This window comes from Delphinapterus leucas, chromosome 11 (assembly GCF_059928025.1).
Source record: "Delphinapterus leucas isolate spDelLeu-1000000601 "Yukka" chromosome 11, BTC_Dleu_Yukka2, whole genome shotgun sequence".
Lineage (NCBI taxonomy): Eukaryota > Metazoa > Chordata > Mammalia > Artiodactyla > Monodontidae > Delphinapterus > Delphinapterus leucas.
In genome coordinates this window covers 10469186-10540926 of record NC_143139.1, presented here as the reverse complement: position 1 = coordinate 10540926, position 71741 = coordinate 10469186, and the positions used below count along the sequence as shown (strand labels likewise).

The window sequence follows — 71741 nt, the reverse complement described above, 5'->3', positions numbered from 1 at the left end:
CCCCGTGAACCACCCCAGCAGATGTCACATTAAACTCAAGATTGAGGAAGGACCTATCACTGGACCGTCTATTCCTCAAGGGCGGTAGGTACACTCATTTAATTTGGTGTCTCTGATACCTGGATTTCCTAGCACAGGCCCAGAAGTGTTTGTTGGGAAGAAATGCTGAATCGTTTGTTGGGATACCTGATCAAAATGCAGTGCTCTCTGGCTTCACATACAAAAGGGAATTCTCGACGCGGCTACTCATGGCAATCCTCCTACTCTCGGGGTGAGCTGGAAAGAAGCAGCCTGGGACAGAGACTTTCCCTAGGATCTCAGTGACCTGTGGGTTCCACGCACTGGGCACCTACTTCCATCAGACGCTGTGCAAGGTTATGCTTTGGTGGGGGAGACCACCAAGCACGCAGGCAGGGTGATGGGGGCTACGCAAGGAGAGGAACGCACAGCAGCACATAGGTGGAGCATCTAACCCTGCGTGGGGAGTCCAGGAGGACCTCCAGGGGGTCTGGCCTCCACGTCTCATCCCAGCTTCCTGATGGAATGCTCTGTTCAGCTTGGTTGTTACCGAGTTTTTAGAACACCACGCTCTACAATTTAGCTTCCTCATCTAGAATAACCGCCCACTCCAAGAATTAACAAACTGATCTTAAGAAAACCAATCTTATTCTGGAGTCATGTAGCATGTTAAATATATGCTGGGTGAGTGGTGACATGGGACAGGGGTGTGAGAGCCACTGCAGGGCCCAAAGCTGCATGGATGGAGAGAGGGTTCCTCAGTAAAATATTTCTGTGTCAAGTTCTTGTTTTTATCGGAGCGTTAACATCTGTCTTAAACTGTGTTCCAAGAAAGCTTTGCGGAGAAGAAAAAAGACAACAGAATGAAGGAAGTAGGATGATAACAAGGGAGAGAGAATAAAGAATAAACTGGTGGGTAGGATACAGAGAAGGAAGGAAGTGTGAGGGAGGTGAAAGCAGGTTGGAGGATAAGGGTGGAGAGGAAGAGGCCAGGAAATGCTGAAAATTAGAGAATTAAAGAGACAATAAAGGTAAAAGGAAGGGCTTCCCTGGTGGCGCAGTGGTTGGGAGTCTGCCTGCTGATGCAGGGGACAAGGGTTCGTGCCCCGGTCCGGGAAGATCCCACATGCCGTGGAGCGGCTGGGCCCGTGAGCCATGGCCGCTGAGCCTGCGCGTCTGGAGCCAGTGCTCCGCAACGGGAGAAGCCACAACAGTGAGAGGCCCGCGTACCGCAAAAAAAAAAAAAAAAAAAAAAAAAGGTAAAAGGAAGAACCTATGTTGATGAGCACATGTTAGGGGAAAAACAAGACAAAGAACAAAGGAACAGAGGCTGGAGGAAGCAGCATTCAAGCAGCCTGGTCCTCTGTGTTGACGAGGGAGCCATCTACTGCCTCTAAATGAAAGTGTGGAGCTCAGCACAAGAGGGGTCTCACAGAGATGAGATAACATCAGTGCAATCCACAGCTCCCATCTGAATATTCCTCAGGGCAAATTGGAGACAACCACTTGTGTCACAAGAGCCTCCTTGAGCCCTGCTCCTAAGGGCATCCGTCCTTCCCCAACTCCCAGCATGTGCTCTGGTATTTAAGACCAGATGGCCAAGACTTCTAGACGTCTTCCGGGGCTGGCCTCTTGACACTGCCGTGAAAATCCACCTCAGCAGCCTTTGTCCCATACATTCAGGCCAGTCTTTAGAACAAGGGCCTCATGAAGATTTTTCAAGTGTCCCCAAGATAGGAGGACTGCCTGACACCATCATAAAATATCCTCCATCTAGGCAAATTGTGAAACAGCAAACGTTTCCCTGAAGAATTTGTTTAACTTTTTTTTTTCATTTACTATTTCCTTAGCGTGTTTTCGGTTAGAAGGCATAAAAGGCATTCCCTGAATTATGGTGCTGTTTATCTGAGAATGCTGGTGCTAATGTAGCCATCGTGCTCACCACAGTACAGATAAGAAAATAATAGCGAGAGGTGAACGATATGGCTGTGTTTGAAGAGGAAGTTAATAGGACCACTGCAATTAAACTGAGGACCCTAATAGAATTAACCAAATTTATCAGCTATTATGAGGTCACTGTTGCTCAAATCTAAGAGTCTCATGAGAGAACTCAGGGTCTACAATTCCCCTCACTCCACTGCCAGGGAAGATGGTCAACATCAAAGATAATATGACATGCTAAGCATACATAAATCTGGTCATCCTATCAGGATATGAATGGTCAGAGCAAAGGTGATACCATTTCTCTTATTCACCCCAGTTCACCTGTTTGATTCCATCTCTTGCTAAGGGTGGTTAAGATAATGCCCGGGGATGCCCTTTGGAAAGGATTGTCTACCCTTTGAAAAGTCAGATGAGATCCAGGGGACCTCAGAGGAAAGGGGACAACCCCAATGGAAGAAGGATCAGAGCAGCCTAGACAGGCAGAGACAGGACAAGTTAGAGTCAGACTGACTTCCACCTTAAGCCCATAACAAGTCACTGTTCTTTCTGGTGCCTCAGTAGTCCCTTGGCAGGTCTTTTCTTCTGGAAGGCTGGTGATAACTCCTGGGGTGAGAGTAACTCAAGCTCCACCTGTTGAATTGATCCTGTTTGCTCAGCAAGACTGTGTAAGAGGCCAGGACCAAGCAGGTCAGGATGCACAGCTCCAAGGTCCCTTCAACTCTAAGAATCTGTGATTGGGAAGGAGGGACACTTAACCTCTTCCCTGGATCCCAGGGAACCAGTAAGTATCAAGTCAGAGGAGCAAAGAGCATGAACTCAGAAAAAAACAAGACACAAATTGAAGCCTTAATGTTATTGTGACTCAACGACAAAAGTTTATTTTTCGATTAATAGTATATGGAGTGCCTTCTAGATGCTTTTAAAAATTGTTTACTGAGTGTCTGCTAAGTACTTTACACATACTGTATCGTCTGGTGTTTACTAAAGCTCTACAAGATAACTATCAATATTATTATACTCAATTGACAGGTGAGGAAACAGAGGCACCGGGAATTTAAACAGCCTGCAAGGTCTTAACAGCTAGTAGGCAGCTGAGCTGGGTTTGGTGTGACTTCACAGCCCATGACCGCCATGCTGTCTTTCTTGGAGAACATCCACAGACCATGGCTGAGCCTGTCACTCAGGTCCCAGAGCAGCTCCCCCTGCCCCCCACCCCCCAGCCCTGGACAGCTGCACACACTTCTGACTCTCACTAAGGGAATTTTTCCCAGTCTGGTGCATCCTGGCTGGCCAAATGAGACATGATTGGGGATAATTGTGACATGACATGGTCTGGAATGAAGAGCAGATGGGGCTTGAGTGCACAAAGCCCTTTGGGGTTTGATTTCAAGGGAAGGAGGCCATCTTAAAGATTTCCAGCACGCTTTGGCAAGAGCAGTTAGAAAGGAAGAGTGACAGCCATGGCTGATGTGGTTGGCAACAGCTGGTGCTGAGAGCCACTTCCTGCCTACACTTGTAAGCCATCTTTCCCAGCATGACCAGCCTGGGAGCCTGGAACCAAGAGGGGTTATGTAGAAGAGGCAGAAAGACAAGGCTGGGGGCATGGAGGGGAGGGCATCTCTTTGGGAAAGTTCTAACCGTGATCAAGACAAACCCACGACATGTCAGACCTTGCAGCAGTGGTTGGACTGGAAACAAAGGAGAGGGACAGCAATGTAGTGAAAAGAGCACTGAACTGGGAGGTGTTCAGAAGACCTGACCCCCAGGCCCAGTTCTACCCCTAACTAAGTAAATTTTCCCCTGGAGAAATCACTGATTCTCTCTGAGCCTTGAGCAATGGGGATAAGTTCCCTTGTAACTCTAAAACATTCCTACCTGAGCCTATTAAATACTCTGTGTAAAGGTATCCTCTCCGTGGGAATCAAAACAAAGTACCTCTTATAAGAAATAGAGCAATACAGGGGTTTAGTCAAAGATGGGCATAGATTGGTGTCTCGCTTGCCAGCGGCATAAAGGAATGGATCTCTTCCTTTCTTTCTCCTGCATATATGTCAGGACACCATTGGTTGCAAGTAAGAAAATACCCTGATTTGACTGGCTTAAACCATGTGCAATGTGTTTCATAAGAAGTCCAGAAGTAGGCTAGCTCCAGAGTTGGTCAGTTCATCCTCAAGAACCCAGATTTTTTCCATCTCTCCCCTTCGCCATCTTCCAGGTGCAGCTTCATCCCCAGAAGTAGGTTCCCCAGATCGTTACAAAGATGGCTGCCACATTCCAGATGTCATTGCCAGACGTTATAACATCTAGGAGAAAAGCAGTCTCTTCCCAAACACCAAATTTTTAAGAGCAAAGAAATCTTTTCCAGAAGCCCTTTCACATCTCATTGCCCAGAACTAGTCATATATCTAATTCCAAACAATCACAGGCAAAAGGAGTGGTTACCACCGTGACTGACTCCACCTATTCAGGATTACCTGAGAGGCTGGGGAAAGGCAGAAACCTGAATGAAATCAGGGCTCCAACAGCAGAAAAAAGCTGGGGGTCACTGTGGAGTTGATAACTATGGCAACAACAGCTATTTGCTTCCCAGTACCAATTTTCCCTTTCTTCCTTAACAACATTAAACCCTAGGGTTTGACTGGGCAGTTAGGCAACAAGAATCAAGATTGCATTGGCTAGCTTTACACTTTCACCCCTATGTGTAGCCCTGTCATTAAAGTGTGGCCAATGAGATGTAAGCAGGAGCGCTGTGTTGACGTTTTGAAGTGTTGCTGAAGTGGAGCTAAGTCAACTTAGAGACCCGCCCGCTGAATTCTTTTGCTTTCCTCCTTCTTCCCGCCTGCAACCCAGATGTGATGGTTGGATCTCCATCTGCCGTCTTGCACCATGAGTCAAACTTAAGGATGGAAACAACATCCTAGGAGACGGTAAAGCAGAAAGACAGAGGCACTGAGGTTTCTGGTGACTCCAGAGCCAATACACCTGCCCTAGGCAACCCATCTCCTTACTTATGAGAGGGAATAAACTTATGTGTATTTGAGCCATTAGTTGTCTGGTCTGTTGCTTACCGTGAGCACAATTCTTAACTGGTACAGTAACCAGCAAGGAATGGTACACCCCATTTACATAGTTACCTATATTAACCCTATGTAAATTATATAGGTTAATTGAGTTTATTCTCTCAGTTGGAGAATGCATGCAAGATAGGATAAGGCAGTGAGAAGTTTTGGAATCAAACTGATCCGAGTGCAAATCCTGGCTTTGTCACTTACAATCTGCGCTGTAAGTGAAGTCCCTCACCAAGCCTCATTCTTTCAGCTTAGTTTCACCATCTGTAAAATGGAGCTGACTATTCCTGCTTCAAAGGGTGGTCTCGAGAGTTAAGTAAGAAAACATTTGCAAACCAACTTTTGTTGTAATTGCATATGACAGATGCACAACAAGTGGTCCTAAATGTCTAGAAAACAATCATAGATTCTTAAGGACTTGGAGATCACATAGCCCAATCCTCTCATTTTTAAAGAAGAAACTGAGCACCACAGACGTGAAGTTAGGTTCCCAAAGGGTCTCTGAGTTCCCCTGTTGGAAGGCACAGCTGTCATGATTAATCACACAAAGGATGCGTTCATCATTCCATGCCCCGTGTAGCATCTACATTGCTGATGGCCCTGGCATTCCAGAACATCTCTTCAGGATACTCTGCCCAGCCTCTGATGATGCTCAGCTGCTCAGCCCTGAACACCAGCCACCAAGATGGTATTCTTTTCCTGCACTGATATCAACAGTCATATCATGTGGCACTACTTTAATTGCTGTCCTATTTTTGGAAAAATAGATGGCTAAACACAAGCGTTTTTTTTCCTTAGCATTTTTTGGGGGGGTTACTGAAGCAAAGTACTCAGTAAATAAGGACTGATTTGCATGACATTTTGCATGAATGGCGATGTTGAATGAACAAGGTAACAGACTTTGAACTTTCGTAGGCATTCTATTCAATTAAAAAAAATTTTTTTTTTTTGGTTAATTCCCAGTAGATTTCCACTGACATTAAAATCGACCACAATTTGGGAGGCCTCTGGTGGCTACAAAGGGAAAATACAAAAGCAGTTATAAGCCAGCGTGTGTTTGTTTAGCTAGGTGAGGTGAGCCTTTATGTATGTGCCTCGGTCTGTAAAGATTTTCCAGCCATGGGGACCCTGGTTATACTCAAAACCCCAGGTACCATCAGAGTTTGGGGCACTAGCAGGGTCTTGCTGGGAGCCAAAGAGGACTGGTACTATGCTTCCTCAGGGTCAGAACCAGGCAAAGCAACAGCCACAGAACTTCAAGGGCAAGAAAACAAAGTCTAAATTCACCGCAAAGCTTATATTCTAGGACTAGGGATGTATTCCATTTGGATACAACATAGATCACAAGTTCTGCTCTAAAATAACTAAATAAAAGACTTTGGGCGTCTTTTCCAATAGCACAATCAGAATGCTCCATCACCCGATAAGCTCGCCCAGTGTGACTGTTTATTCACATAACTCACCCCAGGGCCTAATTGTAGAGCATAGCCATGATGAATAACTAGGAAAGAACAAATAAAATATAATAATAATTCTACTCTGGATTTTATAATGTTTTTCCTCCACAGAGGTCTAAGTGTTTTCACACAGATTAGAAGGTAGAGGTGGGTATTATGATCCCCGTTTGTGGATAAAGAAAGAGTCAGAGATGTAAGTTGTTTGTCCAGAAATTTAGAATAAAAGCCTCGTTGACGTGAATAATCGCCTTTGACATTATCTACATAACCTCCTCATTTCTCAGATAAAGAAACTGAAGTTAGGACGGTGGCGTGACTTTTCCAAGGCTGCGTCATTGGTGGCCAAATGACACACCTAACCCTTTATGGAGCCAAAAACAAAAATTAAGGCTCTTGACAACCTGGTAAATAAGCCATTCCACCTTCAAGTCCAGCTTTTCCAGGAACGTGGCACCAAAACTGGGACTTCCCACCCAGCAGCTCACGAGCTGAGTCTCCCTGGGATCACAAGAGTCACGGTCAGAGTTAACATTCTGCTTCCAGAATCCCAGAGGGGGAAAGGGGTGTTCCTTCCCCACAAGACTAAGCAACATAGCTGAAGAGATCTCAGGGGAGTGAACTTTCCCAAAATTCATGTAAGGATCCCCTTTCCATGTCAAAACAGCATTCAAATTTCCCACCCAACTCCATCTTTCCATCACCAACAGAGTCACCCATATCCCATAAGAAGAAGATGAGATGTTACCGAGAGTGTGGGACAAGGCTTGGTGGGTGTTTGTCCTCAGGGATTCTCTTCTCTGAGGCTTTGCTGCGCTGTGATATGTAGCCCCAGGCACCCAGCCCACAGAAAGCCCCATCGGGATCTGGATTTCCTTGAAGATCGGGCTCTAGGTTTGTGCACAGTGTAACATGAAGCTGCAATGGCCGGGGCATTGCTCATGGGTTCTTGGGCTGCAAGAAACCAGAATGACAGCTGTCAGGGGTGAGAAGTCATAGGCCATGGAGGACTGGGCCGCGCACTGCAAGAGGAAAAGAAGCGGTAGCAGCATCTTCTCCTGTACGGCTCCGTCAGAACAGCACACCAGGGTCTGAGCAGAGGCTGAAGCACACAGAGCCCAGCCTGCTCTTTCCTCTCCTCCTGCCAGAGGCTGGTCCTCTTTCTCCACATGCCCTGGCTGCAGACGATTCTCCCCGCCCTGGAGCGTCTGCCCAGGGCCTGGGGTAAGCTCTGTGTTCCCCTACCATCAAGAAAGGTAAAAAACACTAGACCTCCCTCTCTCCAGCCCCATCACCCCCACTTACATCCTCTTTATTTACCCAAAATTCATTTCCTCTCCCTCTAAAAGAAATAAGGGGCACTCTTGAGATTACACATCAGGGCCTCTTCTCTCAAATATAAATGTTCTTCCCAAGGCCCTGTATCCTCACATCAGGAACAGACCCTACTTAGCAGAAATGGAGATGATAAAGAATTTCCATCTAAATCACAAGATGTTCTAAGATGCCCAGGCATGGATGACATCACCACTAATTCAGATATTATATAAATATTTACCACCTGAAGCCACTCTCCAGGGGAACAGAAGAGGAGAGGGATGATGAGGGTCATGGAGTTGTTTGCTGAATTCCTTTACCCCACTAGCTGGTCCTCAGTTCAGCTCACCCCAGTTTTGTTCCCATGTGCCCCATGTGAGCCTCCCCGACAAGGTGTTTTGTCAAGCTTCTCAGGACATGTTGACTTTGTGGGGTGCCCTTGAACTCTGAACTTCAATGACGTCTGCAGCTATTATGTCCCAGATTTCTACCTCCCATCCCATCTCCTGGTCTCCACCAAGCCAGCAGCCCTGATGGGATGCACAAACGCATTCCAGCCACAACAGCACTAGCACAAACGCATCCCAACGTTCATTCTGAGTTCCTTAGGAGTTTAACATCTAGGTGGATTGTTCTCCAGACCCCTGCTTTTCCTTTCTCTCCCTCCTGCTGTCCACATTTGGACCATTTCACTGCTTATTAGCACTTCAGGTGGAGGACATGAGGGAGTTGATGCAAAAATCTGATTAGTCAATTGTGCTATTTTCTGGAAGCTGTGATGAAGGATGGTTTGCAAAAGAAGGCAAAGCTATTAGCTACTGAAATCTGTAGATTTCAATTAACCTTATTTCCTCACAGATAATTGCGAAGTGACGATAAAGTTATTTTCTCTGCAACATTCTTCAGAAAAAAAAAAGTATTTCACTTCTGTTGCCGACTTCATGCTGGGTTGAGATACTGACTTCATGCTGGGTTGACAGAGGCCCATAAACGATCCAAGGCCCAAACGAGCCTTCTGGTCAGTACCAAGAACTCAGAGCTTGACGAGGGAGCCCATGTGGAAGACAACCCAAGGTCTCTGGGGTCCTAGGGATGTGAAGCCCACCTCACCCTCCCTTCACTGCGTTCTTTGTGCCCACACATGCCACCATCAATCCTTGTCATTCCAGGCTGCCAGCTCCAGGCCACCCTTTCTGCGTGGGCCTCAGGCTACCGACCCCTCCACCCAGTCAGACAGGCCTCTCACTGCCCCTGATCACACCTTACCTGCGCCTGCCTTCACTTTTTTCTTCCTTCCAGGCCCCTGACTGAAAAGCTCAATTCCTTTCCCAAACCCAAGTCTTCAGAGCCTGGTTCAAGTTCAACAGCACCATGTTGACCTCAAGACAATGCCAGTCAGAACTGCCTTGAGCTCTCCCGTACAACCTCATCTTCTCCTCGGGGCACATACTGTGGGCAAGTCCTGTTGTTGGAACAGGTTCAAACAGGCACCCAGGACAAGGACAGCAGTCGCTATGTGCCCTGGGGTCAGGCCCACGTGTTGCAAACCCAGCCTGCAACTCCCTAGCTCTGCCCACAAGTTCAGTCCGCCTCAGTTTCCTCTTCTGTAAAATAAGACCAGAAGTAGAATCTACCTTCTAGATTTATTTTGAAACCTAAATGAGACAAGATTATAAAGCCCTTGGCAAGAGTCAGGCAGAAAATAAGTCCTGGATACATGGCAATTACAGCCGTCGGTAGCAATGTCCCCATCACCCCAGTGTTAGCTTCTGCCAGGAGAGCCCCAAGGTTGTGTGACATGTACCTCACTGCCTCCTGGGATTTTAATGAAACATTTCTTCCAGGGGGCATTTACAGATTCCTCTCTCTACGCCCCACAAGATGCAGACTTGGTGTTTTTTTCTTTTGTTTTGTTTCATTAGAAATATTGTTCTTATTAAGTTATGAGCACATTTTAAAATATTTTTTTAATTTTATTTTATTTTTGGCTGCATCAGGTCTTACTTGCTGCAGGATCTTAGTTGTTCCAGGATCTTCCTTGCAGCATGCGTGATCCTTTGCTGCGGCATGCAGCGCACAGGCTTCTCCCCGGTTGTGGTGCCAGAGCTCAGCAGTTGCGGTATGAGGGCTCTCTAGTTGTGGCCCTTGTGCTCCGAAGTTGCGGCACGCGGGCTTAGTTGCCCTATGGCATGTGGGGTCTTAGTTCCCCAACCAGGGGTCGAACCCGCATCCCCCGAATTGGAAGACGGATTCTTAACCACTGGACCACAAGGGAAGTCCCAAAATGCAGACTTGTGTTCATGACTCAGGAGCCACTTCCAGGCCGTTCGTACAGTTAGCATATGGTGATCCAGGACCAAAGTGGTCCTGCTTCTCAAAGCTCCTTCTTCCCTTAGGAAGAGTTTGTCCCAGGAGGAGCCTCAATTCTCATGCACATAGGCTACTAGGAGACCCTGCCATTGGGTTTCCAGGCATCCCCAGATCTATCTGAATGTCCTTAGATTTTGTTCCCACCTCAAAACAATTAGAATTCAATTACATGGCCTTTGAAATTCACAATTCATACCTCTGGAACCATTAGAACAAGGCCTTGGCCACTGCTCACTCCTCCCCTCCTCTCCCTCCCCGCTGCTCTCTCCCAGGGACCCCTCCCTGCCTCCCCAGCCGGACCACCCCTCCCTTCCGTGTTCTGAAGGCAGCGCCATCTCCTGGACGCAGACTCAGCTTCACCTTCCCCTTCCGGTAGCACAGGTGGGGTGTCAAGAGCTGGCCTGGGACCAATGGTTCTTCCCCTCCTGCTAGCACTGCAGTAACTGGACAATTCTGCTGCAATAACTGGAGAATTCTGCTGCAGTTTTGCAAGAATTAATATTTTCCATTTAAAAAGCAGTAAGAGAGACTTCCCTGGTGGCTCAGTGGTTAAAGAACCCATCTGCCAGTGCAGGGGACATGGGTTCGAGCCCCGGTCCGGGAAGATCCCACATGCCACGGAGTAACTAAGCCTATGCGCCACAACTACTGAGCCTGCACTCTAGAGCCCGCGAGCCACAACTACTGAGGCCGTGTACCACAACTACTGAAGCCCATGCGCCCTAGAACCCATGCTCCGCAACAAGAGAAGCCACCGCAATGAGAAGCCCGCACACCACAACGAAGAGTAGGCCCAGCTCGTCGCAACTAGAGAAAGCCCATGGGCAGCAACAAAGACACAATGCAGCCGAAAAATATATTAATTAATTAATTTTTAAAAAATCCTCTGGGGGGCTTCCCTGGTGGCGCAGTGGTTGGGAGTCCGCCTGCCGATGCGGGAGACGCCGGTTCGTGCCCCGGTCCGGGAGGATCCCACATGCCGCGGAGCGGCCGGGCCCGTGAGCCATGGCCGCTGGGCCTGCGCGTCCGGAGCCTGTGCTCCGCAACGGGAGAGGCCACAACAGTGGGAGGCCCGCGTACCGCAAAAAAAAAAAAAAAAAAAAAAAAAAAAAAATCCTCTGGGGTTGAGACACATAGTTTAAAAAAAATAAAAAGCAGCAAGAAACACATTGCAAGAGAAGAATGAAAGGCCACATGTAAACAAGTCCTATAAATTAGGGAAAATAGATTCCATTTTAGACAGTCTTTTACCTTAAAAATGTGAAGTGTTAACAGTGGTGACCGCACATTTACATTTCTTTTTTCATATTTTTTTCTTTTAAGCAACGTCTCATGGGAAAGTATCAGCTTCATAATTTGGCGCCATGGTATACATTTTGCCTTGGTATAGGTGTAATTACCAGTCTAGAGACCCCTCCTAAGTAAAAGACAAAAGGACATAAACCCTCCTAGTCACGTCTAAAAGTAGGCTTGGGTTCCTCTCCTAACAAGGCCTTGTTAGTGTGGGAAAAACAAAAAACCATCTTCTAGACAATGGCTCCCTCTTCTCACTGGGTCTCAAGAAAAAATCCGTGATGGCTTCCTAGCTACCCTGTTAACCTAAAATTTCTATTTAAGAGTAAGACACCCAAGGGGTAGGCAAGTTCATTTTTTCAAAAGAGGATTTCTAGTTGCAGTTTTCCTCTTAGTAATGTTGAATTTGTTATTTGTAGTATGTCATGCTTTGTGAGTAAGTAATTATATTATTGGTGATTTTAAATGATCAAAATTAATGATAGTAGTAGCTGTTACTGAGCACTTGCTGAAGTATTTTATTCTAAAATCTATATATGTCTTAGCTTATTTAATTCTTAACAGCAATTCAATATGGTGGTGTTATCGCATCTAAAACAGGGAAACTGAGAGACAATTCATTGCCCACATTCACACACAGCCGGGATTTGAACCCAGCAGCCTAGCTTCAGAGTTTAACCATTATAACATTCTGCCTTATAACAGATCAGCAAGGTATGTGCAAGGTGACATATTAGTGAGCTTCCCAGGAAAAAAGAAGGAACCGTTCTAACGCCATAGTGCTTCCTTGCCCTCTACTTTTCTAATCCATTCACCCATTTATCCATCCGTAATCCTTATCCTAATCTAAATACATTAGTTAAGTACGTGAAAATATAGATAGAAGAAGAGAGAGGGAGGGAGAATGCGAGACAAGGGACAGAAGACAGACAGACAGCAGGCGAGGATATTTTGACCCAGGGTTCTTAATCTGGAATATATGAGATTCATGAACTCCCTGAGATAATATGCAAAGTGCAAAATGTACATGCATTTTTCTGGGGAAAGAGTCCTTAGCTTTATGAAGATCCTCAAAAGTGCCTGTGTCCCAGGAAAGATCAGAAATTACCAGTTGCAATGAAAAACAAAATGGTGCACACGCAAGCCCTCTTCTCTGTTCTTTCATATGGGACCACTCCCTATACAATCTACATTCTCCCTTTCAGTCAAACATTGAAAGAAGACAAAAAGGAAGCCTAGAGCATCAAGAGACATGAAGACTCTCTTAAGAATTCATTAACATGTAAAGAAGATGTGGCACATATATTAAAGAAGATGTGGCACATATATACAATGGAATATTACTCAGCCATAAAAAGAAATGAAATTGAGCTATTTGTAATGAGGTGGATAGACCTAGAGTCTGTCATACAGAGTGAAGTAAGTGAGAAAGAGAAAGACAAATACCGTATGCTAACACATATATATGGAATTTAAGGGGAAAAAATGTCATGAAGAACCTAGGGGTAAGACAGGAATAAAGACACAGACCTACTAGAGAATGGACTTGAGGATATGGGGAGGGGGAAGGGTAAGTTGTGACAAAGCGAGAGAGAGGCATGGACATATATACACTACCAAACGTAAGGTAGATAGCTAGTGGGAAGCAGCCGCATAGCACAGGGAGATCAGCTCGGTGCTTTGTGACCACCTAGAGGGATGGGATAGGGAGGGTGGGAGGGAGGGAGACACAAGAGGGAAGAGATATGGGAACATATGTATATGTATAACTGATTCACTTTGTTATAAAGCAGAAACTAACACACCATTGTAAAGCAATTATACTCCAATAAAGATGTAAAAAAAAAAAAAAGAATTCATCAACATGTTCTTAGTTTCAATAGTTAATGCACTTGTACTAGAAATTACTTCAAACATAAATAAGAGGGAAAGAGGATCAACATTTACTGAGGAGCTACTCAATGCTAGGCTCTCGATCTTTCTAACACTATGTTGTAGGTATCATTATTGTTGTTCTCATAGGATTAATTTAAGAAGGCTTTGAGAATATACAAATCATGCCCAAGTCCAGGCAATTAGCAAGGCACTGCCATGTGGGTCAAAGGCAAATCTACCCGAAGCTATAAACCCGGTTCTTCCCTCTGCTTCATTCTGCCCTGAGAAGGACAGGAAGAGCTAATCATTGAATTGCATCTCTAACGACCTCTCCAAATCTTTCCAGGGTCTGAAAAATTGAATATGGGTGTGTGTGTACATGCGTTCCTGGGACAAGGTGACCAAGCTCTGTTGCATCTCTGATGCAACAGATACTCAGGAAAAAAAAAAAAAAAAAGGGTCATAATTTGGAGATTTCTAGCTTCTGAGTCCTTCCACTAATTTATCACATTATTCCACAAACTACAGTAAGCAGCTCCCTGTGCTAGGGCTGGGTGGGGCCAGCGTGTCATCTTGTAATGTCACCTCCAGTAGACACCACAGTGCCTGCCCTCAGAAGCCTCAGTGTCTAGCAGGGTGCACAGCCACGTGATCAAATCCTTTCAATACTGGGGAACACGGATTCGATCAGAAGAATATGCTGGGTTCAGTGGCAAAATAGAGAGGGGGTAAGACGTTTAGGGTAGACCTTAAGGAATTAGGAGAAGAACCCAGGCAAACGATGTGTGATGGTTATGTGTCAACTTGGCGGGGCCTTGGTGCCCAGATGTGTGGTCAAACGTTACTCTGGATGTTTCTGTGAGGATGTCTTGGATGAGATTAACATTTAAATCAGTGGACTTTGAGTAAACCAGATTGCCCTCCAAAATGTCCGTAGGTCTCATCCAACGAATTGAAGACCTGAATAGAACAGAAGATTGACCTTCCCCGAACAAGAGGGAATTCCTGCCAGCAGATGGCCTTCGAGCTTGAACTGCAGCTTCAGCTCTTCCCCCCTTGCAGATTTAGGACATGCCCACCTCCTTCCATAACCAGAGGAGCCGAGTCCTTAAAACAAATAAATAAACAAACTATTATATAGAGGATGGATAAACAACAAGGTCCTACGGTAGAGCACAGGCAGCTATATTCAATATCTGTGATAAACCATCATGGAAGAGAATATGTATATATATGTATACCCGAGTCACTTTGCTGCACAGCAGTAGTTAACACAACATTGTAAATCAACTATACTTCGATAAAATGTTTTGAAAAAGAAACACTGTTTTAAAAATAAATATATGTGTATGTGAGAGAGAGAGAGAGAGAGATGTATATATTTCAGTATATACATATATTTTCCTTCGACTGGTTCTGTCTCTCTGGAGAACGCTGATTGGCACACAGTGTGAGCAGGGATATTCTGGCAGAGGGAAAAGCATGTGCAAAGGCACAGGGGCAAGAAGCTGCATGGCAGCTCTGGGCACCCACAGGTAATTCAGTCAGTTTATTTAATCCTGTTCTATCTTACTGACTGGCACGATCATTCTATGCTTTGCTCCCACAAACTAGATTTTAGGAATCTGGTCTTAGTCTGTTTGGCCATCCCAGTGCTTTTGAACGTGCAAACGTTGCTCAGATTTCCCTAAAACAATAAGTCTCAAGGAGCAGCTGGAAGACTGATCAATTGGAACAAAAGCACAGATTTTATCTGCCCCCTTGGCAGAGTTATGCGCAACTACCACTGCCGCGAGTAAGGTGTGCTCTGGGCAACATAGACTTTTGCTGCCACAGTTTTAACATCAGTACCCTTTGGGGGACATCTGTATCAGTCGAGATGCTCCAGAAAATAGAACCAATAGGATGGTGTGCAGTTCGAGTCCAGAGGCCTTCTGCTGGCAGACTTCCTTCTTGCCCACCATCAAGCAACTCATGGAGACAGTGAGATGAGTCACGATCACATCTTGTCAACTTCCCTGAGCCAGAGCATCTCTTTATTCTTTTAAAATAAATTTATTTATTTATTTATCTATCTATCTATTTATTTATTTTGGCTGCATTGGGTCTTTGTTGCTGCGCACGGGCTTTCTCTAGTTGCGGCGAGCGGGGGCTACTCTCAGTTGCGGTGCGCGGACTTCTCATTGCGTTGGCTTCTCTTGCTGTGCAGCACAGGCTCTAGGTGCATGGGCTTCAAGAGTTGTGGCTCGCGGGCTCTAGAGCGCAGGCTCAGTAGTTGTGGAGCATGGTCTCAGTTGCTCCGCGACATGTGGGATCTTCCCGGACCAGGGCTCGAACCCATGTCCCCTGCATGGGCAGGCAGATTCTCAACCACTGCGCCACCAGGGAAGTCCCAGAGCCTCTCTTTAAAGGTATCTGAATGTGTACTTGTGCCATGAATGAGATTCAAGAAGCTCATGAAACCCTTGAAAATGTTTATAAAATTATGAATGTATGCACAAATATCTGGGGAAAGGGTCTACAGCTTTCATCACATCTTCAGAACTCAACCCCATCCAAAGAAAATAAATAAATAAGATTAAGAAGCTTTAACCAGCAAAAGATCATTGGGCTATAAAAGGACAGACCAGAACTACAGCTCTATGACCCGGGTAACTTGACATACATGGTTCAATGACTTTCCATAAATTATAACTGTGAAAATTGATTCCTAGATTCCTACAGCTTCATTCTTCTTTGTCAAATTGCGTCTCTTCTCAAATATTTGGCCAAGTGAACATGGTTCTTTTCTCCCTGCCATGGCAACATCAGGATCAAGGACTGAGCATTAGAAGATTTGGGCTCAACCTGGTCTTGGCTCTGAGATTCACCTGCTCTGTGGTTTTGACAACTCCTTCCACCGACCGCCCTGAGCTTTGTTATGTTGCAAGCGTTGGGTTGGATGACCTCTCTGAGGTCCCACCTGACTCTCATGGTATTGTCACCAGTGACTCTGAATTACTGTCATCGGTTTGTTGCTGGCACTGCTTCAGGCTGCTCTTCAATTCTCTGGACAGGTGACATCTTAGGCCTTCCTTCTACCTGCCCCTCTAATAAAGCTAGACAGCCATGCAGATTAGCAAAAGCCAAGCAAATTATTTTGACTGGGAGAGAAGTGCTACTCTGCAAAAGGAAGAATTTTAACTTCAAAGTTATGAACCACAGAACTTACCCCAGGATTCCTGAGGCTGTAGATACTCACTGCTGTTGAGGAGACATCAGTGAGTGATCAAGACTGAGACAGACCAGTGCCAATTTTGCACGGTAGTTTGAAAGTGTTCTGATTATTATTTTTATCTCCTATGAGTCATTAAGTCTGTTCAAAAGAGTCCTCCACAAGAGGTGAACTGCAGTCATTTTTATTAGTTATTCCGCATCTCTTACATTAACTGTATTTCACAATCAGGAAATCAGTTGCTACAATGAAAGCGATAGTTTGATACAATGAAAAAATAGTATATTAGGAGTTCTGAGACCTGAATCATGACCCCCGGTTCATCCATTAGCTAGCGACATACACAACTCCAGGTATGATTACCAGTGTGAATTCACTATCTTTCTCTCCTACTTAATGGGCAATGCCTCAGGGTCAGAGGCCTTATCTTATCTATACTCATCTCTTTATCCTGGCTTCTAGCACAGTATCTGTTACATTGTAGGCATTTAATAAATATGCTGGCTGAATGGACAGAGAGACGGACGGATGAGGGAATAAAGTTATATTCTCTTTAGGACTCAATTTTCTTATCTGTATAATAAGATCTGCCACATAAGGCAGTCTGGACAAACCAATGAAATACTATATGTAAAGCTTCATCCTGCTCTAGTATCAGAAGAGACAAGATAATCTGAGAAAACCAATCCTTGCTAATGGACTCATGGTTGATAACAAACCACGTGTTGAGGTGTTAATCCTCCCAGAGGATGTTGGAATCTTTGAACTTTGATCCAAAAGAGTCGTGAAGCTTGGATTTTCACACTCTCAGATTGAAGGAGATATCTGGGGACAAACGTCTCCCACCCCACAGATTACTCTGCAGTGGCCACCACCCTCGACCATCTTATTACTTCCAGATCCTGCATTGTACTTTTATTCAAGTTGATTCTGATTAAGATGACCATCAAAGGTGAAAATTAAGTAAAAGGGAGGCAGTGGCATAAAAGGGTGGGTCAGTGTACAAGGGGACTTTTGCTGGCAGAAGGACATCCTGACCAAGCTGACTTGGACAGAAAAGAAGCTGAGGTTTTCTGTAACGCAGGCTCCCTGGCTGCCTCTCACTGCCCCACCCAGTGTCCGCATCCCCCAGCCCTCCTAGCAGGGCTGGATGAGGTCTCTGCAGAGCCCGGGATGCTCACTGAGTTTGCCCTTCCCCGGCTGGTCCTGCTAAGGGTTACAGAAGCCACAGAACAGTTCGGATCATTGTGTCAGAATGTGCGCTAACGTCATCCCCACTAGAGCTGCTCACTCTTCACTGACTGATATGCCTCTTGTGAGCTTCGAGGGAGCCTGAAACTGGCCACCACAGTTGGCCCCATCTCCCCAAGAGTGGCTCCAGGCTGTGAGAAAAGGGATGAGGGCAATGTCCCTCTTTTAAATATGGGAAGACGCAGTGGGTACTGAAGATCTAACATGTGATGATCTCAGAGGATGTGAATCCACAGTCCCTTCCTGTCTCAGGGGGTTTCTACAGAAAATGATCCTGGCCTGCTGGAGAACATATATACGTTACAGAAATGATCTCCTCTGGGGTAAGTTCTTTGCAACTGCAACCTAAGCTATTCAGCCGTGCTTTAGAAGTCTCTGAATGCCCCTCCCCCTCTCTCCCCAAGGGCGTCTTTGAATATAGATGAAAGTGTTCTACATTATTCTCATTTTTATTGGTGCATAGTTTGTTCACATTTTAAACTATTGATTCATTCTTTCAGTGTTTTCATTCCTTTCAAAGCAACTGTGTGACAGTGCATCATTTTTATGTATTTTGGAGAATGACGAGCGGTATATTTTAGACCAAAGGATTTAGCTGGAAGGAGAAGGGAAGGGCAGGGTGGGGGGACGCGTCATTTCACTGACTTTGTAGAGTGGCCAGCTTAGCACATGCAAGTGGCAGTGCAAAGTCGATTTTGAAAGAAACTGCTTCTCATAGGTCTCCTCTGAATTCTTGTAGTGGGTGTTTTGGTTGCCTCTCAACAGCCTCTCAACAGCATCCATTCCAACCCCTCCCCCCATTCCTACTGTGAAACACTCAGGGGTTTTGGTTGAATGCACCCAACTCCTGGCTGTAAGGGTGGGCCTTGATTGGAGTCATTCGCAGTGAATGACTCAGTGCCGGACAATGAATTCAGGCATTAAGTCAATCAGCACATGTCAATCCCTTGGTCATGTCAATTCCAGCACATATGACTGTGGGCAGAAGATCCAAGGTAGTTTAAAAAATAGTAATAATAAAATTAACAAAAAGAGGTTGCAGGAGCCTCCTTCTCTCCATCCCTGGAGGAAGCTTTGGTCCCTGTTGCTGCTAGGAGTCATCCTTTCATTCATTCTTCCCTTGGGTCTTGTTTTATTGGTGGTCTGTGTCCCAAGCACAGTTCAGTTCTAGGTGTTGGGGATACCGGATCTTCAACCTCACAATCCAGTGAAAAAGGTGGAAAATAAAGAAACATATAAATACATTGTATATTGTCAAGTGAGAAGGGCTAGGAAGAAAGAAACAAAGTAAGATAAGAAAACAGAAAGTTATGGGGTGTGATACTTAAGTAACTTGAGAGAGATGCAAACAAAGAAACAGAGCTGCTTGGCCAGGGCAGGGGGGATTACCCTGAGTCGAGGAACCCAGGACGGCTGTCCCAGGAGAGGACATTTGGAAAAGTCAGAGAAAATAGGGAAAATAGACTGAGTATGCAAGACATTTTGAAAATAAATGTTACTTAATGACTGATTAGATTTGGGAGTTTAAAAAGGAAGATCAGGGGGCTTCCCTGGTGGCACAGTGCTTGAGAGTCCGCCTGCCGATGCAGGGGACACGGGTTCGTGCCCCGGTCCGGGAAGATCCCACATGCCGCGAAGCGGCTGGGCTCGTGAGCCATGGCCGCTGAGCCTGCGCATCCGGAGCCTGTGCTCCGCAACGGGAGAGGCCACAACAGTGAGAGGCCCGCGTACCGCAAAAAAAAAAAAAAAAAACTAAGGTAGAGTGTGACTCCAGCAGGACAGTGCAGGCTGAGGACTAAGAAGAAAAACAGCCCGTCAGAGTCTGTGGATCCAGAGAGTGGCTAATGATGAACCTAGAGATTATCATACTAAGTGAAGTAAGCCAGAAAGAGAAAGACAAATACCGTATGACTTCACTTACATGTGGAATCTAAAATATGACACAAATGAACTTATCTATGAAACAGAAGCAGACTCACAGGCATAGAGAACAGACTCGTGGTTGCCAAGGGCTGTGGGGAAGGATGGAGTCAGAGTTTGGGATTAGCAGATATAAGCGACTATGTATAAAATAGATAAACAGCAAGGTCCTGCTCCGTAACACGGGGAACTGTATTCAGTATCCTGTAATAAACCATAAGGAAAAGAACATGAACAAGAAAATACATATGTATGACTGAATCGCTTTGCTGTACAGCGGAAATCAACACAACATTGTAAGTCAACTGTATTTCAATAAGATTTTTTAAAAGAGAGAGAGAGAGTGGCCAATGGATTCTAGCAGCAGTGGTATCTCATACACAGTTTCACACTGTCCTTCCCAAAGCTGTAATTTTCCTATAACCTAAAGTCTTCAGTAAAGTTTCTTCATGGTTACAACCTGTCACTAATAATAACGAACATTTATTGAGGCCTTACAGTGTGCCAGCTGCTCTCCTAAGGGCTCCACAAATTATCAACTCATCCTCAAGGCAACTCTGGAAGGAACTATTATTATCGCCCTCATTTCACAGAGAAAGAAACCGAGGTACAGAAAGGTTATGTCACTAGTTTAAGACCATGCAACTAGCAAGGGTCAGAGCCGGAATTTGAACGCACGAAGTCTGACTGCAGAGCTCATAATCTTAACCATTGTTACTCCCTACATCGTCATTTAGGTTCATGTTAGCCTGGGAAATAAATAAAGGGAGGATCTGCGATGACATTTTGGGGAGGAGCGGACCAGAAATGTTGGCACACCACAGAAAGGTGGAAATGAGCCCAGCGGGAGAAATCTGGGAGAATCCCAAAGCAAAAGCTAGGCAATGACGTCAGGAGGATATAAGCAATTTCCGGGAACCTCAGAAGCCTTCGGGAAGGACCCGGCGTTCCTGCAGTACCGTGGAACAGGGACTCTCCCTGGAGAAATTTGCACATGGAAAGGATGAGTTCCACCCCTGTGAACTGTGATGACACAGGCATCGTGCTTTTCACAAGGCTCCCACGCTCAGTAATTGGTTGCTTTGTATGTTAAGTCTTCCTGCCATTTTCTGATCCTTTTTCTAACATCCCTTGAAAGACAATCCAGCTTTTCACTCAATTACCACGATTCAGTGCCTATTCATTGTCGATCATTTGCAGGTCAGTAAGATGACTCTGTAATGTATTTATTTATTTGTTTGTTTGTTTGTTTATTTATGGCTGCGTTGGGTCTCCTTTGCTGCGTGTGGGCTTTCTCTAGTTGCGGTGAGCAGGGGCTACTCTTCATTGCGGTGCACAGTCTTCTCATTGCAGTGGCTTCTCTTGTTGTGGAGCACGGGCTCTAGGCACACGGGCTTCAGTAGTTGCGGCACATGGGCTCAGTAGTTGTGGCACATGGGCTTAGTTGCTCCATGGCATGTGGGATCTTCCTGGACGAGGGCTCGAACCCATGTCCCCTGCACTGGCAGGAGGATTCTTAACCACTGTGCCACCAGAGAAGTCCCATGATGGCTCCTTTTCTATCAGTGTCACTTCTCAGGCATCTTCTCAGCCTCCTAAAATGCTTTACATACTGGAAAAGAGTTCTATTTCTCCACAGATAAATCGACTAGGATAAACCAATTTTTTCCCATTAAGAAAAAAGATTCAAGTGAAATATGATTTTTTTAACTTTTTATTTTATATTGGAGTATAGCTGACTAGCAATATTGTGTTAGTTTCAGGTGTACAGCAAAATGATTCAGTTATACATATATGTGTATCTAAGATTCATGTGAAAATGATTTTTCATCAAGGCAACTGAAAGCAGATAGAGGAATAGGAAGCTTGTAGGAGCAATGAGTGGTCAGTTCAGCAGAGGTGAAAGTGTAGTAGACCCAAACAAACCTGAGGTGGAACAATATGTGGTCACTCTGTGTCTTTGGAGGAAAAATGCCAATGAGAAACGTAGGTGTGGAAAGTGAAGATAACTGCCTTCCCCCCCAACCCAAAAGGAAGGTAAGCTGCTTATCAGGCAGGGTGAGTCTATGGTGTATGGTCAGCCTTATTAGCATATCTTAATTGGGAATTAGACTGTCATCGCAGGACACATTATAAGTTAAAAACTTGGGAGACAACATAATTCATTTAAATTCCAAATGCACATCTCCTTTACTACCTATTTGTTGAACTGTTTCCCTTTTGCTTTTCCTTTTTCTTCCCCCATTATTTGTCTTTCTTCTTCCATCTACAGCTATACTCTCAATGTTCCTGTTCGCTGTCTTAATCCCTTCTTTTCCACAATTGTATTTGTGATATATTTCCGCAATTACCAGAAGTCACTGCTTCATTTCTCTCCCTTCTCTGTGTTAGATTGCTTTTCGTTTATCTCTACCTCCCGTTATCCATCCTCATTCATCTTTCTCATTCTCTTCCCCTCTTTCATCATTCTCTCTCCCTCTTTTCCTCTCTACCTGTCTGTCACTCATTCACACAACCTCAAGCTGACATAGAACTTAACTTATAATTAAAAAAATTCTCCACTGCTGACAAATTCTACTCACGGAGCTTACGCCCGGGGATTGAGGATTGCATAAGACTGGATGGATCCCACAACCTGTTGCTCTAAGCTTCAAATGCTTTCTTGACCCTCTCCCTCTTCACACAACTGGTGGGGTAGCATTATCCATTATCTTCTTAGAGCAGGGCTGAGAGGAACGGACCACTGAATATATTTGGCCGAGACGGCATCTCTCTAAGGAAGACATTGTTCGTCCTCAGAACAGAGGACACGGGCTCCAGATTTGCAGCCTCATCTGTAGCGGTGTTTGCATTGCTCTGCAGTTGGTTAGCTCATGGCAGCAAGTGCCTGGTGGGCCTCCCTGCCCCCTGAACACGGGGGAGAGTCATGAAAGCTATTGAACATGGCACATATACAGCCTAGGAGTGGGTATCACCAGTCACTCCAGGACTCAGTAGTACCACTGGGTGGCGTGGTTGAAAGAGACTTTCAAATAAAGCAGTATAACCACACACCTTGCAACGGGATGTTTATCTCACAGACCCAATCTGGCTGTGAGAAGAATGTAATGAGACGTGAAACATTTGCCAGGAGACACAGAAATGCCGTTGACGGGGGCTTTGGCTTGGTCCTCGTGGGTGGCGGTCTAAATTGCAGAGCCGTGCTCGGGAGCTTGGCTTTGCGGGGAACATGATCTTAATTGTACACTTGTCTTCTGTGTCGTGGATGGAACTGTTGGAATAACTCTTCTATAAGTTTGTACAAGCATGAAAGATCTGACCCAGGGTGGGTCTCCAGGAGCACTTTCTCCTTGTGGTGGGTCTGAGAATGCCAAGTTCCTGCTAATGCCCTTAAGGAACCTCTGAACCTTGGCCCAAGGATGACTTTCAGGGTCTCCAACAGATCAGTGCTAAATGAAACATTCTGAACTGTCAAGGAGAATCTCCACTTAATTGGCCTTCAAAGTACATAAGATCCAAGATTGGCCTAGGATTATTAAAAAACAAAACAAAACAGAAACAGGGAGTGTGGAAACCTGCTCCAAACCCACCAGACTCCAATTACTCTAAAAAGTACACTTGAGTGTTTAGTTGACATGGTTACAAGTCATACAGCCAAGTGTTGACAGCATGTCTTGCTCACTAGACCACATGGGGCAAGTGGTTGTGTGTAGTATGGTTGGTCCCTTTTCTCATTGGTAGGACATGCCCGTGAGAAAGTGTATTTCTCCACCTAGAAATAGAGACAGAACCCCAAATACTGGCTCAGTGGATCCCAGCAGTCTCTCCAGCTGGTTTGGGTCTCCCATTGAGGTTGTGTTGTGTGGACCTGGCCTGATGTCATCTCCGTACAGAACCTGACAGTGGGTTTTCCACACCTAGCCCCCTGCTACTCCCTTCTGAACGAAGGTATCAAAATTAGGTATCTCATCAATCAAAGGATGTAGGAAGGCTGTTCTCTGTCCTCTCCAAGACCCAAGAAGAGTAATAGAAGACAATGCACTGGGGGTTTCCCTGGTGGCACAATGGTTAAGAATCCACCTGCCAACGCAGGGGACACGAGTTCGATTCCTGGCCCGGGAAGATCCCACATGCCGTGAAGCAACTAAGCCTGTGCGCCACAACTACTGAGCCTGTGCTCTAGAGCCCGCGAGCCACAATTACTGAAGCCCACGCGCCTAGAGCCCATGTTCTGCAACAAGAGAAGCCATGACAATGAGAAGCCCGTGCACCGCAACAAAGAGTAGCCCCCGCTCGCTACAACTAGAGAAAGCCAGCACACAGCAACGAAGACCCAACACAGCCAAAAATTAAAACTAATAAATTAATTAAAAGAAAAAAAAGACAATGCACTGTATGATGCTGGTCTCAGGGTGTAGGTATGCGATCTAGAAAAAAAGGTCCCAAGTACGTAACTTCACATTTGATTTTTTCCTAAGATAATTGGCATTTTTCTAGAAAATGTTCAGTTTCATTGGTGTGACTCAGTTGGTGTTCATTGGATGCCTAATTTGTTAGTAATGTTGGAAATCGTATATTTCCAAATTTCGCATGAGAAAACTAAGACAAAAGATCATTAAGAGACACACAAAGTGACTCAGGGAAAAGATAAATTTATGTATCTGGTTACTGACTCTCCAGGACTGTGTTGTGTTAATTAGATGTTCCTGAGTCCTTTGTCTCAAAATTAGTTGAGAGATTATACCATAACGTCAATCTTGTCCATCTCAACTTCTTGTAATATAAAGCTACCTTGGGATCCAAAGCAAAGAAATGTAAAACTCAATTAAATTTCGGGAAAGATAGAATGTTGCAGGAATACAATTTCCCATACACATGTGATCGATATTCTAATAATATCAACTTTTACATTTGCCTTTTATTTTGGCACATCAGATTACAGAAGACATTATCCCCAGATCTTCACCTTCATCCTCTCAATAGAGAGAAGGAGATTCAGAAATGATTTTGTGTATCATCCCCCTAAGGAGGCTAGGGCTCACAGTAGCCTAGAGGGGACTGGACTTCCAGTGCTGGGTGACTGTAAATCCCAGATTGCCCAAGGCACTTCCGACTTCAAATATCCTGTCCCAATATCACCGTATGTGCCCTCTTACTTCTTAGAGCAGCCTGGCTGGGCTCCAGATGACACGGATTCCAATCTGAGTGTCGTTATTCATCTACCCATTCGGCAAGTATGATTGACACTGTGATACGCGAAGCAAACACCATCTCTGCACTAGAGGAGCTTAGAAAAGTGGCCAAGACAAGTCTGTAAAAAAATCATACCAATTTTAAGACATAATATAATCGTGGTGGTGGAAATATGAGCAGTGGGCTAAGGGCACAGTGGATTTTAAGAGAGGAGAGTCAGCTCACGGGAGTCAGCATTTGAGCTGGCTTTGAGGAGTGTGGGATTAACCTGGCAGGTAAACGTGAGGGGAGAGCATTTCCAACAGAGATAACAGCGTGGGAGTTAATGAAGTAGAGGCATGTTTGGGGGAAAGGTCAAGGTGCCGTACACATAAGCATGTAAAAGGGAGAAAGGGGATGAGTAGGAGACTGTCACTGGAAAGGCAGGTTGAACCCAGACCTTGAAGTGTCTGGGAAATCAGGCTAAGGAGATGGGACTTTGTTCTTCATGCATTAGAGAGTCATTGAGTGTCTTTTGAGCAGAGTAATGGCGGGTGACAATCTGAACTTCAAGAAAATAACTGTCTTCTTGAAGGAGGACAGTGTGGAAGGGAAATCAATGAGGGTGATTTCTGAAATGGCCACCAGGGGGCACACTTACACTGACAACTTTTCTGGTCCAGAAAGGAAGCAGGCCCAGGAGGGGTGTAGACGCCAAGAACTGGAGCAGAACACAGGTGGGAAGGGGTGAAGGCGAGTAGGGCAATCTGGGGGAAACTCAGAACTAGAGGCATGGAATGCTTACCATTTTAGGAAACTTGAGATGAATTTGTAATATGGGCAAGAGATAATGGAAAATCACATTTACTGAGTTCCTAATACCAGGGACTGTTGCTAATGCTTTTCTGCTCTTTCTAATCTATACCTGACTGCTACATGATGACTATTCATAGTCTCATTTTATAGCCAACAAAACCGTCTGAAAATTTCATTCACTGAGATACTAATTGAGCATGTACTCTATGCCAAGCACTCTTCAAAGCACTTGGGATTTACTGAGTGAACAAGACAACCCCTGCTCTCATGAAGTATATGGGACACGACAGGGAGGAGGTGTCAGAAAGCAAGTGAACAAACAAATGAATGAAGAGATTCAGATAGTGAGAAGTGCTATCAAGATCATAGCCTGGTGGGATGATTGAGTATAACAGGAAGGACTTCTCTAAACGGGTTGATAAATGAAAGCCTCTCTGAGCAGTTGAGTTGAAATCTAAATGATGGGAATGAAACATTCAAGTGAAGACCTTCCAGGAAAAGAGGATTCCAGGCAGGGAGAACAACCAGGGCAAAAGTCCCCATGGAGGGAATAACCTTGACGTTCTCCTGGGACAGAAAGGCCTGAGTAGGCTGGGTGCGATGAAGAAGGGTGGGTTGGTAAGAGCTGAACTGGAGATGTGGGTGGTGGCCCAATTCCAAAAGGCCCTATAGCTATTACAAGGAATTTGAATTTTATTTAACCTTATAGGAAGGGTCCAGGCCGATACTTAACATTTGCAGGGCTCAGGACAAGAGTTTAAAGGGAAGCCCCAGGTTTCCCAAATTTCTCTTTCATTCTGCTCCATCCTGCACCACAAGTGCCTTCCCACGTGTGTGTGTGGACACCCTACCCCTTACGTGTAAGCTCTGCCCTCCCTCCACCCCCAAACAGCCATCCCGTGCTCACCTCTCAAGCAAGGAGTCCAGGTGTCCACCCTTGGGAAGGTAAACCTGGTGATGGGGCCCCAGAAGGATGCTGAGGTCTCTTTGGGCAGGAAATCCTAGGTCCCTCATATCCAAAGTGTGGTCTAGGAGGGGCCTGAGCTCTAGGCAAGAATGTCCCCTTGGCCCCTTGGACTCTCCCCAGAACAGAGCCCTCTAGACTTTCAGGACCCAGGACAGGGGCCCTGGTTGTCCAGGTCTAAAGGGATATTACCCAGGTCTGTGTGACTTCAATTACTGGCCTCTTTTCACTAAGCATGTTCGCTATGTTGGTGGGATCTCCCTGGGGACTCAGGTCCACCAAATCTAACATGTCCAGTTGTCCCATAAACACAGGCAGTTAAACGGTGGTAAGCTGGACATTCTGGGCCAACACCTAGGTCTTTACTAGCTTCAAACTCCAAGCTGGCAAAAAAAAAAAAAAAAGTCTATGTAGGAACATAGACAGTACTCACTCCAGAATGGTTGACAGCTTTCAGTTTTATAGGGTTTTCAAACCTCCAGGCAATTCCTTTTTATACCCCACCCTATGTACACATAGACATCCTTAATAATTAACAGTATCAGGGATCATCTCCCTAAAAGTGACTTAGTAGGGGTCTTGGTAGGGGTCTCCTTCAACCTATCACTTGCCTCCACCCTGACACAGACACTCACCACACCGTAAAGCCTTTTCATCGTCCGTATCCACTACTAGAGTACTAACACCTGCAAAGAGACACGTGAGAGCTCACATCCACTAACGTCTAGTGCGCAGCTGAACGCCAGTGAAGACTGGCTGACCACATGAAGAAGCCAAGACACTTCCACCTGTCAGGGTGCATTGCTCTATCACAATGGTCCACAAGAGGCTGGTTCTCAGGGCAAACTTCCTCCACTAAACTTACATCGGGAGTGGAATGTTCTGTGAGAAGTGGGGAGAAGAGTCCCGTTGGACCTGCTGGAGAAAGAATAGGTGAGGGAAAGTGTATTCATTGCCTATTGCTGTGTAACAAACTATCCCAAACCTAGTGGCCTAAAACAGCAATAAATACTAATGATTTCATAGCTTCTGAGGGTCAGGAATCTGGAAGTGGCCTGGCTGGGTGGTGCTGGCTCAAGGTCTTTTATGAGGTTGTGATCCAGGTCTTAGCCAGGGCTGCTATCAGGTGAGACTGGGGCTGGGAATCCACTTCTAGAACAGCTCACTCACACGGCTGGCAAGTTGACCCAGGCTGTTTGTGGGAGGACTCGTCACTCTGTGGAGTCTCCACTGGGCTCTTGGAGGGCCCTCGCGACCTGGCATCTGGCCATTAAACTACATAAAGCTCCATTTCTGAGTGGAAGAGAAAAAGCATAGCTGGTCCAATGGGACCTCAGCTTGAGTAGAAGAAAAGGTAAATGAAAGCCCTCCCTCCCCACCCCCCCAGGACCGCAGCCCTACCTGCCAATACTTGGGCAAGTTACTTAACCTGTCTGCCTCCGTTTACTTATCTGAAACACGAAACTCATAGCGGTACCTACTTAGCAGGGTTGTTTTAAGGTTGAAATGGATCGACATTAATGCCTGGCATATAGTATGTGCTATATGAGTGTCTGTTATAAATAAATCAATAAGTCAGTCAACACATCCATCAATAAATCAATAATACTGACAGCCCTCCATATTTTTAATCCTGTCTGAGTAATCCTCTAATCTGAGTTACACTGCGAAACTGCCTCTATTTTTTGTCCCCCCCAATTTTTTATCTGAAAGTTCCAAGTGGGTGGGGTTGCTGAGATTGCTGTACAGGAATATACAGCATCCAGCTCACAAATAAATGCAGGATACACCCGCATTTAATACTGTGATAGTAATAATGCTATTTTCGATGATGATATAACGACTTCCAGAATCACCAAGAGGACTGACTCCTAGAACGTCGTTCTGAAGGCAGGGCTGCTACACCACATCTGGGTGGACCCTCCTCCAGCTGTGGGAGTGCTATTTTTAACCTTGGGTGGGTAGATGACTAGCTATTTCCAAATGGTGGTTGAGAACACAGTGGCCGTGACCCTTTGGAATTGGGAGTGGGGAGGGGAAACGTACATAGTGAGGAAAACCATGTCCCCTTTTCTGGCTTTGTCCTTTATCACTGTCCTGCTTGACTCCAGTTTGCTCACACTGCCTTCTTTCAGGTCAAAAAAAACGGAAGAAAGAAAGAAAACAATTTTTTGAATGTGGCATCCATAGTAATGAAAAAGCACATTTTTTTTTTTTTTACATCAGGAAGCCTTGCTAAGGGGCTGAGGGCCTTGGGAACCTTGCAATATAACTAGAGCAGGCCAAGATTTAGTTATTCTGCAGTAAAACCACATTTTTACTTAATGTCATTTAAAACCAAATGCCAGTTTTACAAAATGAAAGGAACTACCACAGAGTATTGGAATGATCTTATGAGACTTTCATGTAATTTTTAATTGGTTTGGCTGTTTCCTAACTCATTAATAAAAAGGATTATAGGAACATGACCATGTTATATCTACTGCCTTTTTTTCTAAGTAAAATTGAATATCTTTTATAATAAAGTTGAAAGATTAAATTGATGATTCTCTTCCCCCCCCAAAAAAATCTATTTCTCTGAAACGACCTTGATCTAACCCTTTCTATAAACTAGATTCAGCTGTATCTAGAGTATGTCTAATAGAGCATTAGCAGGGTAGTGATGTTTTAACATAAGAACCCTGGTGTCCTCAGTGGCTCACAGTTGGAAGTTTGCCAGTTTTCAACACCTGGTTTCTCTCTGCAGGCAGCCTTCCCTTCACTGAAGCGGTGCGAGACCTGCAAATTACAATGTTAAGTCTTTCCCTGACATCTAGTGTCAAAGTGTGAAATAACAGACAGGGAACCAGCCACTCATTAGGATAAGGATATTCTCGTCATGCATTCCTTAAGGGTTGACTCTTGGTCCCAGGGTCCATCAGGAAGCAGCTGGCAACTTCATACCTCACAGGTAGCCCCAAGACGGAAGAAGAGAAGAGGGACCAAGAAAATGGAAATGCATCCTTTTCCTTACTGTAAAATGTGCCTGATTGACCCAAGACTGATACAGCATCCTTTGGGCTTATTTATCTTCTGGCCGAAAAATAAAATCAGAAATCATGGCTTCTATCTTTACAAACTGTCTTCTTATTCCAGGTCCTTTTATTCCACGTCTTCTCCAACTCATTCTCTGCCTTCACATGACCTTTTTACTCTTGATTTCTCTGCTATATGGAATTTTTACAGAATGCACAATATAGGTCAACAGATGCTAATGCAAGACAAGATGGGTGGGAGTAGCTTCTGACTTCTGTTTCTTAACACTTGCTAGCTAGCACCAGTAATGATGCACTATATTTTTTAGCAGAGGGATCATTGGTCCCTTATGTTTTACTCCTTCAGCTGTCTTGGCCCATGACACCTCTGATGTAATTGAGAAGGTATCATCTTTGCTCTGAAAATGACTGCCAAGACCATATTGTCAAAAATGCTGCAGGGCCCATGGCTCCTGCACTGCGGTGATTATAAGGAAATTTGAATCATCTGGGAAATAGACACAGGGGAGCAGAGAAGAGGGAAAGCTTCCTGAGAATCAGAACCATCAACAGCAAGAGAAGGATGAGAGGCTCTGAGTAGCTACTCTGTGCCCTCCTCCAGGCAGTCCACTGAAATCATTCCAGTACTGTTGACGTGTGACCATGCATCCCCTTAGATTACGTGAAACTTACTCAATAACCCATGACAGCCTTCAACAATATTCCTTGCCAAGAAATTCCCTGCAAGTATATCCTACATCCCTGATGCTTCAATGAAAATCTATTGCTCCTCCATTTTAAGTTAAAATTCTTTCATTCCTCCCCTTGTTTAATCTGTTCGATAAATGTTTATTCGGCCTCTACTACACGAGCCAGGCAATGTGGTGGGCTCTAGGCAAACAATGGAAGAAAAGTTATAGAACATACGCTCCACGTACGTACAGTCAAGGGAGGGATGGATACTTGATGTTAATTAGATCATGTCTCAGTTTTTATGATCTGGCCCTGAGTCAGAGCCCCTCAAAACATCATTTCTCTGCCTCACAGCCCTGAGGTCTGTCAGGTCCTCCTGGTTGCTTTTTAAAATCCTTTTCTCTCTTTCTCTTTCTAAATAATCATTATCAAGTGGCAGGAGGCTACCCGCCCTTCTGGGCTCTGTCTTTAGATCAGTCAGGTGAGCCTGCAGTTCGTAGGCAGACAGGATAGGGGAGGCAAGAGGAACCAACACCCCCTCTGTAGTTGCAGTGTCCCTGCATGACAGGAGCACAGGGCTGGGTATATTCTCTCCGCAGTCTTGACTCTGACTGTTCTAGGAGGTACGTGGTGGCTACTTCAGGTAAGCAGCAATGAAAGCATCACCATACACCTGTGTGACGGGCGGCGAGAAGTCTCCTCCAATGACGTCTCGTCATTTCTCCTGGTGACTGGCCTGATCAGGATCTATAAAACAGCAAATTTCCTAATAGCTGCCTTGTTAGCTCAAATTTCAAGAAGCTACTCCATTCTTTAAATGGGGGGTGGGCGGTGCAAGGAATATAAATAAGGAAAAGATAGGAAAATCAATAAACACTAAAGGACAACAACTGCCCAGGAAACAGCAAAAATATCTTTGAAGAATTTTTTTCTTTATTATTTTTCAGAGGAGAAACTTCAAGTTAGTATATGTATGTATCTGACTCAGAAGAACATGGAGAATTTGTCTAAAATATGGTGAAAATTGTGCTGACCTCATTGGAAGAAATGGCTTTTTAAAAAATCCCTCTTATTTTTGTATTTCAAATTTAGTGACTCCAGAATGTATGTTTCTGAGCCAAATGGCACTAAGGAAGACGCCCTTGAAACTCAGCGTAGGAAATTCTTAAGGTTTTGTTTTTTTTTTTAAAGCACAATTAGTTCTTTTTACTTTAGTTTAATCCATTTTGTGATCCAAAGGCTTTCCTTCAACAAAATAAATGATGCTAGTCACCATTAGAAGAGCTAGAGAAAGTAGATGATAGAGAAGAAAATTCAGATATTAACAAGTTGAATTACCTGCCACTTTTTTAATTGTCCTGATGCATATAGCCCCATATGTTTAGTGTATATATGGCAAAGATAGAAACTTGGACCCGCAGGGAGAGAGGAAATGTGTAAACAACTAAAGTTCAAACAGTGTGATTTGAAAAACAACATCTGTCCCTCTCGTCCAAAGCTTCTCATAATTTACTACAGAGTAACAGCAAGTATTGATTTCTGCCCTTCAGCTTCCTGATCTGCCATTTATCACTGTTTACCTCCCAGAGACTCTATGTCAGAAAACCACTGTTCATCAGGGTTTTTTCATAACAACACATAAAGAGCTACAGAAAAAGCAGAGATTTCAATTAGCTTTATTAGCGCATCATGATGCCTTCCCCAGCCAATCAGCATTCAGGGTCAACCTAGAGCCAATTTTCTTCTCCTGGACCTTTTTTTTTTTTTTTTTTTTTGCGGTGCGCGGGCCTCTCACTGCTGTGGCCTCTCCCGTTGCGGAGCACAGGCTCCGGACGCGCAGGCTCAGAGGCCATGGCTCACGGGCCCAGCCGCTCTGCGGCATGTGGGATCTTCCCGGACCGGGGCACGAACCCATGTCCCCTGCATCGGCAGGCGGACTCTCAACCACTGCGCCACCAGGAAAGCCCTCCTGGACCATTTTTAAAGAGAAAGTCCTAGAGACTCTCTTCCCTTGTAACTAGCTCCATCTGTATATTTCTTTTTGCTCCAGCTTGTCAGCATTATGAGACTTCCTAGGCTGACTCTGAAGAGTTTTTTTGAGAGGACAACTAAACTCTATATGATAAAATAGTAGCAAACCCCACAATTCCTTAACTAAAAGTGTTCCAAAGATGTCCCAGTTTGCTGAAAGGGCCATGATCCATTCTTATCTATAAATGAAGCCCAATCCTCATGAAATTCATTTAACCAAAAAACTTGGCAGAATCATGGTTCTGGAAAGAGCTTGGAGAAGTCATCGGGTAAAACCTCAAGCCTTCAGAAAGTTAAATGTCTAAACTTAGAGTTGCAAATGTGTTTCTTCTTAAGTAAAAATTCCAAAGGACTGGTAGAGGCTCCCTGGAATTCCAAATGGAAGACTTTTGAGGACTGGCCCAATCTCTGTAGAAAAGGGTGTTGTGATTAATTGGTAATGTCTACCAAGAGTACGGGACAGGGCAAAAGGTTGACTCTGGCCTAAATTAAACAGGATAGAGCATTTTTTTCTTCTCTTAAGTTTGCTCCCAACCTTCCTCCATCATACATTCTAGTTCTATCTTTCCATGAACCTATCCCTTATAAATACCTTTCAGAATCAGATCCCACCTCAGTCTTCTCGTCCAGAGACACCAAAAAACATTTTCATCTTTCATCCTGGGACCTATTTTCCAACACTTTAATCATTTTTGTTGCACGTTCCTACAGTCACCCCAAGCTCTTCACATCCCTTTGAACAGTGGTGACAAGTGCTTTAATTCAGACTATAATTCAAGTCCCCAATTCAGACTATAATCCGACTATTTCAGAATATAGAGAAACTATTGCCCTCATCTGCATATTCCTTCATACTTCCTAGTATCACATGGGCTTGTTCATAACATCATCTGACTCATGTCCTTGCCACGTCCCTGTTACCTGTGTCCAGGCATCATTCTCTCATTGGTGAGATCGATGTTCAGAGGCTTAAGCATCAAAATAGTTTGCCCCCAAGAAGTCTCCACTTTAAGGGTAACAGAGTTTGGCCCAAAATAAAAGATGTCTTTAAAAAGGAAAAAAGGCAAACATTTTTAAAACAAAAGGAGATGTTAATTAAACATGTTCCAAAGGGAAAGTTTGTAAAAGGCAACATTTTTGAAAAGCAAATTTAAGCAAATAAGATATTTTAACAAGAATTTTCATGGGGGGACTTCCCTGGTGGTCCAGTGGTTAAGACTTTGCCTTTCAATGCAGGGGGTGCGGGTTCGATCCCTAGTCGGGGAGCTAAGATCCCACATGCCTCGCGGCCAAAAAACCAAAACAGAAACAATATTGTAACAAATTCAATAAAGACTCTAAAAATCGTCCCCATCAAAAAAAAAAATCTTAAAAAAAAAAAAAAAGAATTTTCGTGGGATACCAAATTAAAACTCCAAGTGTGCCCTGGATCTATGCCCTGTCCTCTTGTCAGCCCTCCATGGCCACCCCTCCAATTGCCTTGTTCTCCATGGGGCTACAAGATCCTGGTTGGAATTAACATAAACAGAATATATGATGCTGATTTGAGGAAGCTAAATTTGGCCATAAAAACCATTTAAAAGTAAAATTTAAAACAAGTGACAGCTGCATTAAAACAGATATAAGAAGGGTCGGTCCCAAGAGAGTCGACCCAGAATGATGGATGTGCCCAGAAAAACTTAACTATCTAGAGTTTAAACATGGGAAATATGCAGCCTCCTCGGGATTTAGATTCTGGGGTGCTTCAGAGACCTCCAGGACCACTCTAGAATGGAACCCTTTAAGATTTTCCTAGAACCTCTTTAGACTTGAAGGGGAGAGCTTCCTCAATGTCCAGCTGGTTCCTCATACTTTGCGAGTCCAGATCTGAGCTTATCATCTTCCCCCTCATATTAATTCTTCCTCCTCACATTAATTCTTCCTCCAGCTTTCCTGTTTCATTAACAGCATGGCCAGTTTCCCAACGTCCAGTCTCGTAACACCAAAATAATCTTTATCGGCTTCTCCTTGAATTCCTGCTAAGTCATGGGGCATCTAAGTCATGTCTCTTGCCTTCATCTCTTCCATCCCCATCCACTTTGTCCAGTTTCTTCAATTATACTTCTTTCCTCAACCACTGCGTCAGCTTCCCACATTCTCCAATCTTCTTTGTCTTCCCCTAGAACCCACTCAATAATCTACCAAAGTCATCCTCTCAGAGCATGCTCCAATTATGTCATGCCCCCCCAAGAAAACCACTGAAGGACTTCCCATGATCCCACCAAATCAGTTTAAAATTCCTAACTCTGGGGCTTCCCTGGTGGCGCAGTGGTTGAGAGTCCGCCTGCCGATGCGGGGGACACGGGTTCGTGCCCCGGTCCGGGAAGATCCCACATGCCGCGGAGCGGCTGGGCCCGTGAGCCATAACTCTGGGGCTTCCCTGGTGGCGCAGTGGTTGAGAGTCCGCCTGCCGATGCGGGGGACACGGGTTTGTGCCCCGGTCCGGGAAGATCCCACATGCCGCGGAGCGGCTGGGCCCGTGAGCCATGGCCACTGAGCCTGCGCGTCCGGAGCCTGTGCTCCGCAACGGGAGAGGCCACAGCAGTGAGAGGCCCGCGTGCCGCAAAAAAAAAAAAAAAAAATCCTAACTCTGAGAGTCAGCACCTTCTGCAACAGAGAACTTACGCTACATTTCCAAAGAGCTCGCTTGCTCCAGCTAGCTTTCCCCACTCCATGCTTTATCAGCCCATCCTTCTGAACTACCTTCCCTCTTCCTCCTATGGGTACAGCTTCCAAAACTTTACCCACCCTTCAAGTTCATCTCAGATGCTCCTCAAAGGAATGAGCCCACGGAGCACAGCTGGGTGAGGGCCAGAGCAGATTCCTCTAAGACAGGGGTCACTCTAATCCAGGTCCAAGGGATGCGTTACTTAGGAAATCCATGGATGGCTCCAGGGCAATTTGTGAGTGTCCTAAATTTTATGGGGAAAAAACATATGTATGTTTTTATAGCTTTTATCAAATTTAAGGACCCCAAAAAGGTTTTTAAACACCCATCTAAGGGCATCTTTCCCCTCTTCCTTCTCAGCATCAATCATGCTTGTACCTGCATTGGAACCACCTGTCCAGTTCTCCTTAAACCACCATGGCAGACAGGGTCTGTCACGCATCATGCTATCCCCCAGCACCTTCCCTGGCACCACACAATTATATTAAACATCCACTAATTGCCAGGCAGAATGCTAAATGCGGACGTAATAAATGAACAACGGGTTCCCTGCCCTCACGGTGCTCTAGTGAGGAAGCCATGCAGTTAAACCCACAATTAAAATAGTTTGTAAAGAACATTCGGATGACTATGCACAAGGTGTTATGTAAACACTGACAAAGCGCATCCCAGTAGGGCCTGGGGTAGTCTGGCCACCCTTCCAAAGATGAGAAATGGCTGAGTCTTGAGGTGTCAGAAGGGGAGAGCCAAATACCAAAGAAAGGAGGGGAAAAGGAATAGCATGGGGAAACACTTCCCAAAGCACGGAATAAGTAGTACATTTTAGCTCGAGGATAGAATGGTATGGGGAGGAAAGGTGGAGATGGACATGTTTAGCACTCTGAATTTTATCATGAACAACATGAAGGCGCCAATGAAGGATTAACAGCAGAGGAAGAAAAAAAAAAGGCAGAGGAAGGGCATGATGGTATTTGCAATGCAATCATCTTTGCAACAGAGCGGAGAATGAGTTAGAGCTGTGAATTCTTAAGAGACCTTTCAGCTACTTTAAATAAATGCTATTAAAGGTCTAAACTAATATCATAGCAAAGGAGTTAGAAAGAAAGGGAAAGAGTCTAGAAATATTTAGGATTTAAAATCAAGAAGATACAGTTACTAATTAGATATAAAGAATTAAGGAGAAGGTGGAATTGTGAATGACACTTGGGTTTCTAGCGTCTAACTGCATCTAAGTGATGGGTGGTTATTTCCTGAGACCAGGGATACAAAAGGGGGAGGAACGTACTGGGTTCTGTGGAATTTGTGGTTCTTATGAGACTGGATCCAGAAAATTGGTCTGAGCCAAGATGCAGATTTTGGAATCATTATAAGATGGGTGGTGATTAGTTGTATGAATTTTAATGAAGTCTCTCAGGCAGAATACAGAGATAAAGTGAACAGAGGGGTCAAGGAAAACCAACCAAACAAACAAACAAACAAAAGAGAATATTCACTGGACTAGGGAATCTAAAGTGACCGTTGACCCTTAGGAAAGCGATCGTTTTGGAACGGTGAGGGCAGAAGCAAATCTGCTTGAGAAAGAGCCAGTAAGGAGTCAGGCTGTAAAACCGTGCCCTGGGCTTCCCTGGTGGCGCAGTGGTTGAGAGTCCGCCTGCCGAGGCAGGGGACACGGGTTCGTGTCCCGGTCCGGGAAGATCCCACATGCCACGGAGAGGCTGGGCCCGTGAATGGCCGCTGAGCCTGCACATCCGGAGCCCGTGCTCCGCAACGGGAGAGGCCACAGCAGTGAGAGGTCCGCGTACCGCAAAAAAAAAAAAAAAAATTGCCCTAAGACCAGGTGAGAGGGCCTTTCCCAGGCCTGTGCTTTATGGCTCTGCTCTGCTTGTCCTCCAGCCACACCCCTACAAGGACAAGAAGTCCTTGGGCTTGGAGCCAAAGGAGCATACCCACTGGAGCCCACATGCTCCTTCCAGATTATATTCTGATTATCCAGGACCCCAAATTCCCTGCCCAAACATCCCCAAGCGCATTTCTAGGCCTCCCTCCCCTGGGCTTTCTCTCAAGTCTAGTCCATACAGAGGTCAGACCATATCATAGGTGTGCACACTCTTGGACAAAGAAATGGCTGAGGGGTGGCCATTTGCAGGATGCGGAAGGGGCGAGGATTGGTTTTGCATGTGTGGGGCTGGGATCTCCACAGTCATGCACTCAAGGTCCCTGAGGATGGAGCCCGAAGTGAAGGGTAAGGGAAGCAGGCTGTGAGCCAGAAACCCGGTACCAACTTTCCCCTGCAAAACCATGTTCTACCCCAGAACCCCAAGGACTCTGAGAATTCTAAATTTGATCCTGACCTTCTAGGTATATTTATCAAGGTAGAACAGTAGAACACACTTTATTTAGCAGCTCATTAACTTGATATGTAACTTTTAAATATTTAGACGCGGTGTGCAGACCTCCATTTGTGCTCTTACTTGGGGCCCACAGGTGTCAAGGTGAGGCCTGGTGGAGACATAGATAACAAGACACACCTTCAATAAACGTGAGAGTGAAGAGACAGCAAGAGGTAAAGTATTAGGGTAGAAGGGAGTGTTTTGTTTTGTTTTGCTTAAGACAGGATAAACTTAAACATAAGTTACCCACAAGAGAACACTTCCGGTAGAGGGAGAGAGAGGTTGGAGATACAGGGAAAAGGGGTGTACCAAAAAGTATCCTTAAGGAACTAACAGCACGGAATTCAAAAAATGTGGGTGGGAATGGGAACGTCCAAGGAAAGGCCATGGGAATGAGTGGCTGAAATGAAGTTAAACTGAACAATTAAAAGTTGTCTGCATCGATCTTTTACCTGTCCTTCCAGGAGCTCTGACAAGCATTAAACAAAATGAGAGGTAAAGAATTTGAATTACTCTGGTGAAAGAAATTAGTAGAGTCAGTTCAAGCATGCCATGTTGAAGTGAGTGTGGTAACTTGGTTTATGGAAACAAATCTGGGTTTAAATATTACGGCCAGGATGATTTTAACTTTTTTAAAATAAGGCGACCAAGTGTCAGATTCATGAGTGTAATCTATGTCACTCATAAATCCAGTACTATAATGCTCAAAACCTGATTTTGCAATGGCTAGTTACCTCAAGAGCTATGGCAAAATTGTACCCAAATACTCAAAACAGCTTTACTTTTTTTTTCTATTTCAATCAACTTGTATCATGTCAGGCATCAGAATCACCAATTGAAAAGTATACCTTTTTAATACCATTTTTTTTAAATGCAATTTATTTAAGCTAAAAAAAAAAAAACCCAAAGAGTTCACCCATTTCTCCCAGCCCCCAGCCCCACCACTGTCAACCACTTGATTCACCTTAAAAATTATAGATATATGTGCCCTTTGTCATTATTTTACGAGAGGGAGGAAAAGTTGTGAAATCAAACCAAAATAGTAAGGTTTCATCATTTTCAAAAGCTTGTCAATTATTATACTAAGGAGCTAGAATCATCCTAAAGTTCCTAGGTAAACTGGGTTTAAGCTATTGATATGCTAATAAAAGTGGGAAAATTAAGATTGATTCTAAACCATGAGATCAGAGAATGGAACAAGCAGTCCTAGCTTAAGAACACCCAGTTTACAAAATTATATATGTATATTTATAGCCAGAGTCATGCTAAATGCCATGTTCTCCTATATTCAATGGCAAACTCTGACATGACCGGGGAAGAGTGATTCCCAGGCAGCCATATGTCCATCTCCCCCTGCATCAGATATACTCCTCTTACCATGAAGGGCCTGGAGGGGCAACAGAGGGTTCCAGGCTCCGGAATTTAACTAACTCATTTCCCACTGAAAACAACAATAATAGTCAAATCATTATGAAACTTCTTTTCCAGGCTAGACTTACAAAAGTCTTTTTAGCCCATATGATAAGTAAGATGGTTGTAAATTGTCTCTATGGAAAATATGCTCTGAGTCCCAAACAATCAGCTTAAGAAGATAACTTTTGGAAGTGACTCATATAGGTCTCTAAGAGGCTATCAAAGCCATTTGATTAATTTAACTTAAAATATGTTGAAGTCTTATTTTCGGGTTCCATTGTGTCTTTTTTTTGTGCATTACTCTGTGTGTAGTTATTTCATCCAAGACCACAGGGGAGTGAAAGATGGCCTACTCCACATTAAAGCCACTCTTATCGTATTGGCGTTGACATGATGCTGGGGTACACAGCACCAACCCTGCTTTCCACGCTTCATTCTGGTCCTTACTGCACCCAGAAAGCCGCCAATCTTTCCTTCTCTCATAGAGTCCATACAGATTACGCCCCAGGTAATGCAATGAATGGGCTCCTGAAAATGTATGTGACGCATACCATCGTGAATTGCTTTATATGTTGAAGACACGTTACAGGAGTTCGCTACTTCAAAGAAAATGTACAAGCATCTCATTTGTTAATGTCATAACCCATTCTGATTCAAGATAATAACCTCTCTCTAATGTATTAGCTTATAAAGTTCCATTTTTTGCTTAAGAGGTTTAATTAAAGCAAGATAAAACTATACTTTCAGTTCCAGAAAGTAGCTTAATGTCTCTGATAAATGCCAACTTGTCCAAATCGAACCGATTGACAACTTAATTAGGAATAAATGTCATTATCACCCATATTTTTCCTACATTTTTTGAAAGAAAACATTCACACGGTAAAGGGAATCATAATCTGTTTTTATATGCCTCGAGTTATAAACATTTGTATCAAAATATTTACAATTATAGTATATGAAATACCAAACTATTAAAGAAGAAGCCAAATACAGTACTAGAACAACCCACCAATGTAATGCAAATTACATGAGACATAAATGGCACAGAAACAAAGTAAAAGACAAGGGAATACATGGTTCACTCCAGTCACAGTTTGACTTTTTAACACAATGCTAGTATCTCTTTGGGCTTTATCTGATATGTAAATCTGCTTCTGCACTCAAGGCAGCCTTCTAAAATCATGTGATCATTAAATCATAATTTAAACGTTCACTATCCCACAGTTTCTGCTTGCCAACCAATTTACCCCACAGCCCAGATAATTTGGTGGCCAGCTCTCAACATTCCCCTAACCAGAATGAACATAGAGAAATATACTTAGTAATAGTCCTTTTACATAAATACCAGCAGCTGTGGCATAATAGCTCCCCAAAAGGAAACACATGTAAGAAACGGGATGAAGAGGGAGCTAGAAGATGAAAAGTAGGCAAGATGTCTCAGATTCTCCCTAGGGTAGATATTCTCAGATTGGTAAAGGAAATGTCTTCCACCAAAAAAATACCCTTTAGCCAGAATCTGAGATGGCTTAAAATAGCTGCGCCAGGCCAGAGCGATGCCTGCTTAACCAGGAACACCACACTAATACCATACTTCTCAATCCTATATAGAAACACTCTTGTGGCAGCAGACAAGCTCAATTACCGCCGGACTGGGTACCACAAGAGTTTTTAGGGGTTTATTTTCCTTAAAGAAAATATCTGCCCATCACCTATATTTTTATTTCTCTCACGGAAATTTTCTTATTTTCCTGGAAGCACAGACACTCTGTTCTTATTGTGACTGAAATCGGGTATGCTTAATACTTGACAATAATATAGCACCTTTCATCCAAGGATTTGTTGTTTGGTTTTGGTTTGTGTGTATTTTAAGAAGCTTCCAGAACTGCCTTGCCTCACCTGTGTTGCAGGATAGGCAGGACCTCTGAAAGGCAACCCCACCAGCTCATGTCAAAGCTAGAGCTGTCTCTGAGCCTAGGAGCCCTGATCCCCAATGTGGCTAATTAGATAAAACTTCCTCAAAAGTGTATAATTTAGAGGGAGAGTAACAGATTGTGTTGCACGGGTCTTTGTCCTTCTCTCTCACGTTCCATACTTAAAACAGACATTGATTGCATGGAGAGAGGTTCCTAATAACATAACTCTAACATAACCCTGCTATAAGATTGTTCCTTTTTCCCATAATTTGTGTGGTGCTTCCACCACTGAATTGGTCGTTGGTGGCTTTGCAGAAACTCCAGAGAGCTGCCTTGGCTTTAAAGGAGAGGCCAAGCAAAGTCTGTAGCAAGAGGTCTCCACGAGGGACAGCTGTGTGAGGTCTAGTCTGGGTTCTGACCACGCCCCAGGCCTTCCACTGTGAAAAGTTCTCTCTCTCAGTTTAGCTAACACACCAACTTAGCCTGAATCACTATCTCTCTTCCTCCCATTTTGTCACAAATACCACAGAGCTAAATCTCTGTTCCAATGAGGGATAATGGCTCACTGGCCAAAGTCCTCCCTCAGGGCCCTTCAGATGGTACTGTTTTGCTTTGGGTCAGAAGGGCAGGATGGCTTCCAAGCCCGGCGTATTCCGCACAAGAACAGTATCTGCCCTTGCCGGAACTTGTACCGCTATATTTACTAGGTGCAGTGGGTCTGAAGACTGAATTCACCCTCGGAAGTAGAGCCAGCAATGTGGTAGCTGCTGGGGCCCCAGGCAGCGTATGTAACTGATAACAGCTGGAGGCTGGAGGGAGGCCCTCTGGCCTGCATCCAGGGAGCATCCATCCCAGCCCACGGCTTTCTCCCGGGGCAGGGGCTGGACAGTACGGGACCCCCTCAGTCATGTTTGGGTTTCAGCCCCTCCCCCCTGCCTTCCCCTCCCCCCAATTCCCTCTCTTGGTTTTTCCTGCTTAGCAACGTCCACTCCTCTCCCAGATTCAAGGACTCCCTCCTCCCCACCCCCACCCCCCAGATCCCCAGTAACGTGTGCAGCCTTATTTCTTTCTCAGGACCAGATAGAGAATGCCAATGATGAAGCTGAAGCAGAAGCAGATCCAGGTCAGGATGAAGGAATAGCCGTGGTGACTCCCCAGGTACCAGCCTCTAGAGTTATTGGCATAGTGATAAGTGTAGGTGGAGGCCCCCACCAAGATGCACAGCCCTGCAGGCGAAAAACAACGATTAGCTGTTGGTTTGATTTCTTAACATGAAAACCAAGAAAAAGATTTTATAATTTTAGGAAGAGCCTATTTCCCTCATGGGCGATGGGAAAATGAAATCTGAAATTGGACCCCCAACGGTAGTTCTGTCGATTTGCCCCAAACCAAGCCTGATGGCTGTGTTGGCAAATCAGAGGTGCTCGAGTTCTCACATCTGCACTGGTTTGTGTGGATGAAACACAGCATCTCGGGTCCACCCCTCAGCCTTCCCATCTGGACCCCAGCACACAAGGGCAGGCTGCCTGAGGGATGCAGAAGAACACGCCTTCCACCAAACTGCGTGTGTGGGGGAAGAACGACAGGAGAGCGGGAACGGCGATCATCGCAGGCATTCTGGCAGTGGTTTCATCTTTCTAAGGAATCCCACATCCCTGCCCCCTTCAAGGGTCTTGTATACAAGTGCTACTGATGGACGGACTCCAGCCACTTGGTAGCTGCCCGGGAGCCCAGGTTTAAACAATGAAGCCTACGAGGGTTCTTATTCTAAGCAGCTATCAGGGGTTCTCCCAGAAAGCACAAATTGTACAAGGCGGTTTCACTGCCCCACGTGCTCAGCTGTTCAAGCTGCCGGGAGCACCCATGGTAAGATCTACGGGAAAAGCTTTTCCTGGGTAAGCTGATACTCACAGCACACCAGCATGGTGGCCCCTGAGAGGAAGAAGCGGTTGCCTTTCTCCATGGTGAACAGCTGGAACACGAAGACCACGAGGGAGATGACGGAGAAGATGATGGACAGAATCATGAAGGCCTGCACTACCTTGAGGGCATCTGTGGACACAGGGTGGGGGGAGTGAGGGTGTTAGGCTACCCAGTCCCCGAGGGACTGGCCATTTCCCTGAGCGCACGAACCGTCAGCACTGAGTACAATATCTTTGTACTCACCTTCACTGCTGTATAACAGGCTGTGGCTGCAGTCATTAGCGGAAGTACAGTTTTTCCAAAGACCTACTGATATTATTCCAACATCTGAAACTACCCAGGCCTGAAATCAAAAAGAAATAAAGGAACTCTTCTCAGTACTCTGTAATGACCTATACGGAAAAAGAATCTAAAAAAGAGTGGATATATGTATATGTATCACTGATTCACTTTGCTGTACCCCTGCAACTAACACAACATTGTAAATCAACTATACTCCAGTAGAAATTTTTTGAAATAAATTTTAAAAAGAAATTAAAAGTTGTTTAAAAATTAACCCCCTGCTTTGAAAGAAAAGGAAACAACAGATCACCTTGTGTCAGGACCAAATCTTAACCAAGACTCCATATTTAGCCATAAACATGGTTTATTTCCATCTCTTGGTGGAAATAAGGTCTCACTAAAACTGAAGTCACAAAGGTCCCAAGAAAAAAGAGAGAGAAGAACGTGTGACCAAGGAAAAGTCACCTCATTCTCTGGGCCTCACATCCCTCATCACTTAAAGAAAGAAAAGAAAAGAAGTAATTCAACCATCGCGATTTAAAATTCTAAGGCTCTAAGAAATGGAAACCCTGCGTGAGGAAATTGGTTTTAAGGAGGCACAATTCATACACCCTACCAAGATTGTTTCATGGAAGGGCCTGGCTAGAGGGGAAAAAAGTTAAGGAAAAATGTTCAACTGGAAAAAAGTAAGAAACATAAAGGGCAACGGAGAAAATAGCTGAGTGATCAATAAGCCACTTTCATCTAAACAGAAAGATAAACCTTGATCGTCACAACATGCAAAGTAATTCCATAATAACATAGTCTAGCCACAGCCTTCCTGTGGCGGCAGCTGAAAGAAGAATGACCAAAATGTGTTCCCCGAGGCTCACCACAGTGCCAGCAAAACACTTATCCTTCTGGGATGGAAAACAAACACCCAGCCCTGTCTACACAGAGTGTCTGTTAAAATGAGAGTTATTGGAAAAGCAGGGCCAGGATGCCAAATCGCCTGCCTGCTCTTGATTTAACAAACAACTCTGTATCCAGCCCCGTATCAGAAGCCGATAATTCAGATATTCAGCACTGAGCATCCACTAATACAGTTTGAAGTTGTTTATCGGACCTGTTATCCTGAGAGACTTGAGGGGCAGCGTACAGAACGGCTAAATTAGAGTCTGGGGGAGGCCACGTGGGTGAGCGTTCTAGCTTATCACAGTGATGCTTCAATTAGCCTTGCCTATAATTATACCCACCGATGTTGGCAAAACTCTGAACTTGAAAACCCATTTATCCTTCAACTGTAACAGGGACCTGAACAGGTTCTGGAACCGTTTTTGTCTGTCTAGTGATGGATGGCCTTGGTTTTTGGGTCCAAGGAGCTGTCTTGTTTTTTTCTGAGAAAAGCACAATGGACCCTGCAAACTACCACTAGAGGTCAGAGTAGCCCAAGGTTCAGAGAGAAGAGCCTGTTGCTACCTCCGTATTTTTAGGTTGTTTTGTTTGAGTTAATTCAGGGGAATCGGGTTAATCTTGCAAAGTTCCACTCTCACATTCTACTCTCTGCCCAGATCTTGAACCTGGCGGTCGGGCCACCAAAGTGTCTTATGACCTCACTCCCATTTCTCCTTCTAATCAAGGTCCCCAGAAGGAAAGGAAGCTCTGCCCTGCCACGCAGGTGTCCTCATTATGCCCTGAACAAAGCCTGTCCCTCCCTGCTGGGCTCCTTGACCCGCACACCTAGAAGGCGTCCCATGCTCCTTTCACTCTGCACCTTTAGCAGAGAGAAACCCCACCCATTTACCCGTCCTCCAAGCTTCACCTACACTGAGAAGCCTCGCTGTGTTCTCCAGACTGGCGGGATCACTCTCGTAGACACTTGTTACTTAGCTGTCTGAAGTGCAAGTATGTGTTTATTTTTTTCCATGACTAAACTGTAAATTCACAAAGGGCAGGAATTATGGCTTAAACGTCCTTTGTAGCACTTTATGTAAATATGCAAATAACTTCCAAATGAATGAATGAACAGAAGAACACAACTCACATTGGCAATGGTGGAAACAAATAACATGATGACGGTGGCGATGTGGACCACAAAGATACTGGCCAGTAACACCAACATCTTGGCTTTTTGATGGCTTGGGAGTGAAGAGAGTTCTGAAAAGAAAGGAGAACAAGAAAGGGAAAGGGCAGGTTACTGTCAGATTCAACACAGTAATTCAACTTTCCCGCCTGGGTGGGCTAGCTGCTAAAATCAGGAAGAGCTGCAGTAAAAACCATCAAGATTTCATCACAAATTCCTGCAGACAACTAGTTAGCCCAGCTCCCACAAGTACCTATTCGTCTGTTTAAATAGAGCTAAACAGAAACAGAATTCTGCCTCTCAGGTATTTATATACTCATCCTTCTGATACAGCCTGTTTCAAAACAAGAAAATTTTATGGTAACTGTTATTATTATATTTTGTTTGTGTTTTAGAGGCCAAAAGTAGGGCTTTGGTTTTTAAAAGGGCTTTCACAGCTGTAATTTCCAGGTCTCTGTGCAACAATGTCATATAAATTTCTATTTTCCACTGGGGAAGTGTCCACGCTTCTATCAAACTGCTCACCCAGTGATTTTAATCGAATTTTCCTCAGACCAGCAGCTATTACTCAATGCCCAGAGACTGAATGGGCTACTAACTTGTTCCCAGATGAGATATAAAACGTGAGAGCCACAACTTCTATTATAATAATGCTGTTCGATATTCAATAATTATAACTACCTAATTACAGTTTAATGGTCTGATCATCTACCAACGGAACATTTTAGACTGGTATTACTGCACCGGAGCGTTTGGGCTGTGTCATGGTAGGGACTCTGCTATTGACCTGGGGGCATAGGGTTATATTTCCTATGATTCAATATGACAGTTCTGGGGGCTGGATGCAGCTTCAGAGACCAAATGTGCCTTTGACTTGTGCTTGACATTTACCCAAATGCCAATCCTTCAGGACTCAGTAGAGCAGATGGGCAAATGCATCCATCACACGGTGGGTGGGGGGATGGAGAACTCATAGAAATTAAGAAAGTGAATGGGTAAAAAAAGCGTTCAGCCGTAATCTCAGCAGAATAGAAGACAGGAGCCCATGGGTCATCAAACCTAGAAAATAAAGAAAGTGTGAAGGATGCATGAGAGGGCAGCTATTCTGATTAATGTCAGCTACAGGAGTGCTTTGTCACTCACGCCCAAGACAGTTCAGAGGCGGTGCCGGCTCGGGAACTTCAGAAGGAAAGGACTCGGGTTATTCACACCCTAGGCGGGGTGGATGTGTGGCTGTCCCCCATCAGGGAGGAGTTGGCGGTGCACATCCAGTAACTGTGTCCCACTTCTCTCTCTCTCCCTCCACTTCATTTAATTGAAGCTTTGAGTGTGCTTGAGCCCCTTTCACATTGGACCGGGTATTTACTGGAAAGCACGGATACAATCATTCCAACACTTCTGATGTTTTTGATCTCCTCTCCCTTTCCTCATCAGGCACTCAAAGTCTAGAATGACCTACGGAACCCCAGGGGCCTTGCTCTTGACAGGCTAGGAATGAGAGGCAGACACTGGCCCCCACTGCCCACCCGACCCATTCCAACCCCACCCCGCGCCCTCCTTCCCCATCCGAGCACCTCCTGCCGCCTAGATTCTTTTTGTAGAAATGTGTCCAATGGAACTGTGAACGACCAAAATGATGAAGTTTATCCTGCGGCTTCAGGGGAGAGCTTGGAGCTTTCGTGCCTGCTATTAATAACCTCCCCGCACATTCAAATGCATTTTTGCTTTTCTCAGGTCCTTGCACACTTCCTCAACTCTCTGCTTGACTTTAATGCACAGTGAAAAGAGGTTTTTGAATTAGACCGAGGTTGAGTTAGAATCGTATAGAGTTGTTTGACCTTCCAGTCTCAGTTTCCTCCTATGTAAAGTGAGGGTTGCAATGCTAATCATACAGGGAAATGTGAGGGTTACATTGGATCATATATGGAGAACTTCCAGCACAGCGCCTGGCACATGGCAGATACTAATGGGGTCGCTTTCGTTGTGATTATTAGTATTACTATTATTATTATTATTATTATATGAAACTGAGTAGCTGGCACCGAACCAACCCAGTCCATCCGTCACCAGGCTGCCCCATGTTAAGTGCCAGTAATAGGATATCTGCTATCCAGTTCACAAGGCAGTGTGTATAAAATCATTTAGGTCCTCTTAGAAATTGTCTTTATGCCTAATCCTTGCCCCTTGCGTGGGAGGACCACTAGGAACACCCCCTTAGAGATGAGGAGGAGAATCCTCACTCTTCTCAGCCCTGTGCTACCCATCCTCCCGGCACCCCCAAGATTCACACCATCACTAGTTCCTGAGCTCACCCCTCATGGAGAAAGGAACAGGCATGAATTAATTCTCTGAATGCAGGGAATTAAAATATTATATAACGTGGGCTTCCCTGCTGGCACAGTGGTTAAGAATCCACCCGCCAGTGCAGGGGGTGCATGTTCGATCCCTGGTCCGGGAAGATCCCACATGCTGCGGAGCAACTAAGCCCGTGCACCACAACTACTGAGCCTGCGCTCTAGAGGCCGTGGGCCACAACTACTGAGCCCGTGAGCCACAACTACTGAGCCCTTGTGCCACAAATACTGAAGCCCATGCGCCCAGAGCCCATGCTCCGCAACAAGAGAAGCCACCGCAATGAGAAGCCCACACACCGCAACGAAGAGTAGCCCCAGCTCGCCACAACTAGAGGAAGCCCGCACGCAGCAACGAAGACCCAATGCGGCCAAAAATTAAAATAAATAAATTTATTTTAAAAAATATTATATAACAAGTCATGTTTAATCCTCCTTGGGCTCTACAAATGACTTTTTTATTCCTTTGCTTCTAATTTACAAACACCCTCCTCCTAATAGGGGTTGAGGGACCAAAGACAGAATATAACACACCAAGTGATGCCTCTTAAATGAGGTCGAGGAAAATGTTCTGAGTGTCCTCCCTTACATGCTGTTGGGGATCCAGCAGTGTTTTCCGTCTCCTTGGATTGGACTGTAACCCTCCAAAGTTGAGTCTGATTCCTTTCTCCCTGGCTCACACTGTCCATTTTGATGACTTGAACATAATTGCCTTCCAATTACCCTGCACCTTCACCGTGGCTGGTCCACTGCACCCGCTGGGCGCGCGAGTTCCTGGCCAATGGCTCTCACTTCTGATCTAACCCACAGTCCCCCCTGACCATTATTCCCCTGTGGGGTGCAGGCATGAGTGAGTGGTGGAATCGAGCAAGGAAGCGACTCTCTTTCAGGGTATTTAGATTTCTGTAATCATGCCACATCTTTTCACCAAAGAAAGGAGCAAAATGTCTTGGATTAGCAAGTGTTTGTAGTGCACGGAACACACAATTCTCTCCACTTTTGGCTGCTGTGTCCAGCCGGAAGTAGGAGCTGCTTAGCTGGAGCTACTGCATAACACATATAGTAACCTCTCCATTTTTCATTGCCCCAAATTTGTCAAGTTCTTATTAGTATCATCCATTGTCAGCTTAGAGGGGCTTCCTTTAATTTCAATGGCTCTCCCCAACACATTTGGAAACAGAATGAACTGTCTTCTTAAATTCCTGGCCTGCATCATCCCTAGGTACTCAGTCCCTATACTAGAGGCCCCCCAGCAGATGAGTGGGGACCTATCAAGTAGTAGAGCAGTTTGGGTAGAAATCAAAGAAGACCCCATGCTCCCACGGGGTCCACACACCCTTCACAGGCAGGGAAGATTTCTGAGAGCCTCATTCCCTGGCCTTGTGTGTAACTTGCTTCAGATAAAAGCGCCAAAAAGAGACCATTTCTGAGCATTTATATCTTCGGAAGTATTGGCTGCTACAACTTTCTTTCGTGGCAGTATGTTTCACTAAAACAATAACTGAGTTCTCTCTCCCACCTCTCCAAAATGCTATAGATAGCACGCACCAACGGAAAGCAGACCCCTAGTCATAGCCGGGCAGCTCAAGCCAGGCAGTAGAGGATAACGGCATGGAGGTTCTAAAGAGCTGGGCGCCACACCTTCCTCCCAACAGAGCATCGGTGCTCGGGAACGTCCCAAAGTCTGTCACGTGGTTGCTGGGACTTCCCTAACAACATGATCTGTGGTTCTTGGAGTTGGACCCAGGCCACCAGAGCTAGTGAATCCGCTGCATTCTCAAGGGATAGGATGTCCACTGACTGTTCTATGTGGGGTGCCAGGGACACATTTCTCTTCCCACCACTGGAAGCAGAGTAGGATCGCCCCCTTTACCCTCATTTACCCAACAAGCTTGGGGACAGGGGTGGTCAGGGCCCCGTGGGGCTGGGTGGGAAACTGAGAAAAGTAGGGGAGGCATGAATGCTGACTCTAGAGAGAAGTGATCATTAAGAGAAATGGAGGTTAGCGACTTAGAGCCACACACAGGCTCTCTTTATTCCTTTCCTGTTCTTTCTGCCCTAACGGACAGGCCCGCCGGTTCCTTCTCCACCACCGCCATCTTTGTTTCTGACCACGCTTCCCCTGTTCTCCCCGCATCGCCTAGACCACACTAGGGCGGTGGTCTCTTTACACTCCTGTCCCCGATACAAGCCTCACAGCCACTGACCATTCTAGGTCTGGATGAAGTTCTTTGCTAATAGGACATTTATTACAGTTAGTGAAAATGAGCCTGAAGATCACGGTTGCTGGTGATTGGAGCTGTAAATCACTAACTCATGTTAGGGGGAAAGATAACCGCCCTCTCTAGTTGGCTCCGTCCACTTAAATCTTTATTGGTTTCTTGCCTCCCTCTTATACCCAACCCCCCCCCCCCAAAAAAAGAAAGAATCAAAGGAACATATCCCTGAGACTGCCTTTCTCTTTGTCTTTTTCAGGTAGCCTGACACTTTTAGGGCGTTCTGACCAGGAGAAATTAATCAGGCCTCTGTGGACACCTTTCCTTTTCTGATGGGTAACTCATACTGCAGAGACTTTGAGAATCATTGACTTCTAAACAGACAATTGAGATGTTAGTAATTTGGCTCTGTGATTGCTAAGCTAGGGGTCAGATCACTTTCTTTCTGCCCCGGAGTCTGTGAGTTTATTGAGCAGCGACCAGAGTCTAGGGGAAGCAACGCTTGAGGGTGGTCTAAGGAACAATAATTGGGAGCAATACAACAGAATAGAACCCCCCAAACCTACTTCTCCAGCAAAGGAAGTGATGGAAATCCTCGGCTTGAGTCACTGAAGAACTCGCCAGAGACTGGAGGTGTCACATAATCAGAAACAGGGATCTGGGGGTTGTGTGAGCAATGTGGGGGGGGGGGTCCCACAGAGTTCAAATGTCTGTGATTCACTTGGAGTGTGTGAGAGTCTCACAGACAAAGGCAAAGTGGAGGCATCCTCTCCCAGATGGTACAGGATAGCTTTCTGAGAAGCCTGTGGATCGCGCTGGCTAGCCAAAGACAGTTTAGTCATTTCCCTGGCAGCTGAAGACAGCCCAGGCTTTTCTGGGGAGACAGGAGCAATAATGACCAGATGCCAAAGTCCCTCCCCATCACTCCTTCCTCTCATCCCAGTTTGTTTGTTTTTTTAACATCTTTATTGGAGTATAAGTGCTTTACAATGGTGTGTTAGTTTCTGCTTTATAACAAAGTGAATCAACTATACATATACATACATCCCCATATCTCCTGCCTCTTGCGTCTCCCTCCCACCCTCCCTATCCCACCAAACACCTCACGCTGGCCCTGGGAACCCGAGGAATTTTAAACCCAAACAGAAGTAGTCATTTTCCTCCTGTTATTAAAATCACTGGTGGCAACCCGCCTAGTAACAGAATTATTTGTGGAAATGTTTCACTCCCCCACCCATAAGATTCTAAGTTCCTGAAAGGAGAAGCTTGTCTATGACAGGTACAATGTATCTGTTCAGCGAGAAAATAAATGAAGCAAGGAAGGCAATATTTTCTTTTCTGTGGAAAAACAATCAATGTCAAAGTAACTGAAGTCTTCATAAAAAAACAACAGAATTCTCCAGAGAAAATGTTTCCCCCTTTTTTATATAGGTGAACTTTAGTCCTGTATTAGTTTTAGAAATTATTTATATATTAGTGTAACTATGTATTGAACATCTTACTACAGGCAAACTCTGTGAATATTTCCTGAGTATTTTTTTTTTTTAATTCTTATTTATTTTTTGGCTGCATTGGGTCTTCGTTGCTGTGTGCAGGGTTCCTCTAGTTGTGGCGAGCAGGGGCTACTCTTCGTTGTGGTGTGCGGGCTTCTCATTGCAGTGGCTTCTCTTGTTGCGGAGCACAGGCTCTAGGTGCTCGGGCTTCAGTAGTTGTGGCATGAGGGCTCAGTAGTTGTAGCTCGCGGGCTCTAGAGCGCAGGCTCAGTAGTTGTGGCACACGGCTTTAGTTGCTCCGCGGCATGTGGGATCTTCCCGGACCAGGGCTCAAACCTGTGTCCCCTGCATTGGCAGGTGGATTATTAACCACTGCGCCACCAGGGAAGTCCTCCGAGTAGCTTTGACATTTGAATATTCAAGGTTATATGTGTGTTTGTTCCCTTTCATTCAAGAAGAAACAAGTAAATGCAAAGAAAATATCTTAAACTTCTAAATACTATTTTGTGTATTTAACTTCCTTATCTACCTCTTTAAATTACAGAATCTCTGACTGAAAGGGGACTTTAAAATTCCTCCCCAATGCATGAAACTCATCTATAAATCTACACCAAGGAACTACCTAAATCATGCTTAAACTCCTCCAGTCACAGGGAGCTCACTACTTACCAAGACCCCCTTCCATTAGAAAGGTCCTGACAACACATCAGAGGCTGCTCTTGACAATGACTACCTTGATCTTACTTCTGCCCTTTGTCTAAGGCTTCCTTGTTAGCATTTTTCTAACAGCAGAACTTCCAGGTTATCAGAGGATTAGCCAGAGGACATCACCTGAGATCCCCAAATCTCACTAAGTCATAACACTGTCCTGAGATGACCCAACTGCTGGACACACTCCGTCTTTTCATTGATTGATGCTGTCAGTGAAATCCCCATCTTTTTCTGGGTACCTGCAGACTTTGAAGAACGCTTTCTCAGACCAAGACACAGTGCTTTCTCCAGATGAAAGGCAAAGCCACTCCTGGTCATACGATCTCCATGAGTCAGCCCACATCTGCCCATCTTCCTTCGTGGCATACCCCAAACTGTGGCTGTGCTTCTCCTGGGGACACTGTACAGGGTGGTAGCACGAATGCCTTTCTGTCCTCTACACATCAGGATCATTTTGCTTTTGTTGGTTTATTTTGATATGTTTCTTTCCCACTGAGGATCATTTGGGTTGGCAAAATGAATGTCCAGCAGAAAAGGAAATACTCTCTTTGGGGAGCAGCCGTAGAGGATGTATCCGGAGGAGGAAAAGGCTGGGATTAAAGGCAGGGCTGAGTGGATGAGACCTTGGATGAGCTTTTCTGACCATTGTTCTTGCTGTTTTATGTCAAGTGTACTTTTCCATTCTAAATATTGTTTTTATGTAGGGGCGGGAGAGGGGGGCATTAATTTCTCCGTGGGAAACATGTGGAGAAGAAGAATCCTGAAGGGCTATTTCCTCCTGCTTCTGCATGTCTGATGTTTGGTGTGGAAGGAAAGAATTTCAAGCTGTACCTCACTATATACACATCATTCCAGGGTCTGATGTTTTCAAGTGCACAGGGCAGTTTTTATGACCAGGAGAAACATGAGCAATCAAGTAGCAGGAATCTACATGCGCCAAAGAAAACAACTATTTTTTCATGGTCGTGGGGTAAGGGGACTGCACCTCCCAAATGTGGGCTCTCACTTACGGGGGTTATTATAGAAAAGGTGATGTTTTTCCGGCGCTGCTGTCGACTAGCATGATTCTCCCGTAGTTAGGGATGAGGAACTGGGGGTGGGGGTAGGAGGATGCTATTGAAGGGGAACAAAAAGAGAAAGAAAGAAAAAAGAGCACCTATTTGAAAACCAGATTCTCATAAAAATTCTGCCTCTGACTAACTGCTAACTTTGGGAAAATAACATACCCTCTCTGGACAGTAGCTCCTAGAGAGACATAGTATTGCACAACAAAAAGAGCACAGATTCCAGGTTCAACTCCTGACTGCACCACTTTAAAAAAAAAAAAATTCAGTGTTAATGAGGTATAGTTGACATATAAAATTGTAAGCTATTTCAAGCACGTTGAAACTCCAGCCCGTTTTAACTGTGATCTGCAGACCTCGTAGCCTTAGTGCGAGGACTGAAGGGCTCCTGCCTGACACAGAGCAAAGGCTGTACAGTTGTTGGTTATTCTTTGTGTTCCTTTATGGAAAATGAGAAGCTCGGCCCAGCGAAATGGGCTTGAAGCTTCTCGGACAGAAATTGAGGGCCAGCAACTCTGCTAGAAGCAAACAAGCAACATGAAGCTTGTCTTTCCAAACGTCCCCAAAGAGAATAACCTCTCTCTCTGGTTTCCCCTGGTCCTCTTTTGTGTCGGGGAGTGGCTAGATCTGGGGGACATCTGCCAAGGCTCCGGCCAGACCTGGGCAGCGAGGCCGGGCCCAGCCTGTGTCCCCGGCCCCGGCCCACAGCTGGTCAGGCCATCGGGCAACGTCCCCTGGGCGAGGAAGGAAGCTTCGTTGTCTTCTGCTCCTAACAAAAGAGGAGTGTTCTGGCGGCCAGAATGTCTCCGAGGGAGAGGTTGCCAAGATAATAACTAGGGTTTGGGAAGAAAATCAAGGTGTGGCCCGGCCCCAGGGGCCCTTGGCAGGGGGGCGGTCCGACAGTAGGTGGCAGTAACAGGCTTGCACCAGCGGGGCCACAGCCCGGGAGGTGGCAGGGCCAGACGGATGCAGGTGCAGCCAGGGCCGCCTCAGTGCCTGGGGTGGGCTGCGGACTTTGTTGCTCTTTCTAAGGGCAACTGGCTCTTTAGTGGCTTAGCAGGGCTGAGGTTATTCAGTCCAGTTCCTCGACAGACGAGGAAAAGCTGGTCTCCAGAGTGAAGGCAGCGTCAGGATGAAGCCCACCCCCTGGCATCTTCCAGGTCAGGCCTTCTCCACTGCAGCACGAGCTTTTCTCTCCTACGTCGGGGCAGAAGTTCTAGAACTTCCACCGGATCTCCCCTTCACTCTGTTCCTCCCACCGCCTCCTAGTTAATCAGAGGGTCAGCAAAACCCCTCAAAAGAGCGCCATTGGAAGAAACGAAGGGCCTTTGGAAGGACGCTGCTTCTTTCCATTAGGTTGCTGAGAGGGGCCACCAGCTGAGCCTGCCCCGGCCAAACCCGACTCCGCCCCTCCTTGCCCCTCTGCCACTGCCTACCTCAGACGAGCTTCAAACCTTCCATCCTGGCTCCCACCTACAGCACAAGCCCCCCTCCCCAGCGAAGCATGGCGGGCAAAGGGAAGCATGAGGTCTCAGCTTCACAACCCTTTCTCTGAAACATGTGGACCCACCTGGCTGGTCCGACCCCTGGTTTCAGGAGCGGAAACCTCTCCCCAGCTCCCCGCACCTAGCCTCCTAGGCAGGGTCTTTGATTATTTCAAAGAAGACATCAAAGTACCCAGGACTTCGTTCTGCTGTCAGCCCTGATATGACCCTTCTGTAAAGGGAAGAAACGTCCCCGGGGAAGATCCCCGCCCTGTTGGCACAGATATTCGATGGAAACTCAAACGTTGCGTCCATGAGCAACAGAAGATTATTCACGGCGGGGGAGGGGGGGGCAGGGGAAACAAGGAATACTTGGCCCTAAGGACTGTCTCGAGGCATTGAGGGAGTGAGTCAAGAGTGCAGCATCTTCACACTTCTGCCTTGTTCCTTCTCCCTGGCTTCCTCTTTCCACTTTCTCCCTCTTCTAGGCCTTTCCATCTGCCCCCCTCCTCCCCCGACACACAGGCCTAAGGAAACCCGCGCGGTCCCCTTGCTCCCCGCCCCCTTCCTCCTGGCACCTCCCCTTTCCTCGTCAACGTCCGCTCTCCATCAGCTCTCATGCACACCTTTGCGGCCGCACCCTCCCTGACAAGAAGGTGGGGTTCCTTTCCCAACAAGACCAGCTCGTCACATTTCCCCGAGCCTGGTCCGGCTCCTGGCAGATCCCTTGCTGTTGTCAATATCCCCACAAGGCTTGGCTAGCCTGGCCCTGCTTATCTGAGCGGGTGCTCCTCGGGTTTCACAAATCAAACCTCTTACCTTTCTTCCGAGACCTGGGTAAATGCTCACTGCTACCCGACGGTGAAGCCCGCGGACCCGGTCCCTAAGGGATCTCTGAGCGTATGAAGCGAGGGAGACCGCCTGGGTCCTCCGTCCTCCGTGAGATGCCTGTTCCCATGCAACACGTGGCTTCATTTCACTTTCCTACCAGTGTTTACGGATTAAGCTTGCTGTTAGCGTGAGCCGAGGGATTCCTCACGACAAGAATGGTAGGATCTTAGAAGAGTAGGGTCTCAGAGCCACAAGGGGCCGTGGAGACCACCAAGCTCAGTTCCCTCCATCGAGAAGACAAGTGTCCTGCCCACATCACACAGCAGAGTCGGGACAAGACGACGGCCCCTCGGGCCTCCTATTCAGCCATCCTGCACCTACCCCAGGATTCATGCCACCGATTTCAACCCAAGCCCAGCGGGTTCTCAATTTTAATTACCCCACTGGAAAAGAGAATTCACGAACCAGGCTTGGGAAATATGAAAGCTGCCAGATCTGTGTAAGGCCAACGGCCCCAAGAATAGAGGAGTCCATTTTAGCTCCAGAGAAATGCCGTTTCCACAGCAGGGAAGGAAAGGTTGACCCAAATGTTTTGTTAAAAAGGGAGAGAGAGACACAGCAATCCCAAGGGCTTCTACTTTTATCCTTGTGCTTCAGTATCAGCGGATCCCAATTAAATTGAGAGAAATGACTTGTAACTGAAGTGTTACAAAGAGTGGTCTGGAGGCGTGCATGTTTGGGGAGTGGGGTTTTGGGAATTCAAGCAAACTCCTAACTGGAAGCGTATTTGGGCTCCCTTGATTACTGAATAGAAATCCAGGGTCATCTGGGCAGAACTGGAAAAAGTATTGGAAAAGGGACATTTACGGTCAGAAAATTCCAGTTCTACATTAGTTAAGGATTAGGAGCTCTTTTCAATGGATTGACGTCCAGACTGCCCACCAGCAATTAGATCGAGGTGATGTTGATTGGCAGCCTGTTCCTGTACTTACTAGGACAGGAGGTTAACAGTGGAAAGGCGTGGGCTGCGTGAACTATGGACCAAGTTAAGGGACCGGCCCCAGAAGGCCAAGTCAGAAGCCTGTGTTTCTGGCACTGGATTGATTTAACCATGACCTCGTGGTAGTAACTGGGTGTGTCCCTCTGAGTATGTATATCTGAGAGTCCCAAATGGCTGTGAGCCTTTGTGCTAGGCAGCTATGTGTATACGTGTGGTCGGTTCAAGAAGGAACCATATGCATGTGTTTAGAAAATTAAGGACCTCAGAATCAGATCACTTGCATATGGATGACTATGCTCACGGTTTCAAAGCTTCGAAAATGCTCCCTGCTCTTTCTGAATCTTAGGTCGTAATAATAATAATACAGATGCATCAAGTTTTATCCATTAAATATTGAATAAGGGTCAAGTGTTTAGAGGATAAGGAGCATTGGATGGATCAACAACAATGAAAATAGAATGGGTATTTTCAGAACCGGAGAGCTAGGAACAAAGAATAGGAGTTATAGAGAAGCCAGTTTTGCTGGATCTAAGAAACTCTAGTAATTAGAGCTATCCAGCAAAGGTGGGAGAGCACGGCAGTACCTTCTGAGGTACCAAGCCTCTTCTATGGCAATTTTAGGGAAATGTAAAATTCCCATCCGTCCAAGGTGGTGTGAAAATAAGATTTCTGCATATGGTAGAGAATGAATGGGTTGACTTCCAAGATCCCTTGCAAACTCAGGGCACAAAATCAAGGATGAAATGTAACTATATTTGCCTTGTGCCCTTTTCTGAGGCCATTTTTCGGGTCTATTCCCTGTCAGGCTCTGAGGAGTCTACAGAAAAGCCATTTTGCTTCACCTCTAAGCCTTCTAGGTCTCTGACTGCTTTCTCTCCGCTGGTCCCAGGGGGTCTGGTACCAGCTGAAACCCCCAGAGCCACCGAGTCCAAGCCAAGAGGGTCTGCATGCCCCAGGTGGCCTCTATGGAGCTCCTTCTCTAGGTCCCCCAGAGTCTGGATGTCCCTGGGAACTGGATGGGCCAAGTCTGGCCGAGGAGAGAAGCAGGAAGAGTAGAGAAGGCCACAGTCTTTTCTGCGGTCTGTGGAGGGGACGTCTTTCCTCTCCTAGAGGCTGTCCTGTACTCCTGGGAGGGGGCCAGCATCTGCTCTGGGATGTGATCTGCCCTGGGTTGGTCCTCGATGGCCTTCTGCCAACTCCCAAGACAGTGTCCTACCCTCAAACAATGTAAAATCCAGAGGGTCCTTGGACCAGGACGCCAGACCGGACATCCTGCGGCCCTCCAGACAGTGCTCCACGCCCGCCCCAGTCCTCAGAGTCTGGGGTGGAATTTGATCCACCTCTGAGGGCAGGAGGAAAAACAACCCTCCCGGTTCAGTCTTGTCAAAGATTCACAGCTGAACTCCACAAAAATTCCCTCAGCCACGGAACTCTCTCACTATTTCTTGGAGGAAGAGGGGAAGGTGGGAATCAGAACCGCATTCTTTAAATTGCCGTCAAACCCCAGGCAATAACACGCAGCACACTTGCTCATTTATAAAACTCCAGCGTAAAGTGAGATGCCGCACAAATAATGAATTTCACGATGACGGTTTACGCCCCCAGAATTGTCAGTGTTGTCTATTTGCTGACCAGTTAAATCTAGCTTATTAGTTTTAACCTGCACAGACTAAAAGATTTGAACTAGCTTCCTAGGATACCACTACCATCAACTTAATAATGGCTTCCCTAATCCACGTCCATATAAACTGGGAAATAATCAACATTTCAAGCAAAGACGGGAGTTCCCTGCATCTTGAAAAGTTGCCCTTGCACTAACTTAATCATCCCCTTGAGGGCAATTTTACCAAGCGCCTTGCCTGTACCAGGTACGTAGGCTGATTACTTTTGAATCTTCTCTTCGTACGAACTACATTTCCAAAGAAAAAGCCTAATTTCATCAGACAAGCTGAATCCTGTCATTCTCCTCACCTTGTTTACCTGGGGGAAAAAAATACACCAGTATCTATATTGAAATGGGCCACACCTCCACCAAAATGTTAACCTTAAAAAAAAAAAAAAAAAAAAGCAAATAGAAATCACTCGTCTTCCTTTTCCAGATTCCTTTCATGATTAGCACGAGTGTTTGCATTTGTACAGCCATGTTTTGGAAAGAGTGAGAAGATAAATGTTCCAAAACAATCACTGCCTTCCCCGCAGAAAAAAATCCCACATCCACCTAAAATAAAAAATGATTTTAACATTTCTGATATGCCATATTTTCAACTCAGCACAAAAATTTGGTGGTTTCTGAAGTGAAAGCACAAAGCGATTTTTTTACAGGGACAGATGAAGTTCCCCTGCCCTGCCCTCCCCTCCCCTCCAAACCCAGTTTCCCTCCTGCTTCTCCCCATCCTCCATATCTGGCCAGAGAGAGAGCTCTGGAATCCACGTCAGGCTCCCAACTTCACCAAAGGCACCCGTCCTGCGTTTTATTTCAAACTCCACTTGAAAGAAAGCGTTTCCTCTCTCTCTCTCTCTCTCCCTCTAACGGTTTTCTTTAAACAAACCAACCCCCTCCTCCTATCCAATGGAAAGAAAAAATATTTACACTTAAATAAAAGTGAATGAACAAACCAAAGGACAGCAGTAAAAGTAGCCACAAAAATAAACTGAAATGCAGATCTCTATCCACCATCACCCCAAAAGACCAGCACACAGAGAAACAGTTCAAGTCCTGAAGCACTTCGCATAAAACAGGAATTGACAACGTCGGGCAAGCACACTCTGTCATTTCAAAGGTACGTCATGGTTCCTCCATAAAGAAAACCCATAAAGGATACGCTAGTGGTATCCTAGGAAGCTAGTACCAATCTTTGGAATACTCTGTTCCAAAGTCCCTGCTCCCATCATGCTTTCAGAACAAGAACCCAGTTCCTGCAAGACCTAATTACAGCCCAGCCCCCCCCCATGGCCCCGACCCCCCGGGGCCCCCGTCAAACTAGATTTTACTGAACCTTAAGGAAAAAGTTGTCTCGGTGGCCCACTTTTAGCCAAAAATTCGTAGGGTTCATTTCAAAGGGTCATGGAAAAATAGCAAAGGAAAAAAGAAAAAGCAGAGCTCCAGTGAGGTCAGAAGGAGGAGAGCAGTGGGAAGGAAGGAAAGTTCGCTGGGCTTCCGCACAGTGTCGGGAGCTGTCCTACCTGAGGGTCCAGCGGCCGAGGTGCCCAGAGTGACAGGAGCTGGTGGCAGGCGTCCGCTCTTCTTGAGGTTTGTGACCACAGTGAGGGGAGGGCTGGCCTCCCGAGGTTATAAGTTGCCTGCGCTGGTGTGCTGGGGTGTGTGATGGGCGGTTTCTTTTCACTGTGCTTTAAAGGAGTTTCTATGAATCAGTCTGGCTTAAAAAAAAAAAAAAAAATGTGTTGGTAAGCTACGCCCTGCTAAGCTGGCAGTCCGTCAAGAGAGGCTGGGAGGGAGCCATCAATTCAGAAGAGCCAGTTTAGGCTCCCTGTGACTCAGACACACAGACCACAGTGGAAAAAGGAGTGACATTGCTTCAAATGAGTAACAGGAGTCACACAAATAGATCTGTTTACCGAAGCCCATTCCTCCTCTTCAAAAAGGAGACTTGGTTACCATGGATACAAGCAAAACACAGGTTATCTGCCCACACTTTCATCTGGGGGGGGCAGGGAGGGGGACAGTGCCCTGCCCACTGACATCCTAGCTAATCATCCCACGAGACTCCCATTCTTCCTCCCCCACCAAATGCATCCGAGGCTGCTCATGGTCGGGAATGATCAGATATATTTCTGATTTACTTCCCTGCCTGGCCCTGGGCACCATCCTGGGGGTGGCTGGGGATGAAGAAGGGAACACACCAGGAGCCCTCAGAACCCGGCCTCTCAGTGGTGGAGAGCTGGCTGGATGGCCTTTTAATTATGCTCCGTGAACGCCCAGCCAGACTCCTCAGGTTCACAGTTGGGAGGAAGTCGTCTAGTTAAGAACTTTGCTCTCTGACCTCCAGGTAATAACCCCCTGGACCTTGCTCCACAGTTGAGCTCCTCGGGCATGATCATCCCAGCCACCTCTCTGCCTCACTCCTCTCTCACTCAGCAGTGGAGTCGGGAGTGGCCCTAGAAGTCATGTCATCCCAAGGCCAGGAGTCCGCTGGAGTCCAGAGTCCAGCTGCTCACCACTTAGCTATGTGACTGCATGCCTCCATTTTCTCGGGCACAAGTGGGGTAGACAGTACATTATGGTGAGAAATACACGTAGGGAGCGTATAACAACACTTGGTGCATAGTAAGCACTTGATAAATATTAACTAGAATGAGTATTTTACCGAAGAAGGAACCCAGGCCCAGAGAGGTGAAGTAACTGACCCAAGGAGAACAGCAAATTAGCAGGAGCAGCTGCGTTCCAAGTCGGCCACATCCAAGCAACTCTATTTCTGCTGTTCGCTGCTGTATCATGACAACTTATTTCAAGTCATATTATTCTCCTAGAGTTATTTATTGATCCATCCAACCAATGCATTTGCACGTAGCCGTGCACTAGGCACTGTTCAGAGCATGGGGTCACGGATGTGAGCAAGATCCCTGTCCTCCTGGAATTTATATTCCATAAAAGACTAGAGGGCTTCCCTGGTGGCGCAGTGGTTGAGAGTCCGCCTGCCGATGCAGGGGACACAGGTTCGTGCCCTGGTCCGGGAAGATCCCACATGCCACGGAGCGGCTGGGCCTGTGAGCCATGGCCGCTGAGCCTGCGCGTCCAGAGCCTGTGCTCCGCAACGGGAGAGGCCACAACAGTGAAAGGCCCAAGTACCGCAAAAAAAAAAAGAATAGAGAAGGGACGGATGACTATTCAACAAAATGTTTATAAAACTAGGTGGTAAAATTACAGGTGAATTTTTGTTTCTTCTGGGTCACATTTCTATATTTTCCAATTCTTCTGCCATGAACCTACATTACTTTGATTTTTAGGAAAAAACATTTTTTAATGGATAGGAGGGAATATTATCTGAAATGAATAATGGGGAAACAGCACACACACGCACACACACACACACACACACACACACACGCATACTCCATCACTCGTTTGATAATAAAAATGTCTGTTTGAGAAAAGCCCCTCCCAGCAGTGGGTTAAGAGTCCCGTGATCTCTGAGCAGCCTAAGCCTCGAGAGTCGGGGTGTCTGGTGGAGAGACCTGGGAACCCTCACGGCTGTAAGGGCAGAATGAAGGCACAGCCTACCTGAGCTGCATGCAGTCTGCCAGCCCATCCCACCCCCAGGCCTTCCCCCATCCTTTGTTGGCTTGCCTTTCACCTCCAAGGCCTTCTGCAAGTTTCAAACTCTCCCTTCCCCCAGCAGCATGTGCAGGGGGGCTGGATCCAGGGCTAGAGTCCAGGGATGCTGAGGAGTATGTGGTCTGGTTGCATTTTTTTAAAGAGAAACCTGGGGCAATCTTTCTCCTGCTTCCCTCTCAAGATGAACAGAGGAAAAAAGCAGAAACTTCCCTTATGGTACTTGAGCAGAGGAGTCATTTGGTCCTCCTGGATTCTTGGATTCCCACACTGGGTCTGAAAGGGAGAGGCAGTGGATTGAGAAAGGGGTTCTGAAGACAGAACTCAGAGAACGGTTCTACTTTTCCTCTCCCACCACCTGGCAAGGGGGTCAGTGAGTAATCTGCCCTCCTGCAATTCAAACTTAAAGTGAGTCCGTGTCATAGCCTTCCAGGGCCTAGTGAATCTCACATTCCTTTAAACTTCTGGAGATGTTTAGGGTTTGGAGAGAAAATGTTAAATGCTTTGATCTCTTCACACACACACACACACACAGCGGTTGTGTAAATACAATCGTCCCTTGGTATCCACTTGGGGGAGTGGTTCCAGGACACCAAGGATACCAAAATCCATGGATGCCCAAGTCCCTTATATAAAATGGCATAGTACTTGCATGTATATGCGCATCTTTCCATATACTTTAAATCATCTTTAGATTACTTGTAATACCTACTGCAACGTAAATGCTAAGTCAACAATTGTAAATACAAGTAAATGCTACATAATAGATGCCGGTGCACAGCAAATTCAAGTTTTGCTTTTTGGAACTTCCTGGAATTTTTAATTTTTCTGAATATTTTCAATCTGTGGTTGGTCAACTCCATGGATGCAGAGCCTTCGGATACAGAGGACCTACTGTATTTTTAAAAGATAAATGCCAGTCCAGGATTTCTAAAGGCTCGCAATTAACCCTTGAAATGCCACTGAGCTCTCTTTATAAAGTTATCAGGTCTGGGCAGGAAATTGGATCTGTTCTAGCTGAAGCTCCAGCTGACTCTGCCTCTGGATGTGATTAAAATATTAAGCCTGATTCTTTTCCTGGCCGTGAGCCCGACAGTTCTGAGACTGCAGATGGTAAAGTGTTCAGGGATCTAAAACCACGTGGGACTGGAGAATGTCACTCTGTCTGCAACACACAGTCTTTTCAAACCATTCAGGGTAATCTACCTTTCTCCTCTCTGCTCCCATTTCCCCTACTTGGATTAGACACATTCATTTTCCACGTGGGTAAAGAACTGGGCAAAATTTCATTTGACCTCATTGAGGCCCTAGAAAGGAATGTCCCCTCTTGCCCAGTGCCACAGCATTGCACCCACACACAGGAATAAGCCCCCTCCTTCTGAAGCAATAGGCATCCACTTGTGGCACAATGCCATTTGGGGCAGGTTTTTGAGTCTGAAGTGGCGTAAACACTTTAGATGGATGTGTAAATCCAGGGCTCTTCAGGACAAGATGCAAGGAGAGATCATCTAAGGTAGGTCTGGCCCCCTCTCGCCCCCAGGAAAGAAAACTAATAATAACCTGAACTTGATTTTGCTCAGTTAGCTAAAAAGAATGTCAAGCATGTTCCCCAAAGCTAGTATATGTGCAGGGGATGTCAGTGGTAATTTTAGAAAACACTGCTTGAAAGGTAAACAGATTGAAATGAAAGTTACATAGTATCTTCCAAAGTCAAATGAAAAATAGTTTGAAATTTGAGGATTTACCAAAAATGTCACCTTCCTCCCTCTTTCCTTCTTTCTGCTGTGCTCCTGTCTATTTCTCCCACAGGCTGTTTCTTTCCTGCTTTTATTGTTTACTTTCTTAAATTCCTCTCAGTGAGATACTTTCATATAATTCCATAAAATGAGAACTCTCTAAGTCCCCCCTGCATCTTCCTCTTTCTTGTCTCTGAGTGAGCTTGCCCTGAAACTGCTTTTGAAAGAAAACACTGATGAAACTCCAAGAGCCTCCAAGGATACGGGCTGTTGGCTATTTCCCATCTGAGTGGAAAGTCTCACTAACAAAGCAGTATGATGCATGTATTACAGAAGAGGGAGGGCTGCATTGACAATGACATCTGAACTTGGAGGGAGAAGTGAGCCAACCCTGCCACCTTGGACAGTTACCAGACTGCTACTAATCGCTGTGATCAATTCTTCAGGCGGTTGTATGTGTAAGGATGGTCAGAATGGCTAAAAGAACAGGCCTCCAGATCCATGTCTTCTTGGTTACAGATTCATAACCAGAGAAGAATAACAAAGAAACAAATAAGCAGTTGTGACCAAAATAAAAAAGTGAAAAGATACTGCCTTTTTCCAACTAATTTCAGCTGTAGTCCGTTCTGGAAGGTAGATATTAAAGGTATGTCACCTTCTCCACTTGACCTCTCATGAATACATTATTCCTGCTGCTTAATGGACCATTTCAAGTAAAAGGCTAAATATTTATAAGGAATTAAAGGCTGACTATCCCTCCCTTTGCCTAGAAGGCAGCAAGCCCAGTGGATGGATGCTAACTACATACCCTGTGTTCCCCAAGTAAGGGAATCTCACATCCTCCTTCAAGATTTTCGCCTTGAACTCAGGGGCTGCTCAGAGCACCCTGCTCACTAAGCCCCCACAGCTGTGAGAAAAGTATTTAAGACATATCTTTAAATTTACCTGAGGAACATTGTCAGGGAAGGGGGCACAAAGCTGGACATTCAGCCGTGGGGGGGTCTTAGAATGTGTTTCCTACTGGGGCCGTGCGGTCAGCAGAGCCCACAAGACATAGGAACCCTCTCGAAGTGAGCTTTGAGAGCAAGTTATAACACTTTCAGAGACACACTGTTTCTTGGTGAAAACCAACAAACACTAAGTAGAGTGACTCAAACATTCAGCCTCATTGGAAATTCTTTCTCGTTAAATTTTAGGATAATTGGTTGACTATTTTTAACCATTAAGTCTTGCAGGACTGAACAGACCTCTTTCAAATCCTCACGACTCTCACACAGGCACACATACACACAGGTGATTTGCCCCCTCCAAACACATGGACGCCAGATCCACCTGACTCTTTGTGGGTGGTATGTAGAGCGGTGTCTCAAGGCTCTGGAACCTGGCAGAGCTTGTGGTCATAGGATTCACAGCCATTCTTCCCTAGCAGGACTGGGTTAAACACTGACGAACACACAAAGCTCCTTTTCCAGACCCCATACTGATCATCCTCCTTTGGTTTCAGCTATACTTCAGGCAAATTCCAGGGCTATCCAGTGCAATTTATTCCGTTTCATCTTTCTACTTATAAATTCACTTTAGGACTTCCCTGGCGGTGCAGTGGTTGAGAATCCCCCTGCCAACGCAGGGGACAGGGGTTCCAGCCCTGGTCCGGGAAGATCCCACATGCCGCGGAGCAACTAAGCCCGTGTGCCACAACTACTGAGTCTGCGCTCTAGATTCCACGAGCCACAACTACTGAGCCCACGTGCCACAACTACTGAAGCCCACGTGCCTAGAGCCCGTGGTCTGCAAAAAGAAAAGCCACCGCAATGAGAAGCCTGGGCACTGCAACGAAGAGTAGCCCCCGCTCGTCGCAACTAGAGAAAGCCCGCGTGCAGCAACAAAGACCCAACATAGCCAAGAATTAATTAATTAATTAAATAAGTTTTTAAAATTTTCACACTGTTAAATAAATAAATAAATTCACTTTAGCCATGCTTGCCTGTGACTACACCCCAGCATCTTAATTACAGCTGGGGGACACTACATCTCCTTTGCCACCCATTGGTGACTCTTTTTCAGGTGGTCACAACCACAGAGGCTCAAACCAACCATTCCATTCTTCCTAATTTTTACTCTTAAATGGAGATTTATCTCAATGTTCTGGGAACATCTTAATCTACCCCCTGTAGTAACAACTTCCCTTTGAAGATCCAAGGCTTCAAGTCGTCCCTAATGTGCTTCTTTCTGGATTGTGTGCTGGGAAGCACTTGCTGATTTTTGAAGGGCAAGCAACTCGAAACCAGCTGGATGTGGGGAAATTCACTCCCAGCATCTTGCAGTCCTCTGAAACTGCACACGGGATCCAGACAGAAAGGAGGATGTCATTTACCGTTTGGTTTTCTGATTATAAAAAACATGATTTTTGAACACAATTCCAACAGTGCGTGAAAATGTAAATAAGAAAGTTAAAAATCGTCCAAAACCTCACCTCTGAGATATTAATGTAAACACTCCTTCATAGCTGTGTATACACGTACATATATAAAATGTTATCCAGGATGAGGTACATGGTACATTGACACCTGCTATTGTCACACAATCCCTCTAGCTAAGCCCCACAGCTCCCCATGTCAATAAATGTAGATCCACATCATTATTTTTTTAATTGAACTATAGTTAATTTACAAGGCGACACATCATTATTTGTAACAGCTACAAAGTATCCCATCATGCGCATCTATCAAAGTATTTAAATGATTCCCTATTAATGGGTAATGGATATCTACGTTGCTTTGATTTTTTGTCACTATAAACAGTACTGTGGTGAAACTCTTTGTACATAGCATATCTCTACATGGAATGACATATTTGCCATCTTATTAAATATTCTGTCCCCCATTCACTGGACTGGCATGTAGTACTGATTTCATCCCTCAAAGATGTGCAATCTTAGGGCTTCCCTGGTGGCGCAGTGGTTGAGAGTCCGCCTGCCGATGCAGGGCACGTGGGTTCGTGCCCCGGTCCGGGAAGATCCCACATGCCGCGGAGCAGCTGGGCCCGTGAGCCATGGCCGCCGAGCCTGTGCGTCCGGAGCCTGTGCTCCGCAACAGGAGAGGCCACAACAGTAAGAAACTCATGTACCGCAAAAAAAAAAAAAAAAGATGTGCAATCTTAGAAAACTGCCTTAAGCCCTCTGGATCCTATTCCTCATGATTGGGAGGGTGCCTTCTAGGCTTAACATTTTATGGCCACTTTCCCAACTCTAAAGCTCATGCAAAGCACGTACAAATGGAAGCCAGCCAGCTCTCTCTGGCCTCTACCTTCTCTTGTTATCTCATACACAAGATGGACAGTTCATATTGCTGTCCTTCTGATCTTTCATCTAAGAAAATGGAGCCAAATGAGACTGCCCAACCCTAAAGATACAGTGCTGGGTGGTTGCCAGGAATTTGAGATTTAAAAGATTCTGTGGTTCTGGCTAAATCTCCGTGGACTACCCCATTCATGTTCTCAGCTGGAGGATACCCATTTCCCAGAATTCCAGGCTCATGGCATCATTTCGCCCATTTTGGGCCTCCGCCCCACATCTCAGGGTGTGATCCTTGTCAGTTGCACAGGCTAGAGCCCACACAGCACTCCAAGGGGCCGCAGGAGGTGAGCCAGTGATCTACCTCTGATCGGCTTCTAGCTCCTTGTCTCCTGGTGCCATGGGGTGCCCTCAGCAAACTGGGGGCAGGGAGACAGACCAGTCTGTGCTGCTGGAGCCCTTGCTAAGGAATTTCCAGCCTTAGCTCAGAAGTAATAAAATGCAAGATCTGAGACCCCTCAGCCCAGTGCTGGCAGACTGATGGGCAGGGCAGGGGGTGGTTCGCTGGGCACTGGCTGTTGGGCTGTCCTGGGCCTGCAGGAGGGAGAGCCCTGGTGCAACTCAAGTCCAGAATAGTGTGGACTCCAGAAGGAGGCCTGCTAAGAATAAGAACAACAAAAGCAAAAACTTAATATTTGCATAGCACCTTCTAGACACACCTTCCTTGCATTTAATATCTTTTTTTCCCCACATGATTGGAAGGGTAAAATTGAGGTTCAGAGAGACCTAATTGCTCAACTAAGCCCACAGAACTATTAAGGAATAGCATTTAGATCTCTTAGGGGTGTGTTTATGTCGCTGACCCTTTTGTGGCTCGTGGAAGCTAGAAAGGGTCTGCTATAGATCCAGGATGATATAAGAACGGTGGAGAGTTTCCAGATGGTTTTGAGCTACTCCAGTTGGATGCTGTCCAAATCAGAGGTTTCTAGATACTCACAGAGCAGCCATGACTCCAAGAGACACCTGTATCCCTGTTCTCTGAGTGAGGAACTCCCTCAGCGCAAATGACCCCTGCAAGGCTTATCTTGATGATCCCAGGCTTATCTTGCATGCCCTGTGATCTGGTGGGAACCAGCCTCCCCAGGGACCTTTGCCTGAGTATCCTGCTTTACCAAATTCACATCAATGAACCAGCTCAAGCTTGGGTTCCAGGCACTCTTTGGACAATCTGCAGACTTTCCCCCAGAAAGGACTCTTCGCTGGTGGCAAAGAATGAAAGATTCTAAGGACTTTATGACAGAAGGTACACGTGGTGGATTGATTTATGGGAGGATTTAAAGACACAGTTAAATTGTCTTCTCAAAAGAACACAATTGTTTTCAGAGTATGTACGGGAGTTGCCTTCTATGGGATTATAAAACAAAGTTATGGTCAGAGAAAAGGCAGTAACCGTGATATTTAGAACTTGGGCAAAGCACTTAAGGTTCTTTTGGGGACAGTGGCACTCCAATTGCCTGGGTAAGGAGCTGCCATGCTGTGCATAATCCATAGTTGGGGAATGGAGAGTCTTAGATGATGGAGAGCACAGCCCCACTTGAGAGTGGGCTGGAGGGAACATTCTCCTGGCTGGGAGGAGCCCATCCATCTGTGCACATCCCCAGGGAGCAACAGAGAAATCAACAAGAGCTAAATCATTTAGGCTGCAGGGAAGTAAGTCTGCATAAGCACAGGAGTCCTTCTTTGTTCGGGTATGCATCCTAGGCACCTAGGACAGTTCCTGGAACACAGTAGGTGCCCAATAATTATGTGCTGAATGAATGAAGCGAAACCTCGCCTGTATTTGAAAAAGAATGTGGGGTGCTCTCAGGAAGGAGGAAGAGTCATTAACAGCACAGAGAATTTCCCCCTTAAATAATTCACCATGCAACAATAATAATACCTGAAAGAAACCAGGTCATTCACCACAACAGCAATGAGTAAGCTAAAAAAAAAAACAAGCCCAGGTTCCTTTTACAAATATTGCAATGCCTAAGATGAACAGCTAAGGGGAAGGGAACCAGGGAAGACATGGATAACAGCGGTCACACCAGCATCTGTGACACTTTCAGCCATGTACCCACTTGTGCTGACCATTTTAATAAAGGGCGAAGGGAAGACATGAAGCAAGAAAGGAATGTGCTGTATGTCTGGACTTTTAACTATCACAGAGCTAAAAACAACGGAGAGTGGATCAGATCACGGATTAGGCTGAAGTTAAGGTTCAGCTCCACACATTGCAAATCAGTCTCTTGATCTCTCTCACACGTGCGCGTCTCTGGGGCATCTACCCTCCAGCAGGCCTCCTCGATAAATTCCCAGCTCCTCTCACCGTGGTCCGGTGTCTTATTTGTTGCTGTATCTCAGCTCCCAACACAATACCTTGCATCTAGCAGGTTCTCAATATATAATTGTCCCCAAATTAAATGAATTAATGGCTCCATCATCCTCCCAGTCAACCTGGACTCCTCCCTCCAGCTTCCATGTCCAAAGTCACCAGGTTTTATTTAACCCATTTTAAAGTATTTCCAGTCTGCCCCGTCCTCTTCACAGCCAGGGCCACAGCCTTTGCTCAGGCCTCTTCTTCTGTCTAGACTATCACCATGGCCTCTCGATACTGGTTTCCTTGTCTCTACACGATCTCTATTCCAAGCCACTGTCCACACCAGAGGTGGCAAACTAACAGCCCACATACATAATTTGTTTGGCCCTGAAAATGTTCTCAAAATCATCCTACCTTTTTTTTTTTTTTTTGCGATATGCGAGCCTCTCACTGTTGTGGCCTCTCCCATTGCGGAGCACAGGCTCCGGACGCGCAGGCTCAGCGGCCGTGGCTCACGGGCCCAGCCGCTCTGCGGCATGTGGGATCTTCCTGGACCGGGGTACAAACCCGTGTTCCCTGCATCAGCAGGCGGACTCTCAACCACTGCGCCACCAGGGAAGCCCCATCCTACCTTTTAAAACCAGGAAATGTCTAATAAAATGCTGGTTTTCCAAAGTGTCTTTAAAAATCACAGGGACTGGCAACAAAAGGCCTAGGTGAGCTGGGAAGAGCTGAAAGTGTGAAGCCTGCCACCTTCAGTGGGGACATCCCCTCCTCCCCACTGGGCCTGATCCCTTGGTTTTAGGGGGCTGGTCCCCTGAAGGCATGGACGTTTATGGCCCCTGCTCTGTCCTGCCATCAGAGTTATCTGTGTGGAACACACGTCGGATCACATCAGATCACGTGACTGCAATCTAACTTTGCTGGCAAGATAAGATCATGCGTGTGAGGCCCATCATACACTGGCCCTGCCCAACTTTCAAGCCTGGGCCCTCTTCGCACCCGCCCCCAACCCCCGAGGGTGCTGGGCACATTCTCATCTCTGACGCTTTGCTCAAGCTCTGTTCTTCAGCTTGAGTACCCGCCCTGCCCCTGTGTTGCAGTGATTGAGAGAATGTTCTAGCGTCAGACTGCTTAAGTGCAAACCCTCTCTAAGCCTTCACTTCCTCAAATGAGGATAATACCAGGTGACACTTCATGGAGTCACTGGGAGGAGCAAAGAAATAATACCTGTAAAGCTCTTAACCCAGGGCCTGGCTCATAGCAAGGGCTTAGCAAGTGATACCCATGGTGTTGTTGTTGCTGCTGCTGTCCAGCCCTTCTCGCCCTGAAGAAATGCTGCTTCACCTTCATAGCCAGTCCAAATGTCAATTTCTCAGTGAAGCCTTCCCCATCCATCTATCCCACCCTAGGCAGTGTGAGTAATCCCTGCCCATGAGCCAGGAGGCTCTGCACACACCTCTAGGATGGCATGGGCCACGCCGTCTCACCTTTGGCTGTACTGTATCCATCTCCTCTGGGTACCACTCACTCCCTAAGGACAAGATGGGCATATTCAAGCACCCAGTGCCTGGACCTTGTAGGTGCTCAGTGTTTCCTGAATGAGTTGGGTTGACCAGAGGGTCAAGCAATTTTTTCCCCAGAGTTCTGTATACCAAAAGATTGTCACGTGATGCCACTCACCACCTAAATGAGGTCCATAAAAGACAAAAAAAAGGAAAAAAGATATATTCAGAGCATTAACAGCAACCTATGTCACTTAGTTGTATGACTTTTTCTTCTCTGAGCCTCGATTTTCTCATCTGTAAGTTGGAGATAATGCCTTTCCCACCTCACTAGAGTGGATGAGGATCTAATAAGGGTAACATAGGGGAAAACATTTTGCAGATTACGAATCCTTCCATCCAGTGCCTGACACGACCTGTACCCTTATTCAATGACAAGAATTGGAGGGTACAAAAATGAATTTCTTAAAGGACCTGGATTATTAACCAACCGTCATAAAGTGTGGATGTGGGTGGGAAAGGGAAGAATTAACTCCCAAAACAAATACCAAAAATCCACAACGGGACTTCACCAGGAACACTGGGCTTGGTTTGAAGTCAGCTTTGTCACTCTGGAGGACCCTGAGAAGTTCTTCATCTTCGTGAGCCTCAGTTTCTTCACTTCTAAAATGAAGAGAATCAAAGCCATCCCAGAAGGTTGAGAGGAAGATGAAATGACATGACCTACATGGAAACTTTGAACAGTACCTGCCACTAAGGCTCTCAATAATGTCTGTAAACTCTATTGGTGATGATCAAAGGGCATTTGATATAAGAAAGGTAGAAATACCAATTTGAATTTAAGGATGATGTTAATAACACTAGAAGGAAGGCATAGTATGTGTTTTCTGATTTGGGATGGAGAGGACTTGAGTGTTCAAGGCCCTCTACCCAAATCAAAGCCTTGCACATCCCTGATCCTGGTCACTCACCTGGATCTCTGCAATCACTCCCTATCTTGTCTCCCCACTAAAGGTGTGTTGTCCTGATTCTTCTCGGCTCTTCTGTGAGTGACTTTCCAGAACCACCATGTCTCTCCTCTACAGAAGGGCATACAATGGTATCCCATTGCTGTTAGGATACAAACCCACTACTCATGCAGCACACAAGGCCTTTCATGCCTGGTCATACCTCAAACCTCAAGTCTCACATCCCAGCCACATGGTTCTAGCTCACCTCCAAGCCTTCAATGTCCCACCTGGATGAAATACCCTTTTTGTCTGACCTGGTCTTCAAGACTCAACTTTCCCTGGAAAACACCCCTTT

General features: G+C 45.7%; 1 protein-coding gene and 1 long non-coding RNA gene across 3 annotated transcripts; both read right to left on the bottom strand.

Annotated features, from left to right (window-relative positions):
* Positions 1-19524: 19524 nt before the first annotated feature.
* LOC149747953 (uncharacterized) lies at positions 19525-35195 on the bottom strand. Its single transcript, XR_016394874.1, has 2 exons — positions 28723-35195; positions 19525-27594 (listed from the first exon to the last, which is right to left on the bottom strand). It is a non-coding gene; the product is annotated as an uncharacterized LOC149747953 (long non-coding RNA).
* Positions 35196-39806: 4611 nt separating this feature from the next.
* EMP1 (epithelial membrane protein 1) lies at positions 39807-59598 on the bottom strand. Of its 2 annotated transcripts, none has more exons than XM_022577072.3 (5): positions 59438-59598; positions 45066-45178; positions 43004-43103; positions 42749-42889; positions 39807-42063 (listed from the first exon to the last, which is right to left on the bottom strand). In XM_022577072.3, exons 2-5 carry the CDS (start codon positions 45141-45143, stop codon positions 41897-41899), a joined length of 486 nt encoding a protein of 161 aa, XP_022432780.2. In that variant the 5' UTR covers positions 45144-45178; positions 59438-59598; the 3' UTR covers positions 39807-41896. The 2 variants fall into 2 exon arrangements, with proteins under 2 accessions (XP_022432780.2, XP_089776467.1); XM_089920341.1 differs by lacking the exon at positions 59438-59598 and adding an exon at positions 52886-52988.
* Between the last annotated feature and the right edge of the window lie 12143 nt (positions 59599-71741).

Coding starts and splice junctions, on each gene's coding strand:
- EMP1 (XM_022577072.3), bottom strand. CDS start 45,143: ATGTTGGTGTTACTGGCCAGTATCTTTGTGGTCCACATCGCCACCGTC. Junction 42,890..43,003: donor CCTGTTATACAGCAGTGAAG/GTGAGTACAAAG, acceptor CTGTGTCCACAG/ATGCCCTCAAGGTAGTGCAG. Junction 42,064..42,748: donor GGCCACCATGCTGGTGTGCT/GTGAGTATCAGC, acceptor TTTCGCCTGCAG/GGCTGTGCATCTTGGTGGGG.